The following is a 68,938-nucleotide window of genomic DNA, read 5'->3' as shown; positions in this document are numbered from 1 at the left end:
AGACGAACAAGTAGTTCTGTCAGTCCGAAGCAGCCGTTAAAGCCTGCAGCAATTTATCTACTTTTTGGGAGCAGCAGCCATTTGTGACACTGACACTATTTTCAGTCTGCATGCGAGCAGCAATTTTTCATATCATTTGACATCGCTGGATCCAAAAAGAGACTTTAACACTTAAACATGTTGGAAAAAGTTAAATTGATTTTTGGCTACAGTGTAGAGAAAACCGTTTGTCTGTGTGTTTTTCTGCTCCACAATTGTGAATCATTCTTTTGAGCTGAGGTGAATATAAATCTATAAACTCAAATTAATCCACGATAGGTTCAATAATCACTCTGATTAACTCTAATTGGTTGTCTTTGTTCATGTTTGAGACTTCTTCTTTTTTCCAAACCCCATAATCTTTCTTATCTTGAGGATTTTTTTTTTTTATTCTCAGGAATAAACGTCTAAAAAATTCCATAAATAATAGAAAAACCTCTATGCAAGAACCAACCCTTTAAATACTCAATGTTTAAATCTGAGCTCTGGTTGTTGGGTTGTGATCCAGCTAAGAAGGATCTTCTGAATATCGACAGAGAAAAGAAATGACATGTTTACACCTTAGATTCTGAAAGCTTTGGTAGGCTGATAAAAGTTTAATGAGTGTTAATAAATTGACCTGGGTTTGAGGGACGGGAGGCCCGACTAATCGGCCACCATCTAACTCTGTTTTAATTACAAAATCCATTAAATCATTTCATTTTAATTAAAGCTGTCCCATCTAATTAAGATATGATGATGAGGAGAGCCGAGGCATCTCCTGGGTTTCTGTTTTTAGTTTACAGTTAACCTCAAACGGCTCACAGCCTCCCAGCATGCATTTCAATGAGGTTTAATCCATCAGACCACAGGGTCAGTCCAACACACACACACACACGCACGCACACACACACACACACACACACACACACACACACACACACACACACACACACACACACACACACACACACACACACACACACACACACACATACTGTCATACTGCATTCGTTACCATAGTGAATCCACTCTACTGTATTATATTACAATTATACCATGCTGACAGGATGTATACGTAAAATACACACTTTATCATTTTGTGTAAATTATACAAGCAGTTATCCTCCTTGGATTAAAAATTAACAAGAGAGAAACTAAAAATATTTGTTTTCTTATTTTTTACTGTTATCTGGCTTTTTTGCACCGTTTTACGCAGGAATGTGAGACAAGCGGAGGAGGGGGTCTAACTAAATGGTGAGTAGATGACAAAAACAAAGCTCTAAAACACAAACCTGAGTCAAAATCTTTTGCCTTGGTTTGAAAAATTGGATCGTTCTCCCTCTCTGAATTTTAATTTAGATTATTCTATTTCCTGTCATGTCAAATTTGAAGCTACTGGACCACAAACAGGTGTTTTCTCCTGAAATGTAGTGAAGTATGAAGCAGTGTAGAGCGACATCACTCGAGTGCAGTACCAGAGGTTGTGTTTTAGTCCAGACATACTTTATAAAAGTGAAAAACACCAGGAAAATTGTACTTATTGTTCCAGGCCCCTCCTTACCACAGAAATCCATAAATTTTCAAAGACTTTGATGATATTTAGTAAAATTTTGATTTGAATTTTGTTGTTGAAGAATGACTTTTACTAATTTTGTGTTTCATTCAAAATCTGTCCAAGAAATTGAATATATTTCAGTATTATAGTCTTTTGTTTGTCAGTAGTCCTTAAATGATGCTGTTTCAAGGACTTTCAAGGCCTGTATAAACTTAGTATGGCAGACATAAACCAGGTGGACTGTAAGGACTGTAATAAAGAACTGTAATTCTTGAATTCAACGTATTAAATAAAGCTCAATTTAAAGATAGAACTATGGAACATTTCATGGGAAAAACGTTAGCACATTCTTTCTGTTTTCAGTTGCTATTCTCAATTCATGAAGACTTAGAAAAGATTTAGAACAATCCCTTTAGATCATAGTGTGTGTACAGGAGCTGCCATTACCAGGCCTTAGGTTTTGGGTTCATTTGGTTTGAACTTGTCATGATCTGACTTTTTTTTTTTTTTCTTCCCAGGATCCCTTCAGCTCTTTTTTTGGTAATACTCTGTCAGTGTTTATATGGCTGCCCTGTCATTTAGGAGCTCCACCACATCTTTGTGCAACAGAGGATTGGGGTTTCAAAACACGAGGACTTTAAAGTCGTTCTAATTGAGGCAGGAGTCACATTTCTGAGCCGGGGTCTGAATTTTGAAATAATCAGTCAAACGTAGCGGCTTTGTTGTGTGGATGATGATTAGAAGACGCCACAATCAGATGACTCCTCCTTATAATTTACCTTCTATTTCTAGGAACGCTGATGGGTCTGAATGTGAAAGTGCGCACCAGATGTGGAAGCCAATCTCTTTCTCCTCCCACCTATGAAATATCTGACGGGGCGGGAGGAGGGTGGATGTTGGAGGGGGCCGGCGGAGGAGATATTTGGCAAGTGCCCTCGAAAAGAAACAGAAGGAGAGGTGATGATTTAGTTTTGGAGAAGCTGCAGCAGAAGTCAAACAAAGCTGATCTCCTGTCTGCTGAGAGGAGCGGGTTGATCAGGATGAAGGTTGCTGGGGTCGTTCTGATGGTGATGAGTCTTCATCAGATGTCCTTTTCTTCTGCTCAGGTGAGTGAAGGTAGCAATTTACAGCAGAGGAACATGGGTTTTTTTGTGAAAATGTTGGGCTTTTTTCCCCAATTTATTGCTATATTACTGTGAAATGTGATATTTTATCAAATTGACAAAGAGAATTGAATCATCTTTGAGGCAAAAGTATAAAAATATATCCTGTCAAAAATTGTCAGAACTTCTCAAACATGTTTAAGAAATCAAAAGTTTTTTATTTACTATTCATTCATTGATTTTTACGGCTGGTTTTAAACCACTTGTTGTTAATGGGGCGGTACTGTGGGTCAGGTTGTTGCCCCCCCACCCATTGAGAAGATCCTGGGTAGAGATCCATCTGAGGATGTAATTGACGTAATTGGTGAATACAGAATGATCATAGGTTGTGATGGATTTTTTATCTTTCTGTGTGGTTGGGATGGACTGGCGACACATCCAGGGTGTACCCTGCCCAGTCACCTGAGATACGGCTCCCCGATTCTCAACGCAAATTTGATTTATTCTGCAGAAGAAAAGGAAAAGTTGGGTCGCTGTAGCACATAAATTAATCAGATAGTTTTTGGTGCTGCTTATACTTAATTAAAAACTGTGCAAAGAATTTTTTTAGCACATTTCAAACCAGCTGGGACGGAAGCAATAAAGTCCTGGGGGGAAAAAAAAAAAGGTAAAATAATACAGTTTTGATATTTCAGAGGTACAGTCGATGGGAGACAGTTTGGACAACTTTTTGGAATGCCACACAAAACAAAACAACGTCCATGCACCAAAAACGAATTAAATTAAACCTTATCGAGCTGCATTGAAACTAAATCAACTGAAACACTAAATGTAAGATTCATCAGAGATAAGTCTACAAAACCGTGATTACACAAACTCAGAGGTTCGTTGTGTCTTGCTGTTTTCAGTGCAGTGTTGTAGCTGGTCTGAGGTCAGCCGTGGGCTCAGGTCCAATTTTCACCTGGGTGCTACTGCAGCCAGTCACAGCTCCGAAAACCTCACCTCTATGTGTAGACATCTCACCTGGAAAACACTGCAGACCAGAGACGAGCTGATGCTCCCGGTCTGGTTCTTCTTCTGGTCCATAGACAGACGGTGAGGGTCACGACCTCCCTCCTCACTGAAACGCTTGTTTCTCGGTTGTTTGACGAGACACTCTGAATAAAGGAGGAAGATTTCACTGGTTTTCATTTCATACAATTTAGATCTGAGTTGGGCTTAATCAAAAGGGACTGTGGTGGTCTTGGCATCCTTCTGGTTCCAAAGGTTTCACCTTGTTTGTCGCCTACAATGACACAACTCGTTCTCCGCCAAACAAGGAATCCTGTCCTCTAGTTTCCTCGTCCCGTCCACAGGAATGTTCATCCACCCGCGACCTGGTGAACTCGCTGCGTCAGGTGGAGAAGATGCTGGCGGTCCACGAGGCGTCGTACCAGCAGGGCCTACGTTCTCTGAGGAAGAGGATGAGCGCTCTGCACAACACCACCATGGCAATGTTCAAGACTGGTGGTGAGAGCTGGCACTGTGCCCGTTGGAGAAATCCTCAATGGGTGGCTTGTGATTATTCATTTAAATTGTCATTAAAAAAATAGTTTTATTCAAATTTTAGTCAAACTCAGGACTAAATTAATGGTATGAATAGAGATACTTTGAGTTGCTCGCTCATCATTAATGTAAAATATACTTCAATGGTTTCTCCACCAAACACATTTTTTTCAATTCAATTCCAAAAATGTATGAAATTGAATTGAATTGAATTGAATTAAAAAAGAATTGTTTTATAGGGGTACAATCCCATTGGGTCACAAGGCAAATGACTGTCTGCTTCCAGCTTCCTGCGCCAAACCCGAACCTCCCCCTCATGGGCGCAGACTGGGCAGGGTGTTTGGCATCGGACACGAAGTTCACTTCCTGTGCAAGTCGGGATACGAGCTGATTGGCCCACGGACCCGAGTGTGTTTGGAGTCCCTGAAGTGGAGCGGCCAGCAACCCATGTGCCGACGTAAACACCGATACCGGACCACGACTTCAGTACCGGTGCTGGTTCTGCCCCAGTGGTCGATAAGAGTCTGTTTTTCTTCTCAGGTCTCAACAGCACCAGCAACTACCTGGCACCCGTCCCTCTCTCCTCTTCTTCCTCTGCATTCCCAGTCTCTGCTAGACTCTCAGCATCCTCCTCCTCCTCGGCGTCTTCACCTTCTCCCCTTTCCTCAAGCCTAGCTACATCTTCCTCGCCTTACACCTCCATCCGTCCATCTCACTGCACTCACTTCCTGGGCTCCACCCGCTGCACCTGCGATGTGGGCTTCACAATATCTGGACGCAACAACAACATCTGCACTGGTGAGAAATGTTATCACCTCTAACCGAACGTTCACAACTTCCATGTGAGATGAATGCTTTAAATTATTAGCCAACATGGACTGTCCTTCTTGGATATTGACTCGTCTTGCTTCTTGGCAGTTTTTGAAATCCTTCTTTTTGGACAGCGGGTACTCTTTGCAGCATTTTAGTCATTGAAAGGATTTTGTGTGTTTCAGATATCGATGAGTGTCATCTGTTTCCTCTGGCCCAGCCCGGGCGACTCTGTGTACATCAGTGTGTCAACACCCCCGGAAGCTTCCACTGCTTCTGTCCTGGAGGTTATAACCTCGCCAAAGACGGTCTCGGTTGCACAGGTCAGGGTTCAAATGTTGTTACGGAATCATCAGAGGCTTCCTGGACTTTGTGTTCATGCTTCTTCTATTTCTGTTTCTTTGCATTCAGACATTGATGAGTGTGAAAACCGGATGAACAACTGCACAGCAGAGCAGGTGTGTGTGAACACCTACGGAGGTTTCCAGTGTGTGACGGTGGAATGTCCTCACATGAAAAACGCCACGTACATCAAGACATCACCGATGTAAGATCTCCTTTCTCCACACCTCCTTTGGATATTTACCCAGCACGAGTTAATCATTTTATAGCAGTGGACACACAAGACAACAGCGTCTAGTGTGATATTGTCTGTTTTAGAACACGTGTCAAAATCAATGTCCAGGGGCCAAATGTGGCCCTATACATCACTTTATGTGGCCTGGAAAGAATAAACGGTCAAAATGTCTAGAAATTAAATAAGTCAATAGTGTGCTGTGACCAAAAACTTCATTTCCCACAATGCAGTAACTAAACCAATTTTAACATTCACAAAAAAGTGATTTCTAAAAGGATTAATGTTATAACAGAACAATAAGCAAACTGTAACGTTTGTAACTTGAGTACGTAATAAATTCAGAGTTAATTAACATTAAGGAGTAGTTACGTTTATTTTACACTGAGTTACATTTAGTTATAGTTTCCAAATTCAAATGGAAACTGAAAATTGAAAGTTTTTTTTAATTTTTATTATTTAGATTTTTTTTTTAAAAATTGTCTGTTTGAAACTAAAGATGGCTGCTGTAGCGCCACCACCTGGACTTGATTTTCAGCAGACTGAGCGTTTGATTTTTCATGATGGTTTGTTGAATTTTGTGATTGGAAGAATAAAAATTTCAGCCCTGCTAAAAATATCCACCCCCTGTTTGCCCAGGCGCTGTGAGAGGAACCCGTGCATGCTGGGAGATAAGGCCTGCACCCAGGCGCCAAGCTCCATCTCCTTCCACTTCCTGTCTGTGGTGTCCAACATGTCGGCGCCCCGGGTGCTCTTCCGGGTGTCGGCGGCGCGCGTGTTGGGCGACACTCTGCGATTTGGCCTTGCTGGCGGTCAGGGGCGTGGCCACTTCAGCGTGCAGCGCTCCGGCCGGCAAACCGGCACCCTCCTCCTGGTGACGCCCGTCGAAGGCCCCGCCTCTCTGGAGGCTGAGGTGGAAATGAGCGAGTTGGAGCGGCACACCCTGTTAGGGCGCTACCTCACCAAGGTCACCCTGTTCGTTTCTCCATACACGTTTTAAATATTACGAGAGGGCGGCTGTGGACTTCATTTGTATGTTTATACACAACGCTTTCAATGTTCAACCCTGACACTGTAAAATGTTAATAAAAACACAACAAAATGATTTTTAAATTCCTGTTTAATCAAAGTGCATTTCATTTTTACCCAGAAGTCAGAGGTCAAAACCTGCATGTGCCCTTCAGCCTTAATGAGGGGTAAAATTGACCCATTCTATTGGTGCTGTTACCAATGGAATTTCATAGTCCTGGAACTGAATGGAATCAGATGTTTTGGAGCATTCTGCAGCTTTCCCAGACTTTTTCGTGGCTTGTTGCTGCCACAAAATTTAGCATATATTCACAAAAAGCAATGAAGTTGATGACGTACAACTTCACACGTATTTTTTGTGAGTAGCTGTAAATCATCCAGGAAGGCATTTTTGGATGTTTTGCGACACAAAGCTTAAAACTGGAGTTGTGTTCTATGAATACCGTGGAGCTGACACGTCTTTCAAGACCGAAGAATTTAACACTGATCTGTCAGTCAGCCTAAAACCTCTGCAGACCAGACAGAACACACATATATAAGTAATACACACACAACCTGTCATGTCTGCACAGTGCATGTCTGCACACACATGTAACACATTAATGTGGGACTATATGAGGACCGGACAGGCCGAAACATGACCACGTTGATCAGTGTGAGCCAAAATGAAATTAAAAAAAAAAAAATCACGCATGTGTGAAAACAAGGTGTGCATACCTTTTTATTGTCTTTTTAATAACTTTCCAGGTTGAATTCAAGGACCATCTTTTACAGTCTAAGACAGTGGTCCCCAAACTCTCTACCAGCTAGCAACAGAATTGGTTTTAAAGTACAATTTACAAAATGTTATACATTTGATTGATCTGTGAGGATCAGTATATTTGCGTGTGATTTTTACTAAATAAACCTGACAAAAATAAACAAATACTACTGAATGGATTTCTCATGTACATTATGAGGTTACTGCATTTTATCTATAGAACTTTTAGTTTTCTTTAGTTTCTGATTGGAAAGCCTCAATCTGACATCTACAAATCACACCTGTGAGACCTGCAATATGAGGACTTACTGGAAAAATAGACTTGTATTGGGAACTATATTTGTTTTTATCTCACAGTAAAACTTTCATCTGTAATCTGACAAAAATAACAGGTATCCAATCCTGTTCTCACGCCACATTAAATTTTATCTTATTTTTGTGCGTTTGTGTGGAGTAAAAAATATAGAGGACCTTGTTCTAAATCTTCTAGTCGTGATCCAATCTTGACACAACTGGATGTGTGTCGCCCACTCATAACTTCTAGCCCCGGTCACAGCGCCTTCATCCCCGTGTCCTCCTCCTCTCCCTCCAACTTTACTTCTGGTAGTTTGTCAAAAGGCCTGCAGCAGGTTCTGATGACCAGCCTAAAACACCTCAAATCTTTTTAAAAATGAAATTGGTTTTAGTTTACACTATTTCCTTCTTCCCTGCTTTTCACCTACCTCCACCCTTTTCCACCTAAGAGCTTTAGTACAAGTAGGTGCGAGGACAGAATTCCCTTCAATATTCCTATTCCCCTGCTTGACTCCATTAACAGGACTTCTTTCCTGGAATCTGCTTTATCATTTTATAGTGATATACAGGTAGAACCAAAAACCACAAAATACTTCTATAATATTAAGGCATCTATTCTATTAGCTGCCAATGCACTACTATAAGGTGTCTATGGTGCAAAGTCCCCTCTCACCAGATACACCATGTTTAAAGATTTATTCCTCCTTCAATGGAAAGAATCCTGCACCAAGAAGAAGTGGCGTTGCTCTCACCGGGGAACAAAATTACACAAAATCCAAATTTTGCACAGGCAAGGATCGAATGAGAGGGTGCAAAAAAATAAAAAACAAACATAGAGCATCTCCTGGTGACAGCTCCCAGCGGCTGATTAAATCACATTTGGTGTTCCAGCTGTCGGGACAAAGGAATGTCTGATTGAAAAGGAAGAAAATGAATTACGATGTGAGCAGGAACAACACTTAAGGTTTAGGACGCCATGAAAAGGTATCTCATAAAACATATTGGATAAACATTTGTGAGTTGAATATTTGCGAGTTTTTTTAAAATAGATTTAGTGACAAATAGGAATTGTGTTTTCAATGCTTTAAAAGACAGGACAAAAGAATACAAACCTTGCAGACTTTATTATTATTAACAAACTGTCCAATTTTCATCTGTACATAGCAACAAATAGAAAGAAACCAAAAGAAAGGGTACAGGAACAAGTGAATCAGTTGATCATGGGTTCTGTGAATTCAGGTAAGGAAAAAAAAGTCTTGATCACAACGAAAAAAATGTAAATTCTTTTAGTAATAACTGCTAGAACCAAATGGAGATCACACAGAATCCGCCGACAGTCCGTCTGTGGGCATCACACAGTCGCATCCCCACATGCTTCTCTGTTGGGTGCTTCAGGGGGTTCTGGGATGTTTTGTACAGTGGCAACCATAGGTTGGACATGAGCAGGCACGCTTTAACATCAGATGGGGGAGAAAAAAAAAGGTGAAGGCAGTGCAACGAATCAGGATGAGTCATTTACAAGCAGGACAGCACTCACCAATGCAAGCTTCATAACGTAAAAAGACAGGTTAACTGCACAGATGGTAGTTTACAGCATGTTCCACTCTGTTTTGTACATGTGTACACAAAACTGGCTGGGAGAAGTTTTTTTTTGAAATCACAACTTTTTTTTTTTTTCCAGTCTTCACACTGAGACAAAAAAAATAAAAAACTCAACAGGAACCCTTCGGACTTCAGACCGTGTAGAATTTGGTTCATCCAGGCTTTTGAATAAAGAAGTAAAACGATCCTCTGCTACGTTCCAGAGATCACTGAAGAGTCATTTCCTGTATCCTAGGTCATGTGGCTTTTTTTTTTGAGCGGCCCCGCCTCTTAAAGAGACAGGCAGCAGGTCCTGAGTCTGTTCAGTCCAGTGAGAGAAGCGTTTCACTATTCACTCGTGTGTTGGACCCTTTTTCTTTTCTTTTTCTTTTTTTCACAAACCATACACCATCTGGAGATTTTGACAAACAATACAGCAGGACCAACCTGGTTCGATACACACCACCTGGAAATCTACCTCCGTCTTCGCAAACACATTCACAAACTACAACGAGCACAAGAGTTGACAGATGAAAATGAGCAGCAAAATAAGGCCCAAATATGACAATTTTGACTGCATCGAATGTTGCAGTGTTTTGATATGGACTAGTGAGCGAAAGCGGCCGTCGAAAACCGGCAAAGAGGGGTGATTTAAGAAGGAGGAAGTGAACAGCACGGCAAAAGCACTGGGAGAAAAACTAGAAAGTCCCCACACTGAATTATTTCTCACTGATTTGAAATGAACGTGACCAGTGGATTCTGATTTCTCAGAGATTTGAAATGATGCAGACCAAGAACTATACGACTAATGTCGTATGTGCTGGAAAGCAACTCACTGATTGGACAGATCAGATATCATCACGCCATGTCAGTGCCGCGCAGAGCACTTTACTGAAACTAAAGATTCAATTTAGAATAGCTTTTAATCACCGTCAGTCCAGAGCAGACAGTCAGATGATAAAGTGGATAAATGTTATTACAGTTAATGTTTTTTTCACTCAGTACTTTACCGGGAAGATGCTAAAAATTGATAAAATTCATAAATTGATATTCTTACCGCCTTCCCTTTACAAAAAACAAAACTGATTTTGCATCTTCCGTCAGCGTTTGTATTCTATTGCTAAACTTCAAAAATCCATTCATTATTTAACAAATTGCAGCAAATTCAAATTTAGCCAAAAGAATGACTGCTGGTAGGTCAAATCAGGAAAAAAAAAAGCTTGAGGAAATTTTAAAGATCTTTTTCGCTAATATTTTATAGGTTCAAATTGAAGGATATTGAAAGATATGCTCTGATCGAAATGCATTTAATTGCATTAGACTTGCACATATTAGTCCAGTAGGTATTCACGTCTGCATCGCTGGTCAGGGATGAAAAGCAGCAGATTCCAATTATTAAATGATAAATTTCAATTACTGTAATTTGTCACTGGATGCTTTAATCCGTTGGATCTGGACCACAGCAGGAATCTGAATCTGTCCGACCAGAGGGGCATTCACTAATTCAATCAGCGTCTGGCACAGCTCGATAGCGAGAGGAGGCCGTACCTTTGCTGCACTGTCTTCCTCCCCCATATCCTCCCACCCTTCCTCCATCATCTACCTCCTTCCCCGCTGTGGGAAGGAGTGAAGCTTGCTAGAAAAGGCAACAAGAGAACATTCAAATCAGAAAAAGATGAAACAAAAAACTTTGACCTTTAGTAAACAAATAAATAAGGCTATGACAAAACAATATATATATATTTATAGATATAAAAAAAAAAGGAAGGAAAAATGTGCAATGATTCCAGTATCATCTTTACACAAAATTGTTCACATCTCCATAATAATCTAGAAAAATTTCATTCCTTTTTTTCTAGGTTTTTCCTGCACTCTCAGTTCTTCTGTACCGACTGGCACAGCGCCAGCAGCTGCTCCACCAGTTCATGACTGGGAGGAGAACAAACACTCCTCCACCCGATCCCAGGTCAGACTGGGATCACTCCTGATTCTGTCTCACGGCGCGGCGGGAGCGAGCGGCAGCATCTTCGTGTCGTACGTACAACTCGCTGATAGAACCATGAAATGGCTAAACTGGGAGAAGCAGGGCGGACGTGGTGTGTTTGTGGTGCAGGATGGGTAAAAAAAAAATGAAAAAAAGGACTGCGTTGAAGAACAGCGGTTGTCGTCACATCCGCCATTCAAAAAAAAAAGAAAAACAAACAACAACACAAATGATGCGGTTGTACGTAGAGCTGTGAGCGAGATGGCTGAGTGTGTTGATCCTCTCTCTCTCTCTCTCTCTCTCGCTGGTTGGCACCACCCACCTTGGCAGTCCCATGGCGTTTAAAACTAAAATGCAACTATCGCACATCAGCTCGCACACATTCATCGCCAAACATACCCCCGAAAAAAAATAAAAAAGAAGTCTTTAGCAGGAGGACAAATTAGATCATGGCGGTAGAAAGACAACTTCAATCACGCATACCAACGGTCGCTTGATGTCAAACACACACACACACACGCACGCACTGTAGTCATTAAAATAATGGAGTCATTAATCCGCTCTTTACGTGAGCACCCCCCCCCCTTTCTACACATTTACATTTAAAATAACTCCTTTGACACCTCCTGACCTTGTGACCTGATTTCAGATCCTGACAAACCCCACCATAACCAACTCCCTTTCTTCACCCCCCCCCCCTCGTAGAAAAAGGAAGAAAACAAGGGGAGTAACACTGCTTCTACATCAGGCGAGTGAGGGGTTAAACTGCGAGGGGATTTGATGCTCTGGTTCGAAGCCTAGGAAAAAAAGGTGAGTAAAAAGGCGGGAGTAGGGGGCGTGGCCTCTTGGAGATGAGGCGGTGGGGGGAGGGGCTGCATAAGAGGAACACAGATGACTCATTGATCAAGCCCACTTTCACTGGTAAGATTGCGGGTTATATCACTGCAGCAACGTGAGGTACAAATAAGGGAGAGGGGTGTTTTTGGGGTGGGGCGAGGAGAACTGGAGCGGCAACTCGGGAGAGGCAGGTGGAGTTTTCGTGGGGGTATAGAGCGGTGGAGGATTTCTTTTTTTTTGTCTTGTTTTGTTTTTTTTTTCAGCCGTGGTCATTTCTCCTGTGGGTTTTGTCCTGACCTCCGAACAAGTGAGGTCTACCTGTCCTTCAGCTCCTGAGTGATGCGTTTGGTGAATCTGCCACAGAACAGCCCCATTAGGAAGAGCAGAGCCACGCCTACGCCGATCACCGTCAGGATGTAGTTCTTGGACGGCGACGCCATCACCTGCATGGCGAGGTCTGAGAAGCCGTCGGCGGGAGCCACCTGACGGGAAAGCAGAGAACGTGAAAGTAGAACTTCGGTTCCAAAATAAAAACAGAAACGAACGCTATGAATTATCTCTTCTTATTGTACGATCTTTGTAAAAATCACATTTTACTAACATATTTCATGTCTTTAGAAAGCATGTGCAATACCTTGGCGGCGTAGCTCCACATGTCGATGCGATCCTGAAGTCTCTTCTTGCACTCGGGCTGCAGACGAACACGTTTGTCCTGCAGCGCCTCCATCAGGCACGACATCTCTGAGGGAACAATCACATGACTTCTAGTTGCCCTACTTACAAATCTGTTTTAACAGATACTAAACAAACAAATCTTTCACTTAATCATCTGACATTGATTGATTGATTGATAGTAGAACTGAAGTTCTACTTTCACGTTCTCTGCATTTGAACTTAATCGATTAAATCTAGAATTTCCCTGAATGCGAGTTGTCTGTCACAGCTGAGGTGTGCGTTTGATTCTGGACTCACGGCGCCCTTTGCCAGGAGGGATTGCTGCACACTGGTGTTTAATGTCCAGAGCGCAGGCTGTGTGGAGGACGGGGTCAACAAAGATGTCCGCCTTACTTTCCTTCAACATGTTCAACACTTCCTGGGGGGGGGGGGAGAAAATAGGATAATAAGGGGTGGGGCCATAAAAAAGGATGAGAATGAAGAGGATGAGAGATTGGACAAGGTTTTTATATGTCAAAATTTAAAAAATACATATGGAGAGATTTCCCCCCCCCCAACCAGTTTCCTTACTTTCTTGCATCCTTCCTGTTTAATCTTCAGCAGGTTAACTTTCAGACACTCCTCCACTTGTCCTGTCTGCTCCTGAGCCGCTGCTTCTTCTGGACAAAGCCTGGAAATCTGAGAACACACACATTCATGACATCAAGATCTTCTGTTATCTGACTGAATGAACTCCAAACTACTCAATGTGCAGAACCCCAACAACACCTCTGGTACAGTGAGAATCCTCTGACAACTCTATCAGTTGAAGCAGGTCTCAGAAGGACTTGGTGTACTTTGTCACCCTCTACAGGCCACAAACCACATTGCTATAGATAAACCCTGTTTCTCACACACCCCATTAAATTTAAGGTTTTTTTACTCTCATGAAATTATGCAAGTCATACCGAGTCAACCAAAAAAGAATGTGTACTGATACTCTACAGAATGTTAAATGTCAAAAAAAGGTTTCTAGATGCTAAAAAATACAGTGAAATACAGTAAAAAAGCATTTTGGAAACAGGAAACAGCTGCTAGGGACAAAATCAAACAACAACAGGAGTTATTTTTCTTTAAATCACAGACGGTCAATGACTCGTTGGCGAGAGAAATGTGTGTTTGTACTGAAGTAGAAATGAGCGAACCTCTTGGGTGCAGTGGATCTGCAGCTGAGGGTCCAGTCTGTAGTCCAGAGCCGACTCCTGCAGGATGACCCGGATCTGATCCTCACAGTCAGGAGACAGACGCTGTGACAAACACACGATCATGAACCAGAAGAATCCAAGAGCTTCCCATATTCCGTTTTTAAGGCTTAGTGCACCAACACATGATTAATAACACAAAAAAAGTCATTTTCAGTTGTTCTGGACTTTTGTTGACCAGTAATCGAAAAGTGGGTTTCTTAAATCAAACTGAACAACAATCGAACTGTGCTCAAGGTGTCTAGGTGACCAATACTTCTGCTGACCTGGTCGGCGTATTTGAGTTTGAGGCAGGAGATGACCTGACCCTCCAGCTCGCTGTCAGGCGTCGCCTTGTTCAGGATGGGCTGGCAGAACTTGGGGATGTCGGCTTTACAGGCCTTCCTCAGCACCGGGTTCAGCCGGTAGTCTGCACACACACACGCTCAGATTCAGCACGTGGTGAATGGTCATGTTGTAAGGGTGTGTGTGTGTGTGTATGTTTATGTTTACCTGTGTTCTGGGTGATTTGCCTCTTGGTGATCATCTGCTTACATTTAGGGTCCATCAGCTCACTGTTTTTGTTCTGTTTCAGACACTGAAGGACGTTCTTCCCGTCAGACTCCGTGCAGAACCGCTGGAACACACATTCACATGGAACTGCTGTTATAAACGGGAGAAAACACGTTCGAAATGCCCCATGCTTCAGGCAGATCACTTCACATTCACTTTATTTAACATTAAAAACTACTCCGGCAATGCCAGTACCCTGACTGTGTTATACCGCTGTCCGTCTCCGGCCATGATCATGTGAAGCTGATTTAATTTGCTGTGAAAGGATTTTCCATCCTCTGATGGATTCTCTCAATGTCCATTAAACACTTAACCATAAGACGTCATTGTGCACCATTCCTCGACACACTAGAGATCCTTCACGCTGTCCTACCCTGATCATGTGCTTGCACACTCTCATCAGCTGGTAGTCCAGTTCAGGATCAACCATCTCCACCTCCTGCAGCTTGAAGATGCGCTGATGGCAGCGCTGAGTCAGCTGACGTTTGTTCTCCTTCAGACACTCGATGACCTGCACGGAGAGAGCGACACGGTTTGACCGTCAGGGAAAGCATGTCATGTCAAACTGCAGGGTAGAAGAAGAAGTTTGTGTGTTTTTAAAAGACAACACAAAGATCTGGAAAACAATTCATCTCATTTGTTAAAATGAAAGTGTTTAAATGTCAATCTTTTGTACTGAAGTGAATAATATTTCAATAACCTTCTTCCACCATATTTTATGAAGTTACGATTCATTTCTTGCCCATTTTCAATCAATAATATTAAACTTTCGTGTTGAAATTCTGCTTAAATAACCTTATGTTGTTTCAATTTTTATTCTTCATTGTTTTAATCACTTACTGCCGCTGCACAAATACATGTGCCAATAACACATTTTCCACAGCAGTGTAAAAATAATGATAAATTACACCAAGTGCGTGCTTGTGTGTGTGTCTGTGTAACTTGACCTGTGCATTGCCGAAGGCCACGTTCTGACACAGTCTGATGATGTCCTGCTTGCAGGAGTCGTATAACTCGGGCTCCAGGCGGATGTCCTCTGACTGTAGAGATGTCCAAAAAACAGAAAAATTAAAATTGTACAAAAGAAAAGGAAACAAACACAGAAGTTACACAAACAACCTGTCGTATAGAGAAATGTGCAGATTTGTTTGTGTTGACTTTTTTGTTTCAAAAAACCTTGTGTCCAAATAATCGTAAAACGCTTTCTGTGACAACTTATTTTTCAAGTAAAATGTGTAACATATAACAGTGCCTCAAGCAGTGTAACAGGAAACAATATTCAATAAAATTTATATATATATATATATATATATATATAATAGATATTCTTTTGTCATTCCTTTTTCATTGATTTTTTTCTAGCCAGGACCTTTGTTTTTATATTACCAGTCCTTTTCTATGCCAAACATGATACAAATCAATTTCAATTGGGGCAAAAAAACAAAACCGACTCAAATCAGACCTATACTCCATCCATGACACATCACTGTTAAGTTTTTTGCCTTAAACTACTTCTTTCTTTGGGCCAATCAGTTCCTGTTTGTGCAATAAAGTGTTTCACAATCAAGCCTCTGACCCGGAAAAACAAATCCGCTCTAAAAAGACATATTAGAATAAAATAAAGGAAACTACACATAAACAGACCGCAGCACTTGTTCTTAGAGTCCCATGTTGGACTGCTGTGGGTAGTGGGCCTGCCTCTGGCTCTTTGAACAATGAACTGACTGGATGTCACACTGAAAGGCTGACAGTGACTGCGCTGTGTTGTTACTGAACATACCATCTCCACCTCCTCCACCCGCAGCTGTTTACGGCATTTGACTGACACTCGCTGCTCCTTGGCGTCCTGCAGGGTGTCATTCCTCACTGTGGTGCTGAGGCAGATCACGACATCCACCCTGAATGAGACAGATAAGAGCTCACACATCCAGTCTTCTTCTTGTTCAGTTAGGGAAAAAAAAACAACGTATTGTGAGGTTAATTCAACTTTAGAACCTGCAATTCAAATGCTCAATGTTCACACAACCATAACTCCCATTACTATTGAAGCAAACTGCCAGAACTGGAGTTAAGCAAAAAGTCACTTGAGGGTGGATCCAAACCCTATGCTTTAATAGAATGGGAGACACTGCAGTAAATCACACTTTAATCATTGTCTACTAGAATATATTTTATATTTTAATTAAAATATGCTTAAATTGTTCCAAAATAAATAAGTGAGAATGTTTAAAAAATGCTGGCATCACAACTGCAGTGGTTTTTAAAAATACAACAAACCAGATTATTTCTTCAGTGTGTGAAAGAAAAAAAAACCCTCTGCATAAGTTGAAAAAAATTAAATATCAAATTAGGAAAGATATTTTAATATAAAAAAGGTCAAACCTCACTCGTGGTACGGACTACAAAATATCAGATTTCCAAAGGTCTAATTATTAATTTCAACAAGTAAAAACAAGATGTTTGAGGTGAGATGAAGCTGGAAGCTGTCAGACAGGAACATGTCAGGATGCAGCATTGTTTCTGAACCGCTCGGTTGTTTTTGTGTTAGTTCTCACTTCTTCTTGATGTTGGGACAGAGTTTGAGGACATCCTCCTTGCAAGCGGTCTTGAATTTGTAGGAGAAACGGAAATCTTTGATCTGAATCTGTAGGTAGAGGGACAGAGTAAATTATTAGTAATAAATCTGAGAACGGCTTCACATGCACTGCTGCAAGCTACAGAATATTTTTAAATGTTAAACATAAATGTCTGATATGTGAAGAACAAAAATGTACAATGCACCTGTTTAAGTCTAATATACAGTATGTAAAAAAAAAAAGAATACAGACATCTTTGTATCTGAATCCTACTTCAGATTGCATAATTACAGTAAATGCCCAAAAGGAGGTATGATGAGATTATTCACTTTTACAAGCCTTCATTTTTTTTCTACTTAGTTAAAACGTCACTGAAACATATTTGCATGGTTCTGCTCACCAGCTGGAAGTGCGTCACTCCCACTGCGCACTTCTCATTCATCTCCTTCTGGTGTTTGTTTTGAACCAAACACTCCATCAGATCCCCCGTGTCGATCTGGTTATCAGCTACCTCCTAACAGAGAGAGGGACGTCCGGATTTTAAAGGTCAACATTAAAAAATGCATTTTCAACAGCTCATTATAAAATGAAAAGGCAAGAACGTAAATATTTGGTTAGATCAGTGAAACCTATTGGCCTGACTCATTTAAATTAGGATTCAAAAGAAACGAGAGCCAGCTCAGACTTACGTGGCAGTGGGTCTGGATGACGGGTTCACAGGCTCTCATCAGCAGCGCCTCAATCTGAATATCCTGACAACGTAAAAGGAAGAACAAAAGTATTTATTTGTGATTAATAGGAGGAAACAGCAGGAACACAGCGACCTCTGGCTGATTAGAACAAAGCTTTGCATCACTGTGTTGCAGCTGTGATGGATGTGGATGTGGTTACCTCCGACTCCAGCTCCGTCAGGTTTCCCACCACGTCTCTGCAGTCAGACACCAGATCCTCCAGGTGATCCTGCAGACACTCCAGCTCCTGTCCGGCCTCAGTCTTCTCGCTGCACCATTTACCCAAGTCGGTCATACAGCGTCTCTGGAGTTCAGGGTCCAGCTTCACATCCAGAGCCCTCTGATGGAGAATCCTCTGCACCTCCACTTTACAGTCCCTCGAGAGCTGCAGGATGACGACCCAGTTGGGTTAGAGGACACAGAAGAAACGCTTCCTTCTTCTTAACCTGATCCTACACTCTAGATTGTAAAGTGTACAAATAAGGTCAGCAGATTTGTAATTACGTTTATTTACAGCATTAGAAAGTGATTCAGGATAAAAGCCAAGCAATGAAGACAGTAAAAGAGAAAGAGAGAGAATATCTGGCTCATTTGAGCTTCAGATCCCCAGAGGAGGAGACCAGAGGCATACACAGAATTCCGTTCTCGAAAACAACCAAATTATGTCACTATCATCGAGTACAGAGCCACGTAAAATTAACTCGTGTGAAAAGTTTTTACCTAAGGGCACATTTGGATCGAGTAAACTCAAAGTCATGCTTCTCTTAGCCTCTGCTGTCTGGTACAGGGACGCGAGTTGAAAAGGCCATGAAAGTTATTTGAAACAGGATGTTTCAAATAGTTAGGTGACATATCGCAGCGGAATCTAAATCTATAAACCAAACAAATCATAAATGTTTATCACCAAAGTCAATATTTTAAACAAGCAGCGCTGAAAGCAGATCTGTGAAAAATTTCCAGTTAAATACGGTAATATTCCCAGACATGCTCAAGTCTGTATGTTGCCATAGAAAGTAGAACGGTAAGGTTTTCAATATATTTAGATGGATTGACACCTTAAGGACAGCCAACACATGTAACCCCCTCTGATGTAATCAAGCAAAATTATCGATCCAGTTGATTCATCAATGCAACCATGATTTGCGTGATTCATAATTTGCATGGATTCTCGCCATCCGTTCAAGCAGCAGGACATACTCACAGTCACACGGCGGTTTTCTGCTGCAGACGCCCCACTGGGGAGCTACGAGGACATTCTCCGGTTAATGAGGAAAAAAATAATTTAAAAAATCACAAATGTCCTACCGATTAATCTACTAAAATACATTTTTATCTCCTGTGAGTCCAGACGAAACAGATCGAAACAGGAAGTTTCAGAGCCGGCCTGAATGCTTTTAATGTCAACTCCATATTCAAATCACAGGACACTGAAGCAGTAAAACTTAAAGCCACGGTTCTAAACTACACAGCGCAGCAGAAAGAGTTCAATTTTAATGTCTGATTTATTTTTTTTTCTCCCCCAAACAAAACCCTGATGGAGCTCAGGGTTTATCAAGACGACAGCAGCCTCACCCAGACTATTTCACTGCGCCTGACCTTTCAGCTGTGCAGACAGGCACAAGTCATTAAATACCATCAGATCTGGACCGATCCCACAAGTGCTTTGGGATATTTCAGTAATCAATGACGTCAAGCTGATGTGTGTTATGTGTAAATGTGCACAGCATATCTCTCTGAGATGAACCGACTGCTATTACTCAGGATGTAGAGCTACAGCTGCGATTCCTCAGCCTTCTCTGAAGTTGTGAACATTCAGACGTCTGTGAGTAATTCATACAGATGAAGTGGAATTTAAAGCAGCCACGATCTCCACGGAGACGCACGCTCCTTGTAACCGGTATATATATTATATGTGGATGCGATTTGAGTGAACTGATGTAATAAAGTTCACAGATTTAATAAAATATCTTCCAGGCACTGCATTGTAGAGAGATGAAGTGCACACACTGACCCTCCGTCCCTGCTCCACAGAGCGGTAGGCGTGGCGGTACAGGCAGGAGAAAATGGCGCCGGGCGGCATCATCTCGGTGGTCTCGTTCCAGCCGTGGGTGTGGCACAGCCGGGCGGCGTCGCCTTGGCATTTCTTGTACAAGATGGGATCCAATCTGAGCGACACAAGTAACGACACACTGCTCAGTAACTTTACCTTTCATCATCTGGTGGAAGTCGGTCATCAATCAGTACAAAGCGTTTAAAGCAGATCTTGTTTACAACCCAGGAGCAGGACTTACTTCCAGTCTCTGGCAATAAAGTACTGCAGCTCCAGCAGTCTGTGTTCACAGTCATCGACCATCTTCTCAGTGTACAGGTGTTCCATCAGACAAGACAAGATCCTGTATAACCACAAACACCAACACGATCAAGTATTTAAAAAAGGTTCGTCTTTATCTAGATCTTTCATGACCAAATTTATTAAAAGCGTCTTTAAATCACGTCTTTTTTTTAATCCCCCACTGATTTCGCTGTAGGCGTGACGCGGGAGCACTCACATGGGGTCTCCGGTGCGGATGTGCTTGCAGGCAGTCTGGATGACTGACTCGCAGGCTTCGTTGAGCGCCCGGTCGATCCGGTAATCGGCTCCGGGGTCGGCTTCCTGGATCAGCGTCTGGAGCTGAGGATGGAAGGCACAACATTTATATAAAATCACAAAAAGGGGCATCGTGGTGGCGTAGTGGGTAGTCGCTGTCGCCTCGCAGCGAGACGTTCTGGGCTCCAGTCCTGTGCAAAGTTTTTGTTCGCTTCACGTACGGAATATGAATGAATGAACAAAAATATAAAAAGTAATGAAGGAAGATGTCTTTCATCCCTTCTGGAAATGACTTCAAATGGTATCAGTGATAAGACGGAGACAATCATCAATCGCTGTTGACTCACCGCCCTCTGACAGTTGGGGTCGATGGCTCCCATGTCACCCCGGCCGACCCTCATCAGACAGTGCAGAGTTCTTCCTTTGCGGTGCAGACCGGAGCAGTGACCCTCGATCTCGCTCCGACAATGCAGCACAATCTCCGGACTCAGAGAGAAGTCCTCCATCAGCATCCGTCTGTAGTCCATCATCTCGCCCTGACACTCGCCACTGACGACACGTCCTGAAGTTCACACGCACGCAAACATACTGTGGTGAAACACTCGACACGTGAAGTTGTAAAACACAGCTTACCGCGGATTGGGGAACGGACGGGAGCTGGTAGTCGATTAAACGGTCAGACAGTTCACAAATATCTGGCTCTGCCTGGGGACATATAGATTAGTGGCTAACTACCTCTATGCACCGCAGACTCCAGACAGAGCAGCAGGTAGGACAGTCGAGCTTCCCGGGCTCGGGGCATGTTGGAGTCGGCGCTGCAGCGGTATTTCCTCAGATCAGACTTGCAGGCTCGGGCCAGTGAGTAGCTAACCTTGTAGTCCTGAGCAATGAGCTTCTGTCTGGTGGTCAAAGCCTCGCGGCACTGTGGACACAGACAGTCACATGACGTGGAAGTCCACAGAGCTTTTGTGTGTGACGGGATCAATTTTCATTGAGGATGCTCAAAGTCACAAAAATAAATCCTTATTAGATGTGATCACTCACCCTCTCAGACATCGCCTCCTCAAACTTGTGATTGAAGAGACATTTGTAAACTCGCCCCTCCCCAGCCAGAGTCTGAAAATACACAAATACAAAAGAAACTTTTTTTTTTCCCATGTGAAATCATGAGTGGAAGTGATCTGGAAAAGCCGGTGGTAAAAACAGAATTCTGCCCTTGAAAAAAACATCCAAAAGCTTCAATTCCAGCAATATAGACGGCGGTCAAGAAGAAACTGAAGGTCCTGAAGGCCCAACACACAAGGTTAAATGTTCTGGGTCATTAACATGTTAATAATCAGGAGTTACTCCTGTGTTTTGCAACCCTGTTAAATTACTGAATTTAAAACTGAACTGCAGAGACGATATAAACATCAACAAAGGGTTAACTGATAAAACTTCAGACATCTTTTTAAGTCTTTAAGCACGAGTTTAACTAAATCCTCACGCTTTCGCAGAAGCGCTCCCGGTCATCACGACAGGAAAAGTAGAGGTAGCGGTCCAGGTGGAAGTCGTCTGAAGAGAGCTCGGCGACTCTCATGATGGACTTCTTACAGTCCTCCTTAATGGAATGCGCCCCCGGCTGCTCCTCGGCCTCTCGCACCAAACCCTTCTCCAGACAGGCGATCACCTCCCCCTGAGAGTGGATGTCCTGCACAGACAACACAGAGCAACAGTCAGTGTCATTTTTAATCGGGTCAGTAAGAATAAAGGCTCATTAACCATGGACCAATAATAAAGAAAAAAGCTCCTGATCTAAAAGGTATGATTGTGCAGATTATGCGATTCAAGATGGTCGGTTATCTCTGGAGAGCTCTGAAAACTGAAATGTGTCGCCGTGACAAATTCCTGATAATGAATGAAACCGACTCCGTTCCTACTGACAATAGTTTTCTCCAAGTTATAATTGTTTGGACGTGCCGTCCCTTTATAGCTGTGTGTCTAACCGGCTCTTGAGAATCCACTCGGCAGCAGAAAACGCGTCCAGAGAAGATCGATTCGCTCTGCGCGCTGACGAGCGTCTGTAAAACATCTTCCCCTCTTTCCGGCTGAGTCACAGTCTGAGCACTGTTGGTGGGTTTTTACACTAGCAGTGATGAAAATCAAACCTGAATAGCAGCTAGATATGATGAAAGCAAAAAGGAGTCACCGGGGTTGAAAGATCTACCCTTTAAATGTCAAGTATTGGTTTCCGTGGCTCACCTTCTCTCCGGTGCTGATGCTGCCGCAGCGCAGAGCGTTGATGTCGTCTAGACACTTGTCCATGAAGCCACAGATGAGGCGGTAGTCGCTAAAGATGATGCTGGTCATCTTGGTGATGTATTGTTTGCACTGATAATCGGAGATGTTGCCACGATGGTCCACCAGGCAAGACAGCAGGTAGCCTTTTCCCAGCTCCTCTGCTGCGCATTCTTTAGTCTAGAAGAGGACGTTGTGAGGACACACGTGAATTAAACTGCTTGGAATTCCTTAGTTGTTGAAATGTGTGATAAAAACCTGACACCGGAGTTATTATTGGATTGCCGAGGACGATTCAGAGACACTAAAGGATTCGTCACCCTCTTGGATATGAAGGGACTCCAAAAAGTTTATATCAAAAATGAAATCAACCAAAATGAGGAGCAGGCGGCTAAACTAGCAGGAACACATTAACGCAAAGGGTGGCGGAACCTTGTGTTGTGTTGAACCCGTGCTACTCTGACCCACAACAGAGAACAGAACACTCATCTGTAACAAGCTGGTTCATCTCATGATGTGTAGTTTGTTACAAGCTACAATACTTTAACACAAAGCCTCTTTTCATGTCAGAGTTAATGCCTCACCATTAAAAATCTTCCTTTCTCTACCAAACAAAAAGCCCATTTCAAATTGGAAGCAGCCAGTGGTAAAAAAAATAAAAATAAAAATTCATAACAAAGTTTTATTGTGAAACACCGATCGACTCCCTCGCAGACTTCATGTGCAGCTTCTGCCATCTTTCCTGCATTAAGCTCTTCAAGCAAAAGGCCGTAACAGATGAAATCCAGCAGAACTGCAATGTTTATGTACTTTATGATGTCACAAATTTATAACAGTGTTTATTTTACACGTTTTACAGGGCTGGCAGGAGGCCTAACGTTTAACAGACTGTAACGGTCACAGCTCAGCTTTGGGGAAGTGAAAGTGAAAGATGAAGATGATGAGAGAGGAAGAGCTGGTACTGGTCACCATAGCATCAACAGTATATCATGGTGTTTGCCCTTTGCTGCAGCTTCTTCCAGTAAAGGTGACATATGGTAGCGTGCAATAAATTCATCATCCTCTCTGTGTGATAACTTGAAGTGCTTTAGAGGGAAATAAATCACCAGATATTTGTTGAGCGCTCAGCCCCTCCCACCAGGTCCCATGAGATTAAAATAAAACAAAGGGTGAACTAAAACAGTCTGGCGGTAGGGCTCTCTGTGTTTGGGTTTACTGACTGACCTCGGCGATGGTACTTTTGCAGACTTCAACAGCTATGGATTCAAACTTTGGGTCCGTCGTCAGGTTCAGCTTGTATGTCCACAGCAGCTACGGAAAAGAAGATGGGAGAAAACATCTAGATAAACAACTAATAAAAAGGAAATAAAACAACAAACTGACAGATGTTGCAATTCAGCAAAAAAAAAAAAAGTTGATTTGTAATATTTGAGCCTCTACAGTAAAAAAAAAAAAAGTTCACACTTACATGGTTACACTCAGTGGCAATTTCTGTGTCCTGAAAGTGAAGGAGAGGAGAGGTTTGATTGTAAACAAGAATTTTTTTTGTCAGGTTTCAGAGCATCTCTGCTGGGACTTGTGTATCCATAGCAATGTGAGAAATCACAGTTAAAACACAAGAGATACCGTTTTGGTCCACTAGGTTTCAGCTCCACAGGTTGCATCAACTACCCCCCCACCCCCCACCCCATCTCTGGACAGCTTCTGTGGTCACCCAGTTATTTTCCTTCTGTGCTGCAATGACTTGAGGTAACCTTTCCTGATTTAACCAGCAGCCTCCCTCCACTTTAACCAGAGGAAAGCAAAGACCAGCCGCCATGGAGCGATTGTGTGTTTGTTAAAGCACTACAGCTAGCTGACAAGTCTCTAACTGTTTACCACATCGCAAACACACTGCAAGCCAGATATAGGCTGTTTGTGCACGCACACACACACACACACACACACACACACACACTTTCTATTTACAGTCCAGCATCACAAAGCTTTTCACACTACCCTCTTTAAAAAAGAAAAACAAGCATTGCATAACAGCACCGAAACAAACTCCTTTTCCTGTGACCAGTTTGTTCAGCTTTGTTCCTCCAAAATGAAAAAGGATCCAGGTGACCTCGAGCACCACTAAAATCTAATATATTGCACCTTGGATGTTTTAAATATCACAACTATTTAAAACTTTTACAAACTCTTGTCTCATACGGTTAAACAGAATTATATGCTTTGACAGGCACAAATCATTTTCATTTATATGTATGTTTTTTTTGTCTTCTCAATTTTTCTTCCTCTAGCTTGAATAGTTTTCCTAATTACACCTGAAAACAGCATCAGAGTGTGGCAAAACATACCACCTTAACACTGATGAGGGTGGGGGGTGGGTAGGGGTAAAAGTGGATGGAGTTGGACGGGCTGATCAAACAGAAAAGACATACCTTTTATTCTGGACCTCCCTATTAAAAATCGCACATCTGCATATTCTATGTCGGTCTCAGGGAGACCGAACAGCCACTAATTTAAAAACTATTATGCTGCGAAGCACAAACTGAGTCGTGCAGGTCACTACCCAGTCTAATACAACAGCAGGGAATAAGAAATCCAGTTTGACACACCCGTTCAAATATTTGAGGCACATGGAAAACATTCAACTCCTCACTGAAGGTTAAGAAAAAATTTTAAAAAATGACAAAGCCTTGATCCAATTTAACAGTTGCTTTAAACTTAATCGACTCTCCTTATTTTGTCTTAATAAAACCAGCAGGAGGTTACAACTTGAAGCTGGAGACAAAAGGAGAGAAAATGACTCGTGAACTGACGAGAAAAAAAAACAAAAAACAGAAACCGGGGGGAAACCAGTCATTTCAAATAGCTTGGATAAAGAAAAAAAAACTGAGCCTGAAGATCAGTGTTTGGATTCATTCCTCACTGATGAGCTTTACTTCCTAAAGCTGACGACAGTCATCAGCCAAGTGAAATCAAATCTACTGCGAATAAACTGATAAAAATCATTTGGACAATCTAATTTCCATCAGCTTCCGACATGTGGTCTTGTAGTGGACTCAAAAAATAAGCCAGCATTTTTTTCTCAACAATATGAGTATGCATCAAATTTGCAGGATTCGAAACAGTATGTAGTCATGAAAACAAAAAGAAAACTTAATGACCTATAGCAAACAATAGTTCCTACCGTTCCTGACACGGGTTAGGCGTGTTAAAAACCTCAAACTAAGAATAAACACATACCAGCACACCCACACACAGTCAGTAGGCCAGAACGTTACAGGTGAGAGGAGAGGTGATTAGATTTTAAGACACGCCTAAATAAAACTGAGTCCAGGAAACATTTTGAAGCCATGGAGGAGCTAACAATGTTGTGTGCATGATCGGTTGTGCTTTTCGAAATAGACAAATGTATGTGGAGAAAATACATGTACAGTAATCTTTTGACACACTTTCAGACGGTGACAAGCTAGCATGGAGTCCTGGACGGTGAATTGGAGTTGATCAACCAACATCAGTGCCAAGAACCTGTATCCAATGCATCAGAGATTAAACTGCATGCTGTACATTTAGCTGTGATATTTACACACACAAAAAATAATAATCACAGAACACATTGCCAATTATTTGGATTATACTAGGCAAATAAAATTTGTTTGCAATATGTAAATCTCAGAAGCCAATAAGCACTTTTGTCCGTCAGGCAAAACACAAGGATTATCAAGTGCTTGGCCAAAGCGGTCAAACTGCTTGATTTGGAGCTTCCATTGCTTTGTGTTGCTTAACTGAAACAGTTTAAATGTCACCAAGTCTATTTTGCATAATTGTCAGTCATCAAACTGCACACAAATTAGGTAAAACTGGGAGGATTACAGAGAGAGAGACAGAAAGAGACAAATACAAAGGCTTCGGAAAAGGAGCGCACACTTAAATCCTCGGAGACTCCTTCCTCTGGACTTTGCACCACGTACACAAAACCACAGCCACCGGCAGGACTGACAGTGGGTAGGCTGGAGACACACAAAAATGCTACAAGTCTAAATGCAGCTTCTAATCTCACCCTCAAACCATACAACAGCAGCAGCAGCAGCGTGCCAGCTGAGCAGCTCGGGGCTTCACACAGAAGGTGGACGAGCTGCACATTAGCTTCCCAGATGCAGCCCTCATGCTGAGCAATGAGAGGCAAGACTTCAGATGAATGTGTGTGTGTGTGTGTTCACTCGGCCTCAAGCTTCAGCCATGTCATTCTGCGACAGCTGAAACCTATTACAAAGAATACATCAAGATAGAACTGGACCATCTACTGGGATGACTAACATACACCGCATTACAATATCAGTACGTACAGTATGAAAGATCACTGCGACACTGCAAGTTATGAACTTTTTCTGAGATGTAATGGTATGAAATTTCATGGTCATCATACCGTGAATATCTGCTGTTAAAAAAAAGAAGCTGAAGGGAGAATCTGTATCACCCCCCGACCAAAATTTGGTGTGATTCATGCGTGTTCTGCATCCAAATAAGGCTTGATTTAACTGCTGCTGTGTTTAACTGGATGATACAGCATTTTGAGAGTTTTCAGATTCCACACTGTGGTGCACTTTTGAAAACAAGACTGGACAAGGAGGTGGGACACAACAACGGAGGATTTCGGCTTCACAGTTGAAATGTTGGCAGTGGTATACCTCATGTGACGACTATATTCATCACAGACAGCTAGAAATTAATCTTGCTCATATCAATTAGAGTCCCAAAATTGTCCCGACTCTAACTATTGACTCTAGTCCATACTGCTTTAAAGAAAGAAAATGAATTCACTGACGGACGCACAGGATGAAAAGAAAAATGTTCAGCTTTAAACAATAAGTGACTTTACAAAAAAATCTGTGAAACTAAACAATTTTTTTTAAAATCTTGCATGCAGAGCAAAAAAAAGAGATCATCATCCATTGCTCGTGATCCAGATAAGAGTTTGGAATCATCACAATTTATGAAGTTAAATAATGCCACAAACACACATTTTGTTCTCTAGGAAGAGAGTTTTGTCCTTATTTTCTAGTGATGTGTTGCCCCCACACGTCAGGACAACAATCCCTATCACACACACACATACACACACACACCTGATCGAGCTGCTGCCCCCGGCCGAAGGGGGAGGCCGCTCTCAACGGTCCCCGAGGGGGAGAAAAAAAGAAAAAAAAAAGAGTCTCCACACAAAACATATTTGAACTGTTTCGGTTTTCACATATTAGTAAAAGAAATAAAACTGACAAAAAAAACCAGTTTAATATGGTTGTGACATAAATCGGATGTCAGGAGGGTAGATTCCACAGTATCGTGAAACGCTGCACCGACGGAGGACAAACTAGCGGAAGACTTGGTGGTGATTATTTGGCTAACACCTAGTCGAGGCTATAGTTGACAACAGCATTTTAAAAATAATGAGATGTCTTAAGGCGAGCCAACCAGTTGGTACGGTTAATAAGAAAGACAAACATTTTGCTGATTATTCATACAAAAGTTCATTTTGCCGCAGGCTTTAATCAGAACCCGCAACTGCGATTTGTGCTAATCTGCTAGTTTAACGTCGGATTTACATTTGAATACAAGCAGCTAGCTTCTAACAACCATACAGCGTTAAAAGTTTGGAAATTAAGGCCACGGATACCAACACTTTCATTAATGTGGTCCGATTGCTTTAACTAACAAAAACATTATTCTTTTTTGGTATATTTACAATAGACGCTAGAACAGATCAACTGGAGGCGACATGGTTTCCAAAACTTGCTAGCACTGAAACGGTACGCATCTTTTATGGCATTGGGGGCTTGACCCAATAAATAAAAACATTTGTATTTCTGTATACATGTTAAAATCTTCTAATACAACGAATGTCATACAGATCACTCCATCAGAGGTGATAAATCGGTCGGGTTTTTGACCGGCTTTCACCGTGACGTTTTCTCGATAAGAGGGTCGCAGCTAGCTTAATCACGGCAGCTAGCGCTACCGTTAGCTCGGTCGTTCAGCAGGCACACCCTCCTCCTTCCAATACGACCACAACACTGTCACGCTAATTTACCTCTTTCTTATCCTGAAGACACCCCAGCACCTCCAGGTTGCTGTTCCAGTAATGTTTGGGACAAAGCCGGGTCAAGTCGTCTCTGCACGCCGCCTCCTCAGACAACTTCCACTCGGGAGTGCGCTTACGAGACAGCGAGGCCGCTGCGCCTTGGTTCTTCTCTGCGGCTCCTTGGTTCACCAGATCTGGCCGCAGACCTCCAGCTAGTTTCTGTGGGTTATCAGCTTGAGGTGCTATTTTTGCAATAATGTTGTTTTCACCTTGAATTGGATGTAAAGACGACAAGATGCACATCAAAAGCAGGAGCAGAGGAACACGTATACAGTCCGCCATCTTCACAGAGCCAGTCAGCCTGCTGCTGCATTCAGGCGCTGTCGGAAACATGGGATCAAGGAATAAAGTTGCAGGCGGGTTTTTTTTCTTTCACAGTTCATGAATATTTAATGAGCATGTGGGAAATGAGTCACCCAATAACGCCTACCGTGAACGCGTCTTCTACAGATATATTATTATTTCAACTGGAGACGATTGCATTTAAATTGTTGGTTATTTCCCTCTCTAGTGACGTAAATTTAAAAAAAAAAACAGTCTGAGAGAGCGCACATCGCTGCATCGGCACTTTAGGTTGGGTATTTTGGGGTGGATGCCAGGTGAAGTGCACCTGCTGGAATACAGTATGTCAATGTTGATTTAGGATGTATGGAATGAATGAATGAATGAATGAATGAATGAAAGCGTAGGTGACATCATGGGAATATGACTGAAAGGATTTGTTTGAGACATTTTATTCAAAACGACACGTGATCCCGATGGTCTAAACAGAAGAGAATAGTAAGATTACCCTCTGGTGTTAATGAATGTTTGTAGAGGAGTTTATGGTTAATTCTTTCTGAGGTTGTTGAGATATTTCAGTCCAGATGTCAAGCGGTAGACCAACAGACGCCAGCTTCAAGGACCTCACCTCCAAATCACACTAACTCTCATGGAACCCGTTTCTCTCCATCCAGATCCTTTGTGAATCATTCTTGAATTAAATGTAACTGAATCTCTGAAGTTTCTCTTCAGTAAGATTATTTTTTGAAGGTGGATGGCATTCCCTTTAAACGTGCTAAATATAAAGCTGAGCTCTTATTTGAATGTCTAAGCCTCCCACCTACATCCTCTAATTGTTTTAGCAGGAATATTTGATCTTGTAAACCTTAAGCTGTTTTATTGATTCAGAGTCACTGTTTTCTGGCAAGGCGTCGACTTGTGTGAAGTGTGATGATAGAAAACGTCTAAAATAGACATGCAAATCTTGAAAGACAATAAATTTAATTAAAAATGATATTTTTATTAACTTTAAAGTTGTACACAAACAGATGGTAACAAATATACACATATAAACAACTAACCTTGGAAATAAAACAATACTAGAGTCTTTTGGCACTTCGATTTCTGGGTTAAGAGTGGAGCAAAGTTGGAATATAAAATCCTCTACCAACCCATCACTTTTGTCAAACTACACACAACAGCTGACGGCGGATGGCCGCAGGATTCCAGTGTGTTCACGTGAACGATTTGGCCTTTGACTCGTGTAAACCCAGACTCGTCACTGGGAGCATGATGTAAAAAATCTCAGCTACGTTTATCAGTCCACATAGCAACTCCGTTCTCCATTCAGCTTCCTGTACAACTCGAAGGTCACCAAAAGTAGCAACCTTGATGTTTGGTATGGAGAAGATGTAAATAAAACTGATGGCCCCTGGTCTGAAATGCATCCCTCAGGTTGATCCCAAGTAATCAAATAAAAGTTCAGCAGCATTTGACTTTCCACTGGTCCACACAGACGATGCTGTCACTCTACGGATACGGGAGACGATGTTCTTCCCATTTACTCCCACTTGTAGAGCTTCAGCATCTTCTCGGTGAGCGAGGCAAGGAAGTGCTCGCCGTTCACTGCGAACGGACTGATATCCAACACCGGGAGGTCGGCTGGAAGCTTCTGGAGCAGCGAGCCGCTGCTTGCATCCCACACCTGAAGACGAGGAGATACGCAGCAGACAAGAGATACACCAGAAATAGCAGGACCAAAAGGTTCAGAGGAAGACAAAGACGAGAAAGAGGGAGAGGAGCAAAAGTTATAATCAAAAAGTATTTTTAAAATCCAAGAGGTAGCCTTGAGCTCTTCTTAATGACAATTATTCAATCCCCCAAAATAATTACAGTAACTGATCAAATTGAAATGAAGAAATTTCTTATCTAAATTTTTGCTCTCTAAAAAAAAAAAAAGACACAAACCATTAAGTTAAAAACTAAATTAAATCAAAGCTGGGGACCATCGAGTCTACCCTGACGACACACACCAACAGGACTGACCATGGTGGAGTTGGAGGCCTCATCTCCAGCGCACACCAGCGTCGTGCCTCCATCTGGACTCCTGAAGACGGCGTTCTTGGTGAGCAGTTTGCAGGATGAGCCGGCGTTAAACGTCTGCACCGGAGAACAGGAGCAGCTGGGCAGCTGGCTAGAATCCTGCTGGGGCGTCCGGTTCAGAGCCATGAGGACGCAGCGCAGAGAGGGGTTGAAGCGCCCTGGAAGACAGACGGGATGCTTTTTACACGCTTGTTCACTTTTACGCTTCAAATCAGTGAATACAAAACAGACAAACTAAGGAATGAATGGGTTCATAGAAGATGCCGTCTGGCGTGTAACGCTCATGTGTGAGCAGGAGGCTGCATGTTATACAGAGTGGTAGATAGGAGATGTTAGTAACACCTTTTCTTTTCTTTTTTTGCCGTTTCCTGTGTTTACAACAATCTGCCCATGAGTCAGCTGCTCTCAGTCTGAAGGTTGGTGCAATTGTTTTCATTGCAGAGACCTTTGTGGAAACCTTGTCTATATTCTGCTCCACCCAACCTCCTGTAAGTTTCCACTCTTGTGTCATCTTTTATTCTGTGTTTTACTGCGTGTACTGAACATACCGACTAATGTGCATTTTTTAAATGATATACAGTAAAGTTATTTTTAGAAATACAAAAGACTTTTAAATTCTTTCCTCATTTCGAAATCTGCATTTACTTGCAGGGATTGCAACAGAGGATAATACTTTCAGTTAAAAACTATCCAGCAGGCAGCTGTTATTTATTCCTCATGAAAAAAAAAGAAGTTAGGTATAAGGAAAGGCAAGATTACAAAATAAATCAAAGATAAAACAAGCATGTTGGGGGTCTGACCTGGTCTGTAGGTGACCAGACAGTGTCGGCTCTCCGTCTCCACCTGGATGTCAGTGCAGCCGGATGTCTCCAGCGGTAGAACATGTGGTCTGTACGTGGTCTCGTTGACCTGCTCCCAGAAACACCCTCCCTCCAGAGAGCCAGCGATCAACCCGCCGCAGGGGAACGAGCTGGACGCTGCCCGCGGGATGTAGCACAAGGATGCTACCGGACACCTGGACACATCACGCGTTCCGTAAGTTCGAGAATTAATGGACTAAAATTGGAACATTTGGGTACTTTTCTACCTGTGGATGAATGTCAGGACAAAACTTGACTCTCTGCCATCCTTTACGATGTAACACTTTCCTTCCTGCTTTCAAAGTGAACACGTGTGTGTGTGTGTTTTGTGTACCTGGAACGTAGCGGCTGCAGTTCCTGGACGTGTGTGCTTGTGTCTCGGGTGTCGTAGACGAGCACGGAGCCGTTGCTCAGACCGGCATAGACGTAGTTACTGTTGTCCAAACACCAGCAGCAGCTCCACACTGGTTTACCCGTATTATAGGTCTGGACCACCGTGTTGGTCAGGAGGCTGTAACACACACAGAGATGTAGTTTCATGACCACACAACTTCATACATTCAATCATGTTTTACAGAGGATGATAGCTGTGACACAAACATGTCTCATATGAAACTGCTTCCACCACAATCCCTTTGGAGGCTGGTCCCCATGGTGCGGCCATCCCAAAAGAGGAAGGCACGAACTATTTCATTGTGTGTGTGTGTGTGTGTGTGTGCCTACCTAGTCAGTTTGATGGTGTTGTCCAGAGCTGCGGACAACAGGAGGCTGTCATTCTGCCTGTTGAAGGACAGACCTCGGATCTGTTTACTGTGGATGGGAACATACTGACTGGCCTTCATGTTGACGACGCTCACCTTCTTCACCCCACAACCTGAAGGAGGAGACAGAAAGGTAACAAGTGAGACTCACGACGCTGCGCTTTACTTCCAGGTCTGTCCAGACTCTTAATATTCACAAGTCATTCATCAAGGAGAGAGGTAGACGTAGAAAGTCAAGGTTGTGAATAAAATGTTTGAAATATAGATACTCAGAATTTTAAAATTCTTTCCACATGTTTTCAGCTGGCAACGCAGGAGGCTTATAGAATCAGCACATTTTGAAATTGAGGACCCAAGATCATATCTGAGAAAGGACTCTAGAGGAACACTACAGTCTGCACTCTGTGATAACGTGCTGCAAATGGTACAGAAATATGTTGTGTAATACTGTGTAATAAATGTGAACACACACTGCACTGAATCAATACACACATGAATAACTTTAAATGGTCTGATTAGATATGCAGTACATGCTGTTCAGGATCACTGGATTCAGCAATGCTGCCACCTTTAAGCCGGTGGACCAGGAGGAAGAAAGGAAGACGGCTCACCAGGCACCAGGTTGGAGTGGGGGGAAGGCTGAGAGGCCAGCAGGCAGCTCAGAGGCTCACAGTAGGACAGAACCCTGGAGCCCCCGCTCTGAGACACCAGCACCGCCTTAGAAAAACTGTACTGGCAAATTCTTGTCCCGTCCGCCCTCTGAGACAGGCCGACAAGGACAGATGACGGTGCCGATGAGGAGGAAGATGAGGGGCATGAGGAAGGAAATGAACTTCTACCAGCCTGGGCCATTAAAACCCGCAGCTCCTACAGAAACAGGAGGAACGCAGGAGGAGGAGAGGAGGTCCATTTTAACCAGGAACACCAGGAACCAGGAACAGGAAGATTTGCCTCCTTACATGTATGTGACAATGCAATACAATAACGTGAGGGATGACGAAGATATTATTAAAGCTTTACCATCCGGTAAACAGTTGCTAATAATAACCGATTTATGATTAAAACAGGTTAATATAAGACCCAGTTTAGAAAAATATTTGAATTCCCAAGTTAAATATATGTCTAGTTTTTTTGAATTGTAAAACAAATATTTTACAAGTCTTTCAAATTCAAGTTTCAGAATCAGTTCACCGATCTACTTACAGAGTTCTAACACTTATGATTAAAAGCAGTTAATTGTACCAATGACACACTTTAAGAACAAGATTATTAAAATAGTGATGGAAACCCTGTTCAAAATTAAGCTCCAATGCTGGAGAGATATTTACTCAACCTCTGTTTAATGACAACCACAAAGACAAATGAACCAAATCTAAATCAATGTCAGAAACAGGTTTAACAGCAGCTAACAAACAGTTCTCTCTGATACCTGCAGCTCTTGTTGTGCTTGTCCATATTTGCTGGTGATGACCTGCAGTTTCAGTTTGTACTCAGCTGATTCCAGTTCAGCCTTCCTCCTCAGAGACTGCTCCTGCTCCAGAGACCTAAATCCACAAAAACACACTCGTGTTTTACAGGAGTCTGACAGTCATATTTAAAAACAAAAGCAGATACTTTGCTTTCAGAGTAAACCAAGGTCAAGTAATGCAGGTATGATGTAATGTGTTCAGACATGACATCATTCAAAACTCATGTGAACCACCTTCCATGCCACAAGAGACGGCGTTTGACTTTAAAAAAAAAGGCAAATCAGAGATGGAATAGCCTTTAACTTCAAATAAAGTTTCACCAAATTGTCACACGAGCTTGTATTGATCTTGTGTGACCGTTGTTTTCAAAGGGCATGCACAAAAAAATAAAACCCACTTCTTCAAGCTCTCTTGCTCTGAGTTGTCCAGCGCTCTCAGCTTCGGAGCATACAGCAGGATGATGTCTGAACGCTTTGCTTTCTTGTTGCACTAAAAAGAACAACAGAAACAATTGTCATCATCCAAATCTGCGTGTGACAGGATGTGAGAGAAAAGAGGAACAGACTGATGTAGCTATCTGTTAAAAGAATTTGCTGACCTGAGGACATTTACCATCCGAACCCTTCGTTCTAAGCCAGTGCTGGATGCAGGTGTAGCCGAAAAGGTGTCCGCAACGCAGAGCGGACAGCCGGTGTTCGCCAGCGGTCGTCCAAGGTTCAAAGCAGATGGTGCAGTTGTCGCCTTCACCCTCCTTACCGACTGACGACTGGACAGAGATCAGTGCCTCTGGGACTGGCTGGAGGTTCAAATGACAAGAACACTTAAACCTCACCCAGTACGGATCAAATGCTGATGTATTTTAGAAAGCTAATATCAGGAATCTATCTTCATATTCTAGTATTTAATGCATTAACTGAGTCATTACTGACATTATTTACTTATTTTCCCTTTAGCAAAATCTGTTGCCTGCCTAAAACCTACGCAAGTCTGATAAATGGTGTTAGGTAGGAGCATGACGGAAAACATCTAAATGCTAAATGGATCACCTCATTCTGAGCTTCTGTTCTGACACCATCTGCAGGGGAACTGGAGTCTGAACACATGGGAAAAAAAATTAAATCTCAATGGACACTCAGTAGTCGACATAGATTCTGCCCTGGTCTGTAAAAACCAGCCAACAATGTCAAATATAAAAAAACATGCTGGTCAGACTCACCACTTGGACCAACTTCCTGTGGTTGTGTGTATTGGATGGAGGGGTTGGGTCGAGGACTAGCTGGCCCCACAGCGTCGACAGAGTCTGCGGCGGGTGGTGGGACGTCTTCGTTCCTCTCCTCCACCTCCTCATCAGACTCACTGACCTCGGTGGTGCTGCCAGAATCCGGATCAGCCACGCTGGCAGCCGGTGCTCGAAGCAAGAAATCTGGAAAACCTCTGGAGGGCGTTGCAGTCTGGCTGGGGTAGTGCACTCTGAGACCCTGCCTGGAAATTCACAAAGAGGTTGAATGACCGAAGCACGGTGCAGGAAATTTCAAGGAGGAAATAAAGTCGTTGTAAATGAATTCTGCGTACCGCAGTCTCCTCCGCATGGGCGCTCCCTGAGCAGTGGAAGGTGAAGTTACAGAGCTGCCAACCGCTCTCTGACTGAAAGCCCAAGTGGAAGGAAGCCTGGGTAGTACGCGAGCTGGTGGCTGTCCTCTTTCATTGTGATCTTCATCATCCTCGTCCACCTCAGTGCTGCTGCCAGAGTCAGAGATGACAAGCGGTGCGTTCGTATCCACAGCTGCAGCAGCAACAAGTGACTGTCTGCTACTTCTTACATGCAGGTCCATCGGGGATTCCACTTCCATGGCCTCCATCTACGTAGAGGCAGACTGGGAAAAGAAGGTTAGACTATTGTGTTTACATTTAGACTCTTTTTATAACCAAAATAATTGTAATTAAGTGATTATGCTATAATTTCAAATTACATCCTTGCTCTTTCTGCACTTCTCTACTGTCTGAACCTTTCAAAACAAACACCTCGTTGAATAAACTCCAATCCAAACCTGTGAATCCTACTTTTAAGTTAGTTTACACGTTGTAACCTTGGTAACAAAGGTTGTACAGCAAATTCAGTACGACCATTCAAGCACTATAGTCCTGGTAAATTTCCTGTTTTCCTCTGCAGTAGTTTTGGTAGCATTTCAAGTCACGTTTTAAAGACAAAAAGACTTTCATGACGTCGCTTTTGAATATTAATGCCGGTCGTCTCCCGGTGGCGCCACACTAGGCTGCATGTCAACTGCTACGCGAGTTCGTTGTCGCGATTTGCGTCTGACTGAGGAGAGACGCGTGATCTCCGGCTAAGCACCCAAAGAGAGACCGAGGATGCAGAGGCCTCCAAAACAAAACAAAGCTTTTATTAACTTATTATAATCGGGTTGAACTTACACGGACCTGATTGTGACGTAACGGTATGGCACACAATCAATTCTATGAATCAAGAAAGAGAAAAAAAGGATCACTGGCCGTTCAGGAGCTGTTAATCGCAAACGCTTATTCTACAATTAGCTAGCATGTGAGAGTTTGTGATGCTGCTCTACCTGCATCTATATGTTATTGGGCGCTCGTTAAAGCCATGCAGTAACTAGCCATTGCTGCTGTCAGTTCTTGTGTTGTTGATGTGGAAACGCTAAGAAGATGTGTTGTTAGTTGGTTAGCTTTTAGCGGCGCTAGCTTGTTCGGTAACAGACGTGGCGCTGGTGGTGTTGCACCGGCAGCGGCGCAGACAGGAGCAGACACTTACCTGTGTGGAAGTGGAAGTTTAACGGCAGCTGCCGCCCCCGCTCTGTAGTGACACCATGGCCCCCGATAGAGCAATCAAACGGGCTTTATTATTAAGGGTTAACGGGTAACTTTCAGTTCCTTACGGAGGGTTGGAACCGCGGTCAAAGATCGAATCTCCCGGCTCCTCCTCGCTCTGCACGCCCAATTCTGCCGTGACGTCACCGCCAAAGATCGTTTGCTGAAAAGAGGACTCAAACCGATAACATCCTGTCCTGCTGGGTGAACGTCTGTTACGCAAAGAGCTCCATTCATAGGGAGAAAAACACACCTTTTTTTTTCATATGAATTGACACGTTTTGGTGACTTTTAAATTTTGAATAATTTTCCCAATTTAATCAGGAACTGAAACAAACACCCAAATATGACCTACGCAATTTTTCAGGTGACACGACTGAGGTAAACATTTTAGATCACTATCTGTTGTGTCCTAGTCAGCGTTTGTCAGAAGAGAGGTCACGTGACATGTCTCTGCCAGAGTGACAGCTTCCTCGCTTTCTGCACGATGTGAAGGAAGATGACCCCCCGAAGGATGAGGAATAACTTTATTTGCCGTCCGTAGTTACCATTTCATCACTTGTAAAGAACAAACAGGGCATTGTTTTATTTGTTTTCATGCAGCATATTTTAGTACGTAAGCATCACTCATGTTACATCAAGCATCACTTTTACTCAGTAAGAGGATTATGTGGTTCAGGTAAACAGTATCTGCATGGGCTGGTTAACATACTTGAAATGGTGACCATGTTGACCGCATCTGTGAACAAGGCAGCCAGAGACTGCGAACTGGCCTAGTTCTTCAAGATCAAGGTTGTGATCTAATTTTCATCCCCTTGCCTCCCTGAATATAACACCTTTTGTTTAGTCTTACTATCCTATCTGGTTCCTGAGATTTATGTGCAAAACAATGTACAAAAGTTTAAATTTGACCTTGACCTAGTTTTCTCAAGGTTAAGGTCATCATCCCCATTTTCGTCCCCATTTTTATCCCCCCGAGTAATGTGATTTTTCTTTCATCTTTCTATCTGCAGTGGTTGTGAAGATATTTGGTGGATGGACAGACAAACACACAAACACTGACAATTACAATACATCCCCGCTTCGCAGGGATGTAATTATGAGTGTGAGCTGGTTGTTTGATTTACATTCTAAACACAAGCAAACACAAGATAAGGCTGACTTTTTGACAAAAGTTTTTTTTTAAAAGTGTTGATTCAACTTCCTTAGTTTTCTAAAACTGTAAAAAAAAAAAAGGCACAGAATCTGAACTCCAAATACAAAACGTAGCCCTTTGAATGGCAATTATGTGGGTTATTTATGCAAATCTGTTAGAACTTCATGTAATATTGGTTTTTGATTAAACATTGAACTTAAATGTAAGTAGTTAGGAACACAATGTGTAAAGCAATTGCATGGAACACAAGCAAAGAAAAATATGTAGCATAAAAAACTTTGGCAATACAAATTTTTGCTCCTTCACACCCTTGGAATCAAGTCTTTGGTTTGAACACTGATCCAAAGTTACAGTAAACTATTGTAATGTAAATGTATTAGAAATGTCTTTTATTGGCAGTTGAACTTTATTTGTAGATTAGACTTGTTTTTTTTACTACTATTTTCCAATAAACTTTAAATAAAAATAGAATTGATTTCACAGTTGTTTCACAGTGTTTCCTGTCCTGACGATGAGGATGAGAACCGACCCTGTTGATGGAGATGTTGAGTGATGAAGAGTTTTATTCCCCTTCTAGCTGTGCCACCACACTGCCCAATTTATCCATCAGCACTGTAGAAAAAAAAGACAAAATAGGAATTGACAATTGTTTATATCACATATGTTATTCTGTATGATTGTTATTGATCTCTGTTACACTTGGATGGGATTGAAGGAAGAAAATTGGTCTCAATAAATGGAATCTCAAGTCATTCAGATGGAGCTACAACCTACTTTATTTAACCGGTTTGTGCTCTCTTTATGTCAATTAATCACCGTGACTGATTCAAGGTATGCATGAAGATGAAAATCAGCCAATTATTACACTGCAATCCAACACCAGAGTGCCGGTTATTTTATTGCCCCATTTGCCATTTATAAATCTATAAGATATAGTAAGTAACTGAGTATTGATGACCGTGATTGGAATTTACCTCCAGCAGATGGTCTCTGGAAGCTATCATAGGCCCGGCAGGCGTTGATCAGACGTGCCAGTGGTTGAGGACAGTCGTCAGGGAGCGGCTCCTGAAATTTCTCCTTGCAGACTTTCTGATAGATGTCATGATTCGACCACCCTGGAACCGATAGGAGAGCGCTTACATTTGACAACTTAAAATAATTAATTTGAGCAGCTGTAGCGTTTTTAGCCTCTTTCTCATTTGTGTTGTTATTTTTAAACTTGAGTTTTGGATGAGTTATTGTTGTTTAAATGTTGGATTTTTGCCTACATGGCACCCATGCCAAAATAGTGTACAAAGCTTCATTGTCTGTGTAAAAATCTGTCACTTGGGACTTGTCACTTAAAATTACAGGATGTCATGCTAAGCACAGACTTAGAGCTGCATGTTAACTATTGTGTTCTGCACATACACACCTTCAAAAGGTTTCTTACGGGTTACAATTTCCCACAGGACGATCCCAAAGCTGAAAAACAATATTTATAAGTTATAAATATTTTTATTTACTTCATGAATTACTTCTTCTCATCAAAGATGTGTTTCACTGTACATGTTGATGAATGGAGAGATTTTGTTTCACATCCTCCACATGTACGACGTGGAAGTTAGACTCTCCAGGGTACCAACACTTTATAAAAATGATAAAAAGGATAGAAATGATGTAATATCAATAATTAAGAATGATTTATTGAAACTGATAATTATCATTGTGTTTTGGTTGCTTAGTTGGTTCTATTCTATTCTCCTCTGACAACACATTTATTTTGACTTTGACTCAAATGATAATGATGAATCCTTACATGCTAAATTAGCTACAAACGATGAAACACAATATTAATAAAACTATTAAAGGTAGTTTTTGAAAGCTTTAAGAATATCAGCTTCATAGAAAATGGTCTCCAAAATACATACAATATAGGATTTGAGGAACTACACTGAAAAAAGTCCTGGATACTCTCTGACCTGTACATCTCACACTCTTTGCTGTAGACATGGTTGATATTGTCGAGCATCTGAGGAGGGGTGTAGCACAGCGACCGGATCCCTGTGTTTTTTCCTGCTTTTTTCAGTGATGTTTCAGTTTTTGCCAACTCAAAACCTCCCAGCTGAAAAAAAATATCACAATTTCAAGAGTTTATTCATTTTTTTTACACCCATCCTTTACTATCCCAATCAGCAAACCCAGCTTGCGCTAAGTAATGGGCACCTTGACTGTGTAACCTTTAGCCACAAGGAACTTGTCGCTGTTGATGCATCCATGAACCTTGGATTTTGCTTCTGTGTTGTGTAGTCTAAAGGACAAAAGTGATTATAATGATCATACTGCCTTCTGCTGGAAAAAACCAAAATCGTTTATTTCTGCCATTTGCTTAACATTTTATCTCAATAACACAGTAGGGTTTTTATCTATACTGCATCCTCTGAGACATTAGCTGTCACAGTGAGTAATCCAGCAAAATATTATGAGATAAATTCTAGCATTTAACGTTTTTAATCTCATAACGCCTTTCTTGTTTGTTTCATCATTTCTCACTCACACATTATATTTTGTCAAATATATAAATAATCCTTGCAGACTGACCGGTAGAGTCCTTTTGCTGCATCCAGACACATACAAGCTTTCCTGGTCCAGGACAGCGAGCAGGACGAGTCCAGGACCTGGCGGAGACTGCCCTTCTCGCAGTACTCCATGATGATGAGGAACTGAGGGCTGAATCCTATCAAGGTCACATCACGTTATAAAGTTTACAATACCACAGGCACGATATTCTGTGATTCATACGGAATACGCTCACCGTCCTCGTCCTGAACACAGACACCAAACATTCGCAGGATGTTGGGTGACTCAAAGCGCTTCATGGTATGAACTTCTTTATCGAAAACAGACTTCACCTCCCTACATAAAAAAGACAATATTTAAAGTAGGACTTTTCATTTTGAGAAAAAAAAAAAAGTTAATTTCAGAAAATATTGTTGGATTATAATTATCAATGACGGCAAAGGAGGGCTTTGCGATCTATTTTCATCCTGTATATGTCCAGGAAATGTGACACAGACCTTGCGGTGGTGTTCATGGGGTCGATGTATCTCTTGATGGCCACCTGAAATCCATGGTACTGGCCTCTGTACACCTCTGAGGTCGATGTCGTCATGAAGGGATCTTTGGGATATTCATACTTGAGCTCATCCGGTTTGATCATCCGGATGACTTCATCAGAGATGCTGGGCTTATCCACTAAAAGAAACAAAAGGTAACAAGTTGTGGATTAATTTGGTTCAGGAAGAAGAATGTTGACAGCTGAAAAACAACAACAAGGGGAGCTAAAATCCAAAGTGTCTCATTTTAATATACTGGCATGAAAATACAAATTATGTTTACTTTACTAAGAGACAGATGCTTATTATTTAAGACATCTCGTTCATTCATTGGCGGTTTTTACAGGGGACTTTGCAAGTCAAGTAAACGTTATTGCGTGTGGTGTTGCAGCCTCACTGCCTCTAATTTCTTCTTCCTATGTTGCAGAACGACCCTCCGCAGCAGTTTTGAGGCGGGGGAGCTCAGAATAATTGTCGGTCCCATGACAAACGGATGTTTAAGGGACAGATATAGCCATACTTAATGATCTGTCAAAATCTCACTTCCCTCTCAAGGATATTAAATCAGTGATCCTTCCAGGAAGTCTTCCTGAATGCTTGGAAGACCTGCTAATATTTAAAGTTTTTAAATTGAGCTTCTTCCTTACCATCTGCATCCTGCAAACTACATTTAATGAGAGACAGATAACAAGAAAAATGAGGGGGAAAAAATTGAAATCCTACTTGTATAAGTAATTGTCAGTGACTACTGGTCCACTGTTAGCATCTCCTTCCCTGGCATCCACGCAGGGATCCGTATTGGAGCCAATTCTATTAAGCTTATATGCTAAATCTGACACACTGAGGTAAAATGTATGCAGTCACCCTGTGTCATTTGGTTCCTCCAAAGATTTTTAATTCTCAGCATCTGTTTAATTCATTCTGCCTTTGGAACTGCGGAAGATTCATTCAGGACAACTACAAGGAATAAACTGTTGAAATGACTTTAGTTATTATGGGGCAGATTGCTTTTAAACTAAAGGAGTAACACACTGATCAACAAATATGATCAATATGAGTCTGAGGATAAATATTAATTCGATAGATAAATCAACATGCATTCATGCCCACCACTATAAAGATAATAGATTTAAAGTTAGTCATGACAACTGCCCCAGGCAAATGCAAAGTCTGTATCAATCTGCCTATGTTTCATTTATTTACTATTTCTGTTTTATAGCTCTATTAGTTTAAAAATAATACTGACAGAATCACTTTCACATGAATAAAGAAAAGTACTAACTGTTCTCTACGATTTTTCCCACATTGATTTTGAGGGTCTCTAGTTCGGTCAGCATGGCCTGTGCTTTCTCCTCCTGGTTCTTCAGGTGTTCCAGCAGCACTGAGGAGAAAGCCACAAACATTGATGACATGAAGTCAAGCAGTCCTTGAGTCTGAAAAGGGAAATGAAAATGCTGCTTGGAAAAATGACGCATTACATTTATTTCCTCACTGCAGAAACGCTCATGTGTTGTTAGATTTAGGCAATAGAAATGCTTAAAAGCAAAAGCATCTTCATATGAATGTACTTTCCAAGAGACGGGACTAGGAGAGGTCTATCCTCTATCCTTATTAGCTGAGGTTGCAAAAAAATAGTCATTTATTGTCTACTTTATTTATCATTTTATTAAATATCTGAACTACAGGTGCCATAAAATATAGCTAACTCACTCTACATGAAAAAAATGTTTACTGATAAATAAATGAAAGGAGTACAGTCCTGTAAGCTTACATTAAATCACCCAGTGTCCCCTGCTGGCCATTTGAGAGAATGCAGGTTGAAACTACTTATTGCATTGATTTAAAAAGTCCCCTATTATGCTTTTTTAATTCATGTCATTCAGCTGCCTGATGTCCAACTACACTGTATTTGAAATGTCTTGTCCCAAAGTTATCTGTTGTCCTCAATATCTTTGAGGACCACGGTCTGGAGGACCACAATTGTTCTGATTGGAGGCTATGCACACTTCTAATTCTCAGCAAAGTCTGACTGAACAAGTTTCCACCTATCTTTCCTACTAAAATGTCACAAAGTGAGAATCGGTTCCCTCACAGTTTTTCAGCTCTATGTCATCATCCTTCCCGTCCACTTCATCTTCTCTCTCTCTGGAATGCAGTTCAAACACTTGGTGGAGTGTGTTCCCATGCTGCACCTGCAAGGCCCCAGACAGGACCTGGAAGGCATCGTTCAGCCGTTCATTTATGCTGTGGAACTCATCTCCGTGGCTGTTGCATTTCAAGACTCTTTCCAACCAGTTGGCCAGAGTGAATTTAATGATGAACTCTTGGGCTGATTTCAGAGTGATGCACAGTTCCTTGAGGGCTCTTTCTACATCTGCAGACGTTCGTTTGTGCTCCGTCTGTTTGATGGACCTCACCAGGTCTTCCAGGGCTCTGACACGCTGAGAAACACGCTGACAGCGTTTCTTATTGGCCTTCACGTTCTCCACCAGAGTGTAGATCTCTGAGGCGATGGAGATGATGGGGTCTATGACATCCATGACAGGCTGGAGAGACAAAGGAGTTATCTGAGAGCGCTGGGGTTATGTTAAGTTGTATGCATTGCTGTTACTTAACATCACCAGATGGTACAAATGATGTGAACTTTAACCCAACCTGTCTGTCTGTCAGTCTGTCTGTCACACTGTCTCGTCTCTTCTTCCTCTTACCCCCAACATAAATGGCTCTGTATTGAACTGAGCTGTGAATGAATCACACTGACGGCTCTCAGGTGAACTGAATTGACGTTATGCTAATTTATCTGCAGAGAAAATTTCCCGTGGGAGCATCTTTCCAAATCCAATCAAGGAGGCCTGTATAGCGCTGAGTGAGGCTTTCAGCTGAACGAAGACTTAATTCATCCATCCATAATTAAAGCTGACATATTGCTGAGTCACAGTTCATCACTTACATGTGAACAGACCTGTCGACCTTTTCCTGTTTTTCACCAGCTCGCCCAAAAGTTTGGAAATTCAGTAGCGTAACGCCAACGCAAGCATCCTTACACACGTCTATGAAAAAACCCAGATAAAATACCATGTTGGTGATCCTCCACCAGACAAACCTGTCTACAAGTGCTTCCAAATGCCAGAACTTCAAAGGTTTGTATTATGATTCTGATGTTTCCCTGTGATTAGAAAGCCTCATTGAGTAAAGCAGGATCCATATTCGGACTTGGAAAATCTTTTACTCCAAATGCTGAAGGTCAAAACTTTTGAAGATTTTAAAATGTTGAAACAAGAGAAAGCTTTCTGACCGTCAGTCACATTTTATCAATGACATTTAATCCCACGGTGCAGCTGGGGTAATTTCAATAAAAATTATGCAGGCAAGATATACGGATATACAGCAAGAGTCTGATGATGTGAAGAAGCACAGTATCATGGGAAATCTTGTGTATTTTTCCCTTTAATGGACAGGAGTCGAAGATATGTGAGAGGAAATGGGAAATACACCGTTCAGTAAACTTAAATTAAAATAATTATTTTCAAATGACGATAAAGAAAAAGAAATTAAGGAAGTGGACCACTTTATTTCCCTGATGATGATGAAAAATACCAGGGGGATTCCTGAAGTTATTAAAATCAATCTTGCAGACATTCACCAAAATGTCATAATCCTTAAAGTCCATCCAGGGGCTGTTCACACATTTCAATCAAAGTCACAAATATGAACCTCTTGCTGGTGCAAAGTGATCCTTAATGATAGATCATCACCAGTAAAGTCTGAGGCTCACTTCCTGGAAGTAGTTCCCAGTCATTACAGAGCATTCCAAATTGGTCAAACACAAAATAAACCACGAGACTACGTCCATGTAAGGATTAATTCTACCAAACAGATATGAGTGAATGCAAAAAGAGGGATGTGAATTAGCACCAAATAACAACTAATTCATCTGCATGTAAAGCATACTGCTCCATTAGAATGAAACTGTATGCTCTGTAAAACCTCCATGAATGAAATCCTTTTAAAATCACAGCATGTTGATGTGCATTGATTTCCTACTGAGCTCCTCAGGCTTATATACATTTATATTCCTTATTAGATTTGTGGGTAAATACTTCTGCCTTCCCTCCACATATCCATTCATTTACAACCAGCAGGTGAATTCCACCTTTAGAACCTCAGGTATATGATTTGCCTGTGGCGACTGTGAGTTATCACCCTCTGCTGTGCTGGAGGACATCCTATACCCATGTCTACCTCTTCGTGTCAGTTTTCATCAGGTCCAACCGGTAACCGATCATACCCTTGGGTGGGTTGGCATGTGAAACGATTGTCCTTGGCAAAAAAGGAAAAACTGCCTCACAATTTAACTATAACTGTACAGAAATGAGTCACAACTGGTTTACAAAATCAGCTTGCAGCAATGAAACCTGTAGGGAACGTTAAAAACTGTGTACGGAGCAATTGTCTGTCATGATGTTCAAAGACCAAAATATTATTTACCTGTAAGTGGCTGCCAGCGAACGCCTCCTGCTTCCTATGGGTTGGAAAATGAAACCGCTCAGTGGCTGGCAGCTCCTCCCTTCAACGCTCACTTCCTTTTTCTCCTCGAACATTGCAGTCCTTCCCCCTCTGCTTGGTATTCATGCTCTGCCCTGACACGTCCAGGATTTATCTATCTTGTCCTTGAAGCAGAGGCATAAGTCACCGCAGGGGGGTGAAGGTGCAGAGTTCTGAAAGCACCTTGCCTTGATATTGATGACCTATCAAGATATCACGTGAAACACCCACGGTAGACCCACTGAAATAATAAATAAACTGAATGGTTGAACTTTTTTATTTGTATATTATACTGGGCTTGCACTAGGAGCTAGTATGACTAAGCCACTGTGGCTCAGTGCAAAAGAATTGAGTAAGCCACAAAAAGCCACATGCCTGGTCCAAGACAGTGGCGCAGCGCGCGGACGACCAACGCTCGTCGCGGGGGGACGTGAGGTGGTCCCGGGGGAGGGAAATTTTTTAGAAAATGGGGTTGTTTTCCTGCATTCTGAGGGCAAAATCTTCTGTTCAGTTTACCTACAAAAATACACTAAAGTCAACAGTTGAAGCTGAACTATCTTTATTTCTGTCCTACTTTATGCAGGTACGAATTTGATATTCAACAATTGAAAACTTCCATTCACTATGTGAAGATACAGTCATACAAAATATTACTCAATGTCTACTTGTAAGTTTTACTTGGACTAGAAGACAATTTAACTTTGACCACCACCAACACTATTGGTATGCCATAGCACAGTTTATTTTATTTTATTTTTTTTAATTCAATAACATGATTTTTCATTTCAATTTAAAAAGGCATGAAAAATATCAAGCGAGGTGAATACACATTTACACACATCGCTGGTTATTCCTGCCGGTCATAGGTAACAAAAGTCTAAGACTTCAAAAATGTATTGATAATATCTTTCATTTACCTTCTGATCGGTCTGTCACCCCCCCCCCCCCTCAGCATTCACCATTTGTTTATTAATGAGGACTTTAACACGAACTCTACTATAAAACACTGGATTCTTTTGATCGATCGCCCTCACCTTGTGTTACCTTGTCAGCTTGTAAAAAATAATATTTTTGTTTTTCATTAGACGAGAGGAAGTCATGACCCGAGTGCATATTTAATGATCGGGAGCGTTCGGGTCACTTCGGCTAAATTCTGTCGGCATGCGGAAATAGCAGCACTATTTTAACTGGCGCCGCTCGCTAGTGGAAATAGCCTAGAGGAAATAGCGGCGCGGAAATACCTAGCACTGCTAGCGAGCAAAAAAGTAATACGTTTTAGCCTTTTTTCCGTAAAAATAAGAACGCCATTGTGGCTACACAGTCTAAAAACCTTGAAGCCAATCTGGAATTTACTTCGCCTATGGCCAAGTGGCGAATAGCTAGCGCAAGCCCAGATTATACAAAATCAATTTGACATTCATCCTCTGGTAAGCTCTGGAACATTTTTTGTGTTTTTTGCTTCAGGCCTGCATACAGTCATAGAGTCTCTTGATGCCTGTAACCCTTCATAAGCAGTCTTGTGTATAAGCCACAGAATTAGACGCCTCCTCCCAGAGGCTAAGCTTTTTAATGAAAAATAGTATATATCTCATATGAATATAAAAATATATTTCATATCAAAGTGTAGAAGGTTCTTCAATATTCACTCACTATCATGCGTGATATTATGCCTGAAGTTCTTTGGAAAAAAGTCAGATGAGAGAATGATGTTATTTCTTTCAAACAGTGCTCAGGCTACAACTAATGCAAAAATGTGAAGCTAACATGAAAAGCCCAAAGGTTAGATCTGCATAGGTTAAGTAATGTCCGTTTTTTTAAACGTGTGTCTTATGATGGTGTTTAAAACGCCATTAGTCAAATCCTTGGTGTAACAAATCATAAAGCTGTGTTGTCCAGGTTTTAATCCACAAGATGGTGCTAGGAGTCTGAATTAGTATGATCTCATGATGCAAAGTCTTTAGAGTTAAACAATTATCGCCACGTCAAAATATTTCAGCTTCTGGCATTTAATTTATTATATTCATTATTGCCTTATTTGAATTTGAAGTCTGATGAATATCAAGAATGTAAGAATGGTTTTCAGAAGAATGTCTATAATTTTCAGAATTATATTTTGATGAATAAATATGTATTCCACAAAGAACTGGATTTCCATGGAAGCAACAGGATTAATGACACTCAGCATCACTAACTCCTGTGATGAACTTGAATGACATCACATAATCATTATTTCATGAAGCAATTCCTGCCTGGGGTGTGAATTCAGGTATGGGTGCGTCAGGACGCCTACAACAGGTCATTGTGTCTCTAATGGATGTAAATGTAAACGTCCCACATTTGTGTCTCATAAATTATTCATTTACCTGTAAATGTGGAGATCTCAATTAGCTCGCCTAACACACACACACACACACACACACACACACACACACACACACGCACAAAATCAGAAAATTGATGCAATTACGTGTTTAGAGGAATTATCATTAAAAGCTGAAAATGTCAGCGAGACAGTCATCATCACGTCATAAGATAACACCGCAGGGTGAAGACGGGGACGGTTTTTCTGATTGTCAATGTAGCACATTGTGCCACTTAAACAGCCCTGACCTAAGCGTGACCTGAGTGATTTTGTGAGAAGGCTTTCAGCGTCTTCCTCACATCGCTTGTCTGGAGCTGAAACGTTTGATCCTACATGATATTCTTTACGTTACACCACACAAACACAATTTGAGGTTTTTTCACAAGATGTCACATGACAAGCGATAAATTGATGCCCCTTAAATGCATTTCTTTCTTTTCTTTTTTTTCTCCTTTATATGAAAAAAGAAGATTCTTATTGGTTGGATCTCACCCCACCCTCCGCCTCTTTTCCTCTGGTTTCCCGGGCAACCGTGTCAGGGTGGAGGAAAAGAGCAAATCATGTGAGGGCAGAGCATCTCTCTCCCCTCTCCCTCCAAGTGAATATATGTGTGTATAAAAGCCTCTCTCTCCACGCTTCCACTTCGTTCTCGTCTCTCCATCGCGCTGCAGAGAGGAGAGAATCCCACTGGAAGCGCACGACTGGAAGGAGATCCCCGTGTCACAGCGGGGGAGTCTTCTTTTGACCTTCACTCTTTTCAATCCTCCCCTCACTTTAACCCCTTGTCCCAATGTCTTTTGGGTCTCCCCCTCCTCCTTTCCCTCCTTCTTCTCCTTGAGAAGTCTTCACGCCGTTTGGACGGTGGCTGCATCGATGCAAAATGGGTTGTGGCAATTCCTCGGCCACCAGCACCTCTGGAGGGGGTGAGGGCTCTATTTTTCTCATTTTTAATGCTTGTGTGTGTGTGTGTTTGTGTGTGTGTGTGTGTGTGTATTTGACAGCAATCTATGTCTTGATTTTGCTCAGAAATCAATTTGTTTACTTGTTTATTTGGCTATAGAAGTAAACACATTTACAACGCAGCAGGCAGAGCGGTGTCCTCGGGGACATGCTGCTTTTGGTAATGATATCGACACAGATGGTGTAATTACAACGTCTGCATTCACACAAGGGGGGAGTCCCCCATAGGTCACTCTTTGTTTTGTTATGTGTTTTCCTGCTCATGGATTTTCTGCATGAGGAAATCACCTCCGCTGACATTTCCCTATTCTCTGTCTCATCTGACTGAGATGAGAGCTGGTTGTGCCTGGAGGGTGTATTCTCCGCTGGTATCAATAGCCTGCGTTCATTCATTCATCAAGTCGAGAGGAATGCATTTGATTGCGATTTTAATTTTTACTTCATTCAGAAATCCTGATTTGTGGTGGATGATCCTCAAAAATAAAACAAAACAAAGAAAAACAACTCTTTCAGCTAATTCAGGCTGATCAATACGTTTTGGGTTTTTTTCCACTCCACAGTCAAACTGAGGTAATAATTAGATTGAAGTGTCTGCAGGATTACCTCACCGCTGGTGGACATTAGAGCGGTATCATTTGTGCTTCTGTAAATGTGTGTGGATCTAATCAGCGTTTTCCAGGCATGTTAACACAACCACAGACAGACGCTGGGACTCTCAGCCTGGTGTTATCTTCTGCTTTAAATGTGATCGACTCGGAGGTTAAACCATCTGTAAACAGCTTTTCAGTACAGTCGATGTGTGAGTTTGTTGTGAGTATGACAGGAAGGACAGTGAATGTGTTTCTGTGCAGCTTCCTTCTCCTTCTTTAGAGGTCAAAGTCAAACACATGTGACATCCTGTCATTTTGACAGACGTACACCAGCGGCTGCGCTTTTGTCCACGTCAGCCGACACCAACAGTTGTTTTTCTAAAAATGCTTATGAATGAGGAAAAAAGGGCTCTTTCCATCATTTCAGGAATGTTTCGGTTCCAAACTCATGTGACCACCTCTGGGTCACGTTGCTCATCCATAGTTTTATGCATCCAGATGTGCACCCGTGGACATGAAAGAGCTTTTGTCAGGCGGCTGAATAGGCCTCTGTGTCATGTCAGCAGACTGAAACATTTACTGTGAGGAAAGCCCCCGACTCCTTTCATAAAGATAAAATCAACTGTACATGTCCAGGATGTAGCCTCTCCAATGCTTTTACATTCACATCTTATTTCAAGGCACATTTCTGTTGTGATGAAGTAAAACACGGAATGGAAAAATAAAATGAGACCTTTTCTCCCCGCTATTAGCGCTGCGTGATATTCTAGGTCTAAGCAGGAAGTCAGCTTATCCTTCAGATAAGTGATCTCATTTTAATTCAAATGAAACTGTGTGGTCTGATTTTGGTTCAGTAAAGCCTACTATGTCATTAAGTCAATCAGAATTAATGTTTTATTTGTTTCATTTTTCTTAGCGTTGTTATCCTTCTGATGAAAACCAGATTGAAAATCTAAGAACGATACAACAAATTGCGTTCAAAAAAAATGTTTTCTTTTTAAATTTTGCACATTTTAATTGAGTTAGGAGTTAGAGCATGTAGTTGCAGCTATTAAATGCTGCATAAATACATTTGAAATTATTATTTCCATTCAAATTCATAAAAAATCACTGAACAGATGTGCATCCATTTATTATCTTTTGCAGGTGGTGTGTCTATAAACTGCACATATATATGAATTATAAACATGCACTACTATTTCATTAGATTCCAATGTGTTTTGTGAATTCCGTGACTTTAGGTACATAAAAATGGACAAAATACAAAAGGTTATGCTTTGGTTTATTTAAATTCAGCCTTAATGCTTCTTCATCTTGTGAAAGAGGCTCACGGAAATTCCAGAGCCGGTCTCACGGATGGCTGATCAAGGTTACCAGAAGAAGGTCCGCTCCTTCACTCTGGTCTCGCTGAGCAATTACAGGAGAGTTACCTGTATCGCCTCAAGGGTTAGCCATTAAAGTAATTGACAAAGAAAAAGTGGGTGCAAACCAGCAGGATACAGCTGTAAAATAATAAAATAAATAGGTGTGTTAAACTGCATTTTAGTGGTTGTTGTTAAATGTCTGCATCTATAAAGGTGTGTCTTAACATCCTATGAGAGCTGAATGATGTCACTTAAAGTGTCTCGACCATTGATTGTCAGCACGCATGAATCAGCCTGTCACTATCAATAAAGATAAATTCAATTTTGTCTTTTTCTGTGTTTTTTTTAAATTTATTTCCAGGGCCGACCGAAATCTCCAAAGATGTGTAAGTACATCACTCATTTTCTAAGTGTCAAACATAACCCTTTAAACCACACAGCGTTCATGTGGAACAACACATCTGTATAGCACATGATAAACTTTATTCTAAAATCAATTTTGCAGTAAAGCACATTTTAATTACAGTACTTGCAAAAAAGAGTAACATAATAATATTTAATAAACACAGGACAGTCCATTGTATGACCAAAAGTTGCGACCAAAACGTTATCTGATATCCATTAACAACTAAAGTCGTAATATATTCTAATGTCAGATGTTTGCCAGCAGGCTGTATCGTGAAACTCCTCCTGATGTTTTGTATTTATTATTTCCAACCTGACCTTGTGGCCTGAACGCTCAGATACGACTCATAGTTGAGAACATATTGGAAAAACACCGACAAAAGAGAGTGACAGAAAAACAAGCATCTGAACACGAAGCCCGTACCCCACTGAGTCCTCTCAAGTCTTTCTCTTTTTTTTTTTTTTTGCTCAGAAATGGTTTCTCACGGCTTTAGAAGAAAAAAAAACCTGTCGATTCAGATTCATCGTGTTTCCTGTGAAGTGTCACACAGAGGACAGGTTGTCCTTTACCGCCATTTATCAAAGATTAGGGAGGGGACAGTTTTCCAAAGCACTTCCTGGAATCACTATGCATGTGTATGTTCTGTGTGTGTGTGTGTGTGTGTGTGTGTGTGTGTGTGTGTGTGTGTGTGTGTGTGTGTGTGTGTGTGTGTCTTCTTGATACCCATCTAAGCCGCCAGCACCATACCCGTGAGAGCTGACAGCAGCACGCCACTGACTCATCAAAGCTAATCATGGCTTCCTAGGACTGCACTACACAGCAAAATATCATTATGTACACACACACACACACACACACACACACATACACGCATGCACACACACAGACACACACACACACACACACACACGCACACGCACATACATGCACACACCTGCACACACACAACCCCAACACAACCTTTAAAACCTCTTCTTCACCTCACTTTCCATGACTTCCTCACTTATATGCTAAAGTCCTGTTATGTTAGTTGTTAAACAGACTTGCATCATTGCATTCATGGGTTTCTACACTACCCCCCCTAGGTTTCTATCTCAGCCATTCACTGACACACTCAACCACAAATTGATACAGGAAGCAGTTAAGAGTTCAGGATCTTGCCCAACATGCAGCCGTTGCCTGGGATTGAAAATGTCACTTTCCTGTCCAGCTCTCCTGGATCATCGGCTCGGCGCGTTCGCTCAGCTGCTGTCGGAGAGAAAGACCAACGATCACTAATCGCTACCCATTCTGTTGTCTTATTTTTCATACCCAACAGTGACGTAGAATTATAGCAGCGTTGAACAGGCTTTGTATATAATGGGTTGCACATACACACAAGTAGAAGTTGTCAGTGTGTTAAAAACAAGATGAATGGAATGAGACGTGGTTGACAGAGCTGGAGAGGAATCACACGGTGAACCAGGGAGTGCAGCTTGTTCTTAACCATCAGGAACAATCCAGCAACGACAAAAGAAATGAGTGCGATGGATGTTGTTTTATCATTCGCATTGTTCAATTTCATGACACAAAACGGGGCAATCTGAACCCCCTCCAAAGGGAATTATTCCTCCAGCGCAGTAAAATGTTCTACCTACCAGGGTTTCAAATGACTTTGTTTAAACGTCTGTCCTCCTAAGAGCTGATCTGAACTCTGTTTCTCTCAATCAGGACAGAAGATCCTTCGGTAGAAGATGAGAAAAGAAGGTATTGTGCAACTTATCTCTAACCAACTAGTTTTCTGCGTCTCTTGGATTCTGGATTATCTTGGTCCTGTGAATTTAAGGAAAAAAACAAACATTATTATTCCCAGCTGCTGTAAAATAGTGGGGTTAATTTTGACGGATAGCCCACCCTTTTATCCAGTTAAGTACTTTCAGGAAGGGATGGAAATTTATGAATCTTGCATAGCTAGTGGTCCATAGCGCAAAAACAAACAAACAAACAAACAAACAAACAAACAATCCAGTCATTTGGATTGCCACACACTGTCCTCCTCTCCTCTCAGGAACTATGGTGGCGTCTACGTGGGTCTACCAGCAGACCTCACTACCGTGGCTGCCAGTCAGGCCAAGTCCACAAGAAAAGGTAAAAGCATCCCCGTATCCATGGAAACGAGCATCTCTTTCTAAATTAAGGAAGACACCGGCGTGTTAAACGGCAGGCTAAGCAAACATTGTTCCTCCGATTAGCATCTGGATGTCAAACAGCTCAGGGCGCAGAGAGAAGTAATCCCCAGTGGCTAAACCACCATCTCCTAAAACCACATGCTCGCCTGCAGCATTTTCTGGTTTCATTTAACTTTTTCTTTTTGAATCTTAATGAGAAAATTCCCCATTGATTATAGCTGTGAAGATAAATGAAACGTGTTTTAACCAAAGTAAAGTACAGGAAAACATTTATTCTCTCATTCTTAACCGGGATCAGAAATCTCTGGAAGATGAGATCCTGTATGTCATGGGGTATTTCCTGGATAATGAAAGGATGTATAAGAACAAACAAACAGTACACAGCCGTATGAACTTGAATGACTTGTGTGGCTGTGTCTCTGACTGAACCGGGATGCTGCGACCAGCATGAGGTCGTCACAGTAAACCAACTGCGTCTCGCCGTCATGGTCGTGTTTGAGCTCTCCCATGTTTCATGTAACAACAGATTGATCTGTTTCTGTATCCGCTATCAAAACATTTTATTATTATTCCCTTTTTTTTTTTTTTTTTCCACAGGGTTTCTCATTTTGATTATTTTGTAGTGTATGGAGGAGCTTTTCAAATACTTGCTTGACATTGAAAAATTAAAAAAAATGAATATCTTTTCAATATCTGGGCACTGATCGTGTCTTTTCTATACTTTTGCAGACTAGCAGCTTCAGGAGGCAACACGACACAGGTATTCAAAACAAACGCCATTGAATATCAAGTCAAAACGTACTTTTAAAATTTTTTTTAAGTAAATGTCAGCTGCTATATAGACATGCATGACAGCAAATGACTCTTTTTTTTGTTTCAACAGGATCCTGCATTCATTTATTCATACAACTAGAGGGATTCAAATGAGATGTATGTACATCTAATACATAACAGGATGTGGACAGCTTGAAGGGCCTCAGAGGGAGTCGCCTCATGGAGTCGTGGCTGGCACACCGACACGAGGATTCACAACGGAGATTCTATCATCAACCTAGGCACTCTGCAATAATCATCGCCTCATGACATGTACGATTCACAACATGGCAGAGTTAGGGACAAAGAAAGAAACAGGAATTTCCTAGACAGCAGCAAAAAACATTCCAGTTTATTTTTTCACAGAAAATCTCACATTCCCCGGACAACAAATATTTGCAATCAGGGAGCAAAGGATTTAAACGTCCAACACAAGAATGAGTTACGTCACCAGTGTCTTACCATCGCCAGAGCATCGACCAGGTTGTACCTGGTGTTGTCACTTTACTGGTGCCCCAGATTGATTATGTAAAATCAACATATGACTCATGATACTCAGGATCTCTCTGTTTTGCTCTCTGTCTGCCTCTCTCTCTCTCTCTCTCTCTCACGCTCTCTCTGCAGCATGTTGTTCCGACTCAGAGCTCTAGTTCTGGTGCTTTCTGGGTAATTTACGCAACCCTTCTAATTCTTCGTGGAAGCTGAATGAATGCACCGTTTGTTTTTCTCTAACAACACAACGATGATCAGATGAATAGTGGATCCAAAAAAAATTATTACTGCTATTTCATTGTTTCATTTTTTTTTGGCGTTCATTTATTGATTTAAAAAAAATTTTTTTTTGCAATATTTCAATCTATTTTATAAATCACGTGTTGCAGTCCGATGTGAATGTCGTTGTTGTTGCATTGGAAGGACAAGACGTTCCTGATGAGGTGTTATTGTGGATTATTTTTACCGACTGAAGAGACAAATCCCTGTAACACATTTTCACTAATTTCCTGAAACAGATGGACAGTTATTCTTAGCAAATGTTCATAATACAGGTGGGAGAAGTACATTTGTTTTGGACTATTTTCAGCTGCGGATTCATTCGGTGCTCTCGGGGGTATTTACGTACTGTAGCTGGAGGATAAAAGTAATATCCAGTGCCAGACTCAATTTTTGACAACAATGGAGGTTTAAACAGAAAAAAATTTATCTATTAGCCTTTAGGTATTATGTCTATATATTCTTTGGAAGCGTCGATTATCGCTGTTTGATTCATGTGATTTGTCAGTAAGAAAAATACTGAATGTCATCAGGCCTTTAATAACAATCACCACAGATGAAAAAAACCCAACATATTAGGGCTAGGTAGCCATTAGGGGCCGACATTATTTGTCTGAGGGGCTCTTGACAGTTCTGTCTTCTAATGGATGTGCGGCATCCTCCTCTCACCAGGGCCCTAGAGAAAGGAGGAAATAGGCCAATGCTTGAGATTCAGGAGATCCACACTACACAAACTACACATACGCCAGCCTCACCTCGGTTGTTGTTGTTGTTGTTGATTTTATCAGCACAACCGTATTGTGTACTGTTTCTGTCTTTTTTTTTCTCCCCCCCCCCCGACACCCACCAGCCACCAAGCTGTGTAACTAATCACGCAGATGCTAAGGGATTTCATGCAAGCATCTGTTATTACGAGTAATCCATCGGTTTATATTGCTCACCTCTGGAGGAGACGGGATGCACGGCGGATTGGAGGCGCTGATCCACCCTGTAGTTCACAGCGTATTATAAATAGTCCTCATTGAGCCTGCAGCATCATTACACAGATGCCATCAGGATTACACCTGAGACGTTGTATTTTTGGTGTCCCTTTTTTTTTTTTCATACGTTCCCTCACTGCATGAGTCGCCACCGCAGGCCTTTGACTTTTACATCGTGCGGTGCCACCCGTCTCTCCGTCTTAGATCAGACCCTCGGCGCCCTTTATGGTCATTCTTCCCGTACATGATGAATGTCATTGCATTTACCGTATTCAATTAATCTAAGAGGGCAGACTGTGGATGGATAACAGGGAATGACGATGAAATGAGGCTCTTTATATTAGATGCTGTTGTGAGAAAGCTGCAAACAGTTGTTTAACACCGTGTTGTTTGACCTTCGTACGGACGAGGTGTGTGCTTAGAGAAGTGACGTACAGTGTCTTCTAAATGTTTTGTGAAATACATTCATTTGCCTCCGTACAGAGACTTAGTTAAGGAGGGCGATACCTCTTTCGTGTGTCTCAAGTTTCGTTTGCTTGATTTTTAGATAGACCAAAGTGTGAAAATGTGATGCTAATCTAAGACAATGAGCTGGAGGCAGCGACACACTTACAGACATGGGAATGGCATCAATGTAATTGTGAGTGCAATGCAACTTTGTATAATTCTTTAAAATGTACGTTTCACATTTGGAAATTTATGATCAGGAAATGTAAGGTCCTGCATCTTTACAAGCTATATTCTTACACCGGAAAAGACCTGAAGCGGTCTTCACAAACCCAACAGTGTCTCTTCAGCTGCTGACCGCTGTGTATAATTAAATAAGTGACACTGGTTCTGTTTTGTTTTACACTGAACGTTTTTACAAGCTGTTATCTGAAGTGTTTTCTGAGTCTTTAACTCACGTCTGTCGAACACAACTTACTCTCCAATCGTAAGCGTCCATGCAGCAATTCACAAAAACACAGAGTAAACACCTTCGTCATTGATGCTGATGAAACGACTGCCTCTCTGACACTCGACCATCCGATTCAATTATTTATGAGTAAAGACTTTTATATTGTCTGTGCACAGCTGTGGTTATTTATTATGGTCCCGGTTTAAATGTATCTGCCTCCTGTAATCAATAATCAATTTGAAGGATGACTTGTGTTCTGGGCTTTAACAGAGAGACTGCCAGACAAAACCAGGTGAGGATGGATGAGGGGAACATTCATCATATTCTGAACCAATGAGCGTTGTGCCTTCTGCCTGGAACATCATCAGTCATACAGCTGGTCTATCTGGGTTTCTGACCACATTGGGAATGAGGGAAAGATGGGGGGGAGTGTTAAGTTATCTCTATTTTGTCCCCATCTGACACACAATGGCAGTGTGCTTAGAGAAAGTGTCACACACTCCAGATGATTGTGTGTTACCGTGTCCTTAAATTCCGACGGCGTATCGGCGCTTATGAGCTATAATGTCACCTTTTGTTTCAGACGCACATTCACTTAAATTCATTTCATTCAAATCACAGGAAAGGTGACATTTAACACAAACATCCGCGCTAAAGTAGGAATGCGCTGCATAATTAAGATAAAACCCGGCATTCTAAATTCAGATGATGAAACAGTCTCTCTATTGAGGTGCTGCTGAGTCACAAGAACTTTGTTTCTGCTGCTGATTTCATCATTCATTGCTCCAAAACAAGCCTCTGCTTCTGCTCAGCTGCTCTGACATCTCCATTTTGTGTCACAGTGGTTGCCAAGGACGACAAACTCAACGTTCTCAAGTGTTGCTAAAACGCAAGCATGCATTAAAAATCTCAAATCCTGGACAAACAAAGCTAACATTTGCATTGCAATACAGTTCTTGAAATTTTGCTGATCCAGCAGTTTAAATCTGATTTGTGTGGAGTGGATGTAAAACATTCCTCACGGTGAGACACAAAACAGACACACAACACCCGCCGACGCAGTTTGGCGTAGGGCTGGGTGTGGTCTCCTACTCAACAGCATGTCAGGCCCATGCAGTGTAAACTCACAATCTGAAAACAAAAGTTTCCACAACATGCCTTTCCATTCTCTGGAGAGATGATAAAAATCTGCCTGTGTGTGAACTGTTGGCTCTGTGTGATTAAGAGCATGTCCTTAATCTGATCGTCTTTGCAGCTGGCCCTCTGCAACATCACAGCTGCTCTTTCTCCTGCGGACGTCGGCGTTTCCACCGATCTGCTCCTCTGTCACCTTCGAGTTCACCCGCACAAACGTTTGTTCAAATGACAACAGCCCAAAGCCCACATTAAAACACTCAAAGCTAAAACATAATAGATGCCACAGTTTGTCAGACAGGGGAAAAGCATCCATGGGATGCCAGTGAGCTGCAGCGGGGTTCCCCTGGTTACTGTTCTGCATCCCTTCATGTTCATGTTGTACACATAAACTTTAATTACGACTCTGTGGGAGCTCGTGTGTGCAATGAAATGTTATAAGTTTTATCAGTCGGTTAAATGTCCTCTCCAAAAGACAGCAGCATAAAAGACAAGGACACTAATAACAGTCCCTGTAGATTTATTATGTTTGATTATGTTTATTGTTCTCATCCCTGCTGTGTTACATGGGATGGATAATGTTTCTTTTAATATTATTTAAACCCCTAACTTTCAAAATATTCTGCTTTACAGAGCAGAGCATTAGAACAGGACCCCAAAGTTCCCCACTGTTTTGTTTCCAAAGAAAATAATTCAAAATTTCAATACTGCTTTTATCTTTTACCACCAATTTCATGATTATCTGAGCTACTCTAGGCGATATTTAACCACCAAGCATTAGCTTCAAATGCAGAATTTATTTAGTACTAATGGCCACTGAAACAGCTCTTCAGAACCTTCATGCGGTGTTTTATCTCATTCAAATGCATTCAAACATTTGGCTTATCTCGCATGGGAGTTTGTAACATTAACACATGAACAAATTCATAATATATCAAAAATATGAAATATATGTCCTCATAGTTTTATAATTATAGCTCACGTCCAGTTATTTTTAAATATATATATATATATATATATATATATATATATATATATACTGTATATTCTGCAGGAATAGCATCAGAGAGCTTTAAATGGCTAAAGCAACATTCATTAGTTTTCTTCATTCTGTCATTAATTTGCTCACTCATTTCTTAATTTGATTGAATATGTTTCGTCCTCCAATCACTGAACAATAAGAACAACAACATTCATTTTATGTGATATCCTTCTAGAGAGACCTTGTGTGGGACAGCACAGCTTTTTCATGTTGTTGTAATGTAATTCCACTCACCACCAGCAGATGTCACTAAAGCGCCGCTAAATAGTCGACCGTGGCGCCTGGTAGGAGGAGTCCGGACAGTCAGACGTTCGCGTTCTGTTGTCCACAGAGATAAATGTGTTCACGTCTGCCTGCAGCCCTTACAGTGCACGAATCTGTTGCCACAGTTGCTAATCTAGCTCAATAAGTGTAACAGGGTGCTGCTAATTACTGTTTTGCTGGGAAAATAAATAAATAAGTACAAACACGCCAGTTTTCCATGGCAATCAGACCACTTAGAGGCCCCATGAGCTTCCTCTGATGAGTTTACAGCTGATGTCAGGCTCAATCAAGAACACTACATTAAGGCTTTCACAATAATGAGGCTGAAATTTGAAAAGTGGTTACCTGACCTTTCAAACAGTAATACTGATGGAGGGAAAAAGGAAAAAAAAAAAAAAAAAGCCTTGTTGACGGAAAACAATGAAAAAAAATGCAGAAATGTCCACCCTGACTTTCATTAAATGATATTTCTAAATATCTTTGCTTTCCACACAGACGCAAAGAAGAGGACAGATGCAGGTGCTTACTGTATTTTTGTAAAACCCATCAGTCCAAGCATTCAACACTCCTTTCTCTAAAACTTGAAATGAAACAATTGGTACTTTTTTTTTTGACAGCATGATCTTCACATCAGCCAACATGTAGTCAGCTAGATTTAAGTATGAGTACAAGCAATTGTATTTCTTCACGGCAATGCAGAAAGAAAGTGGTTTACCAACAAGAAAAGCTCACCTAATGAGGATGGTCACTCAGCAGACTTAAATAATGCCACAAGAATCAGCTTCAGCCAGCAGTTTTGTAGATTTGGTTGGTGAGACAGGAATAAGCGTACACTAAGACCAGAGTAGCCCTGGAACCATTACGAAGAAATGCGAGACAAAGTGGAAAGGCAGTTCACGGAGGATATTCCATTCATCTGGGAAAATCTAGCATTATTAGATAAAGCCTCAGCCACCATAGAGAAGTAGGCCACCATCATATTATTTATCCCATTTATGGCTAAGTTGTTTTCCTGAATTGTCTTCCAGCTTTTCGGTTGTTATAATATAATAATAATATAATAATAATAATACAGTTTATTTTCCAGGAGTTGTTTGCCAGTTTGGTGTAATGGATACGTGAAAGGGTAGAAGAAAAATCCTCCTGAGCTTCATGCAGCCGTATAGTTTTCCCTGTTTGATGTGTATTGTAGGAATGTTTCAGCGACTGAGTTTGGACATGAATTGTAAAATTTTTAAAGGACAGCAAGAGGATGAGACTTTAATAGATTATGCCAATTGTATGAAAAAAAATTGCTTCCAATTTTGTGCCTAGACATAACATCATTCCAGAGGAACAGAAACGAAGGCAAGCATGACAAAACGGTAGACAAATCAGTAATACATACACAATTACAATAATATAAAGGATAATAATAATGTAATAAGTGATCTAGTATCTGCATCTGTACCCAGATATGTCTCAAAGTTTAGTCAAAGCCTCTTAGTCATTCTTCCATTCAAATTTGATCAGAATCCATGAACATTTCAAGATGCATTTCCAACAAACAAACAAGCGCAGTTGATAAATATAACCTCGTAAAAAGATATGAGGCTCCAAATCCGGTTGGCCGAGGTGATAACTTGAATTTACCTCTCTCCTGAAATGAGTGCATTGGCGAGTATGTGCAGTAACGCTGGTTTAAAGTGGTTTTATATTTAGGGGGGTGCATTAAACTGCAGCTACACCTTACGTCTACACTCCCTTAGTTGTGTACCGGATGACTGTTGTCTTCTCTTCTCCCAGCCAAATATGTACACATCTTGTTTGGCGTTTTTAGAGGAGCCGCAAAAAAGCTTTTAGCCTTCATCCGATAAATGTTTAAACATCCTTCTGGCATATCTGCCCAAAATAGATTTTACTGAAAGATTCCCTGGGTTTATCACTGACAGACCTGCTAAATGAACATGACTGGTGAGGTCAATAAATATCAGACATTCTTCACTTATGCAATATTGCATTGGTAGAAAGAAAGCAGTGATGTAAGAGCTGGTGATGATTCTGTCCTGCAATCCCAGGTCTTTCTGGTCCAGACATCACAGACCATGGCGAATGAACAGTACAGCGCTGCTTGTGTTTCCAAATCATGTCAGACTGAATGTCAAGGCCTCCTTCCCCAGCAGACTGAGGACCGCCACTCAGATTTCAGTCTGCGAGGCTTGAAAGGCTCTCAGGACACACGATACAGTTGTCCCATTGAACTGAATTTGACGTGTAACGCAAGGTCAGCCAGTTCAATAAATGCTCTCAGGCTCCGCGACGTTGACCCGCCGCTTGGCCCACGCCGAAATGTGGCGACGCGGACCCGAGAAGAAAGGGAATGGAATTGGTGTGTGTGTGTGTGTGTTCAGTTTGTGGCAGCCCTGCTTTTTTTTTTTTCTTCCTTTTTGTCCTCGCTGTGCATGTGCTTCCAATTACATACAAAGGCGAGGCGGTTTCTGTGCCGCATGTGGTTCCGTTTAGAGCAGGTGAAACAATGTAGGAAAATAGATCCGTCATCCATCGCATTCCAGAGGCCAGTGAGAAACGGCGGTAAATCATAGCAAAGCTGATCCTGAGAGGAACGGGTGGGGTTAAAAAGGTAGTTGGGACCCGAGTCTGTGTTCCGCATTGGGACGGGTTCCTGCAGATGATGGTTGATGTCCTGCACTTAAAAGGACCTCAGAAACATCTCCCTTCATCTTCTCCTGTTAGCATCACTACGGATTTGCCGTGCTAATAACGTCGGCCTGCGACTGTCTGGCCGATCTCTGATCGAGCGTCAGTCATTATCCACCGATAGTTGTTGTAAATACTTTGGTCTGTGGTCTCTGTCAAGGACGATGGGAAGAGCCGATCAGATAAACCCATCACGGCCGTCTGTGATTACTTTAATGCAACGTCATGGAACCCATTGGCACAATTAATTTAAGTCAATGCTTCATTCTTTAAGCGCCCGGGGGCAACCACGCTGATGTCTTGAGACACGCATGAGAGAAAATCCAGAATACTTTGTGGATAGAAGCGAGCTCTTCCACGCCCGCAACGCTCCTGCCCGCAAGGACACCGCGGCCACGGTGGCCGTCCAAGGAATGGGGATTGAAACTAGTCCAGCACCCACCCTATTTAACAGATTTGACAATAAATGTTCATTGTGTCCATATTGCTGAGGACATACCTGAGAAATATCTCGCGAGATTTGAGGCCAGATGAGCTTGCGTAGCTGTAAAGGAATGCTATTCACCGCTCTGTTCTCCGCATACGAGGATAGGTAGGTATCTGATGTCATCACGCTGCTAACCCACCCGCCTACCCTTCACGTGAGCCCAGACCCAGAAGATTTTACTCGTTTCCTCATGCGGTTGGAGTCAATCTTTGCATCCAACCTTTTTTTTTTTAAAGGATTTAGGTTAATACAGCAAACAGGATCAGGACATCACACCGACATTTGACTTTTATAGCCCATAGGAGCAAAGGCATAGCGTGTGCTGCTAGCTGTAAATCAGAGGACGATTGGCATCCCACTACTTTACAGGAGGGGGGACTTCAGGCCTTGGTGGGGCCGTGGACCAGCAGCACCCAGTAAAGCTCTCTCATGCAGAATGAAAGTGAGGGGAGATGAAAGAAAAAGAGGCGTATTTTTAGCTCGCCTGAACGCCCAGTGAGTGTCAACCGGACTCACAGTTAACAAGGACGGATTTGGGTGATTACTTCACAGCTCAAACTGTTTCACAAGGGTACCTTTTTTGTTTTATGACTTTATGCCAGTATCCAAATTATGGGAAATAGTAAAAAGATGTAAAGTTTCAGGGTGGGGTAAAAAGAAAAGAAAGGTCCCAAAAAAAGGTGCAATCACACTCTTAAAAATGTGTCAGGTGATTTTCCACCATATGAATATCACCTCCATTGCCCCGTCACACTCTTAAATTCCATGGTCTGCTTTGGATTTTTATGTGTTAAAAACCAGAAATTAAAGTTGACATTAATTTCTTTAGTTCTTTTCCAGCTAATGAGCAGACGGGAATGCAGATTCTGGTTTTTCTCTAACCAAAATACTGTTAAATGACTTAAAATCTTTTTAAAAGATGTTTAAATGTTGTAAAATAGGAGTGTTATAGTTTATTTCCTGAAATGTGTTTAACAGCGTTGCAAACTGCTTTTCAGGCTGATTATTGACTAGTTCATATCATGAAGATTGCCGTGGATTAGGATGACACAAATTCTAAATCAACACCCTTTGGTCTGTCTGGATCGGCGTTTCGCTCGTCTCTCTGTCAACATTTGGGTTCCACAAATTCTCCCAAATTCTTCCCTATTTAAGAGTCACTACAGACAAATGACAAAGCATGTGTATAGGTCTGGTTGCACTAGAACAACAGATGGGTAGCAATCAAAAAACACAATCAAGTTAATTTGACTTAATGGGACACGAATGAAAAGCATGGCATCTGTTAAAAATTAATGCGTCTCAAATATGTTTGAAATGAGTTTTTGCATTTAAACCCAGATACACTCACATTATGGATGATTTAACTCTTTTGGTGAAGAATTACGACTATTCCACGATGATTCTGTCGTCTGAGCGCAGTTTGTCACCCACTGAGCGCACAACTGTGATCACAAAGCCTCTGCTTTTAACTCAAATCATCATACGGTTATAAATCGCCATCCTTGCTTTTAAGGTATGATTTATGAATTTCATTTCAGTCAAATAAATTCCAGTCATCTCATTCGGTCGGTTTGAGTCCGCAGCCGTTTAAGACACGCTCATGAAACCAAAACTGCCCGACTGCTGAAAAGCAACATGGGTAAATAAATTTTAAAAAGCTTTTTTTTTTCTTTTTTTTCGTAACTGTGGTTGAACTGAAGTTTCAAACCACAAGAGACAGAATGACAGAGTTAAAGGTCGCCGCCATCAGAAGGCTGTTCGAGCCCTGTTGATCCTTGCAGCTTTATGGCGGACAGACACCATACAGCTGGTAAGCACATGAAGTCCAAAACAAATGACCCTTAATTACGGCAATAGTACCGCACACCCTTTACGCCCTGGACTCCACACCCCCTCCGTTATCCAGAGTCCCATCAGGAAACTAATGAACATATACAGCAAGCAGGTTGAGGTGAACCTGTAATCAAACCACCGCCAGCAGGCAATGTACACAATTCCTGTTCAGCCAACAATTCCCCCAGCAATCAATCATTCCATAGCTACGCCATCAATGGCCTCCATCAACCTCTGCAACCTCTCGCTCCGAGAGCGCTGATAGCACCCAGAGGCTGGGGTTACAGATGGAGCGTTTGAAGTCAGAGATGTCGTGTTTGGGGTAGGAGGTGAGGTCGCCCCCTAGAGAGGCTGTTTAAGGGTTTTGGGATGAGAGGCTTGAACAGTGTTTTAGATTAGGCTCCTAATCCCTCTAATGAAGGCCAACTCCAGCGGCTCAGTGTTGGGTAAACTGCTGTGCTTGAAATGCCAGTAAAGCAACGACAGACCCAGCTCCTTGTCTTTCATCGGCGAAGCAGTTGCACAAACTACAACAGCTAATCAAGGCAAGGTGATGGCGGAGAAGGGCGGTGTGTGCGAGCACAGACATATGCACGAGTGCAATTAGTTCACAGTGTGTGTTAAAATGTTTTTTGCATGCTTGCAAGTATGCATGTGAGCTGTTTTAAGCGTTTAATCTGCTGTTGGTTAACAGATGGTGGAGCACTAACTTTGGAAACAGCACGACTTTGTTCCGAAAGAGAAAATCAATTTGCCATTCAGTGCAATAAGTGTTCACTTCCTATTTCCTGAATGCTGCCTTGATGTGAGTTTAGCTGCTATCAGATCCAGATTTTCTAATGCGATGTGATGATTAGGCTACTTCATCCGTCGTGTTTACTTTATGAACTAATTCCTATCAAGGCCTGCTGAATATTTGAGAAAGAAAGGTTCCTGCACTTACAGACAGAAACACTTAAAAATCAAAGATTGTTAAACTGGAAGTGGCTGCTGCTCTGAATAGAAGTAGATGGGACAAAATGGAAAAGGCTCATTAATTATTAATAATTTATCTTTTATTCATGAAATATATTTACAGGACAGCCTCCATATTTGAGTTCAGAACAAGGTTTTCATTATATTGAAAGAATAACTTGCATGCTATTAAATAGAGATGTTTGGGTTTATTTGAAATATTTCCACTATAATTTAGACCAGCTGCAGTAGTTAGCTGTTGTTGTTTTTTTTTTAACAGAAAAAAAGAAAGGATAAAATAACTTGCCTTAATTTGAATGTTTTGGCTCACTTCGGCTGCTCTAATAATGCTGTTTTTGGCTACAGAAGCTTTTCCAAGCAACAAAAAGGTTCTAAAAACCCCAAAGCACACTACTTGCCCAAAAAAAAAGTATACAACTGATAAACATAATGGAGCATGGGGCAAAAAAGAAAGAGGAAAAAAAGAGCTTCTGTTGTTCGAGGATGAATCATCAGATGTTCTCCAGGTGCCAGAAACCAAATACGACACCACAATGACTCCAAATGAACGAAAATGCTCATTAATTGACTTTGAAAAAAAAAAAAAAAGATTCCCAGAACAACTTGGTGCATGTCCATTGGATGTTTTTTGCTGCCCCCACATGGCAGAAATGGGATACTGCAGCTTTTAGATTCAGTTTTTTTTTTTGTTCCTTGTCTGTCTTGTAATGACCGGCTCGATGGCGGCTGCGGACGTGAAACGACCAGATTTAATCCACATGGAACAACTTTTGACGCGTCACGTGTCCCAGCGTCCAGTAATCACTCCCAGGTTTCCCCGCATCCACTTTAATGATGTGTGCACGTGTGTGGTGGGGGGCGTGGCTACCTAAATCCTGCTCCTGTTTTACAACCAGGTGCACCTGTGTCTCATTACCTCATAAAGCTGCTGTAATATACCTAACGCTGTTTTCCACTCGCTCTCCGTCAGATGCTTTTATCCCCTTCAGCGACATTTTATGCTTTTGTGCTGCTGTATGACTGAAACCCCATTTTTTGCTAAACAATGTGAAGCATAATTCTATCCCGTAACGATTCACTTTCACTACATTGAACTCCTCCAATGCAGTGCAACACAATGGCTGAGCCTTAACTGTCTCCCCCCACATCCTCTCACCCCCAGTACAAACCAGCATACCTGGCAAACTGACCTCCTCCTCTCTGTAGGTCATTAAACACGCTCTGGTCATGCTTGACATCACTGGGAGAGGTGAAAAGAGGAATTCAAAACAAATGATAGCTGCTGAATGAATGAACGCACGGAGAATATTTCGGTGGCTGGATAACTGAAGGAGCTTATGCAGGATCAGAAGTGACTATCTGGCATGAGGGTTGACCGTGCTGCTCGCCGCTGGACCGAGATGACCTGTTTCACTTGTAAATGGTCAGAGAAAAATCCTATAATCTAGGACAAAGGCTAAATGATCTCTAGATTAAAAGTTTCCCCCAAGAACCAAAACCTGAAACTATAGTAGGAACAAAAAGCATCAAATTAAACTAGTAAAAATAGGATTATATTATTTAAGAATCCTGAAGATGATGTGAAATGAAGACAGAGCAAAAAAAACCCAAAAAAACATTTTCATTTTTTTTCTAAATGGGTGAAAACAGACGACAGAAGCTCCTTCTTTTGCTTCCCATGCCAACCAAACTTCTTATTTCCTCAGCCAGCTCCTGTCAGGAGGTCCAGCTTCTAGAAGCCTGGACCCGGGGGGTGTTTACGGTCGGGGTGGGGGGGTGGGGTTCACAGAGGAGGGTCTCTGTTGTTGTACATCCTCATTCAGAGATCAATACGCTTTCCAGTGCGGCACTATTAAATAAGCTCCGACAGGGCTTGTAATCAACTCTCTAAATTACGATGCATATATTTTTCCTATGTTATGTAACCAACCAGACTCCAGGATCACACAGGCATACAGCAACACAAACACACCCACACACACAAAGCCCCGGTTGATATCTGTGACTAATTTGGAAAAGGACAGGACTAAAAATAGCGTGTGGTGACGTTGGTAGCCCATAATGACATGTCCTGGCTGGACCAGAGGCCGTATCCACTCACTGTTTGCTTCGTTACGTTTCTGACATGACCATAAGGGAAACTCTGAGTGGGAAAGAGAGTGCAGCGGTAGTCAAGAGGTATTTGGTGCGGTTTGTTGTTAATGCTTCATTTGATTTGGTCCTTTCGGATCTGAGGCCAGCACCATTACCTCGCCCTGAACAACAGCTGCACGTCCTCTCTTACCTGAGAGACTGGGTGCTTTGACCCTTTTTAGATGAATAACAGCAAAAGCTAAGAGCGTACATGCGGTAAATGTTTCATGATTATTTTTTTCTGTCAACAGACGTGGAACTGGCGTTCTTATGTAATAGGATACACCTCTAAAATTTAAAAAAAAAAAAAAGAACCTTACAGTCCCCCCATGACGATCAATCCCCGTTGGGAGCAGGGCACCTTTCTCCTTTTTAGTCACAGGATTGTATGCACTACTAGATTTACGGGGTATTGTGACTTCTGGCGGCTGATGATCGCTGCCCTCCCTCCAATGGGGGACAAGAGTGAGCGTTCAGAAGCTTGCTGAGACTTAGCAGATGCAGAAATAACACGAGTGAAAAGTAACACTGGGAATCAGGGCTAACTTTAGTAAATAATGCTACACCTTCTGTGCAGAAACTCGCTAGCAAAGCCAGAGAGTTGTGCAGAACCATTTCTGCTCCTGTAATGTAATTATCTTATTTCAGGCAGGCCCCGTTGGCTGTGGCTCGTCACCAGAGCACCTCTGCTTTGTGCCTCCTAGAATTGTGTGTTCGCTGTGGAGCGTCGGTTGACCTTTGCACTGTGGTTGGCGCCAGAGGTCAACAGGTTTTACTTAGAGAAGCAGCTTATGTAACGGCGCAGCTGCTGCCCGAGTCCACCGATGAAACGGCGACTTAGAGGTGTGAAAACTTATGAATGACAGATAGACGGAGAATGTGCGAGACGGCAGAATGCCTGTTGTGTTGAAACAAGCCGGGGGAGGGGGGGTTGGATGTTCGTGCAAACTGTTTGTGCTTCTGTGTGACTGTGCGTGTGAGCGCGCTCATCTCCGTGGCAACAACAGCCTGTCATTACCGCCCTCATCTGCTGATTACTGGCACACCGTGGCCTGTGGATGTGCACCTGGGAAGCTGCTCACACCTGGCCCCGCCCTCCCCG

At 41.9% G+C, this 68,938-nt stretch overlaps 5 protein-coding genes and 1 long non-coding RNA gene across 10 annotated transcripts; 3 read left to right on the top strand and 3 right to left on the bottom strand.

The window, feature by feature from the left end:
• Positions 1-2,616: 2,616 nt before the first annotated feature.
• Positions 2,617-6,695, top strand: LOC137593701 (fibulin-7-like). The gene is made up of 8 exons (XM_068312638.1): positions 2,617-2,682; positions 3,588-3,627; positions 4,015-4,203; positions 4,511-4,681; positions 4,765-5,022; positions 5,220-5,357; positions 5,446-5,581; positions 6,248-6,695. Exons 1-8 carry the CDS (start codon positions 2,617-2,619, stop codon positions 6,606-6,608), a joined length of 1,359 nt encoding a protein of 452 aa, XP_068168739.1. The 3' UTR covers positions 6,609-6,695.
• Positions 6,696-8,796: 2,101 nt separating this feature from the next.
• Positions 8,797-29,300, bottom strand: glg1a (golgi glycoprotein 1a). Of its 3 annotated transcripts, XR_011035139.1 has the most exons (28): positions 28,812-29,292; positions 24,201-24,230; positions 23,957-24,043; positions 22,697-22,912; positions 21,942-22,145; positions 21,500-21,571; positions 21,191-21,377; positions 20,803-21,017; positions 20,418-20,539; positions 20,160-20,261; positions 19,880-20,033; positions 19,070-19,111; positions 18,029-18,253; positions 17,827-17,889; positions 17,538-17,651; positions 17,117-17,205; positions 16,342-16,459; positions 15,509-15,601; positions 14,935-15,072; positions 14,502-14,625; positions 14,276-14,418; positions 13,953-14,054; positions 13,339-13,446; positions 13,066-13,186; positions 12,728-12,834; positions 12,412-12,575; positions 10,821-10,908; positions 8,797-9,142 (listed from the first exon to the last, which is right to left on the bottom strand). XR_011035139.1 is itself a non-coding variant. In XM_068312443.1 (27 exons), the coding sequence occupies exons 1-27, from the start codon at positions 29,193-29,195 to the stop codon at positions 10,872-10,874; spliced, it is 3,561 nt and encodes a 1,186-aa protein (XP_068168544.1). In that variant the 5' UTR covers positions 29,196-29,300; the 3' UTR covers positions 8,797-10,871. The 3 variants fall into 3 exon arrangements, 2 of the variants coding, with proteins under 2 accessions (XP_068168544.1, XP_068168545.1); XM_068312443.1 differs by having other exon boundaries at positions 8,797-10,908; positions 28,812-29,300; XM_068312444.1 differs by lacking the exon at positions 19,070-19,111 and having other exon boundaries at positions 8,797-10,908; positions 28,812-29,287.
• An 834-nt stretch (positions 29,301-30,134) lies between these two features.
• rfwd3 (ring finger and WD repeat domain 3) lies at positions 30,135-37,244 on the bottom strand. 3 transcript variants are annotated; one of them, XM_068313549.1, is made up of 13 exons: positions 37,105-37,244; positions 35,889-36,190; positions 35,533-35,798; positions 35,363-35,409; positions 34,915-35,112; positions 34,714-34,805; positions 34,277-34,391; positions 33,459-33,714; positions 32,810-32,960; positions 32,421-32,597; positions 32,027-32,241; positions 31,170-31,384; positions 30,135-30,828 (listed from the first exon to the last, which is right to left on the bottom strand). In XM_068313549.1, exons 2-13 carry the CDS (start codon positions 36,173-36,175, stop codon positions 30,685-30,687), a joined length of 2,163 nt encoding a protein of 720 aa, XP_068169650.1. In that variant the 5' UTR covers positions 36,176-36,190; positions 37,105-37,244; the 3' UTR covers positions 30,135-30,684. The 3 variants fall into 3 exon arrangements, with proteins under 3 accessions (XP_068169650.1, XP_068169652.1, XP_068169651.1); XM_068313551.1 differs by lacking the exon at positions 37,105-37,244 and adding an exon at positions 36,756-36,793; XM_068313550.1 differs by lacking the exon at positions 37,105-37,244 and adding an exon at positions 36,750-36,791.
• On the top strand, positions 36,066-38,340 carry LOC137594214 (uncharacterized). The gene is made up of 2 exons (XR_011035220.1): positions 36,066-36,203; positions 38,174-38,340. It is a non-coding gene; the product is annotated as an uncharacterized lncRNA (long non-coding RNA).
• A 451-nt stretch (positions 38,341-38,791) lies between these two features.
• Positions 38,792-45,952, bottom strand: LOC137594213 (mixed lineage kinase domain-like protein). The gene is made up of 11 exons (XM_068313552.1): positions 45,900-45,952; positions 43,504-43,957; positions 42,694-42,792; positions 41,373-41,550; positions 41,111-41,211; positions 40,897-41,032; positions 40,522-40,606; positions 40,278-40,420; positions 39,731-39,780; positions 39,291-39,431; positions 38,792-38,928 (listed from the first exon to the last, which is right to left on the bottom strand). Exons 2-11 carry the CDS (start codon positions 43,949-43,951, stop codon positions 38,879-38,881), a joined length of 1,431 nt encoding a protein of 476 aa, XP_068169653.1. The 5' UTR covers positions 43,952-43,957; positions 45,900-45,952; the 3' UTR covers positions 38,792-38,878.
• Positions 45,953-48,982: 3,030 nt separating this feature from the next.
• On the top strand, positions 48,983-57,503 carry LOC137594159 (overexpressed in colon carcinoma 1 protein). Its single transcript, XM_068313453.1, has 6 exons — positions 48,983-49,241; positions 51,594-51,618; positions 53,349-53,384; positions 53,686-53,765; positions 54,536-54,566; positions 54,690-57,503. The coding sequence occupies exons 1-5, from the start codon at positions 49,199-49,201 to the stop codon at positions 54,538-54,540; spliced, it is 189 nt and encodes a 62-aa protein (XP_068169554.1). The 5' UTR covers positions 48,983-49,198; the 3' UTR covers positions 54,541-54,566; positions 54,690-57,503.
• Positions 57,504-68,938: the final 11,435 nt, after the last annotated feature.

Source organism: Antennarius striatus, chromosome 4 (genome assembly GCF_040054535.1).
Source record: "Antennarius striatus isolate MH-2024 chromosome 4, ASM4005453v1, whole genome shotgun sequence".
Classification (NCBI taxonomy): domain Eukaryota; kingdom Metazoa; phylum Chordata; class Actinopteri; order Lophiiformes; family Antennariidae; genus Antennarius; species Antennarius striatus.
This window is presented reverse-complemented; position numbering and strand designations above follow the sequence as displayed.

What these genes read in the sequence shown, in the direction of transcription:
- LOC137593701 (XM_068312638.1), top strand. Translation starts at nt 2,617, where the DNA reads ATGAAGGTTGCTGGGGTCGTTCTGATGGTGATGAGTCTTCATCAGATG. An exon ending in CAACAACAACATCTGCACTG is followed by an intron (nt 5,023 to 5,219) that starts GTGAGAAATGTT and finishes TGTGTGTTTCAG; the next exon opens with ATATCGATGAGTGTCATCTG. An exon ending in AGACGGTCTCGGTTGCACAG is followed by an intron (nt 5,358 to 5,445) that starts GTCAGGGTTCAA and finishes CTTTGCATTCAG; the next exon opens with ACATTGATGAGTGTGAAAAC.
- glg1a (XM_068312443.1), bottom strand. Translation starts at nt 29,195, where the DNA reads ATGTTTCCGACAGCGCCTGAATGCAGCAGCAGGCTGACTGGCTCTGTG. An exon ending in CCCTCCTGGCAAAGGGCGCC is followed by an intron (nt 12,835 to 13,065) that starts GTGAGTCCAGAA and finishes TTGTTCCCTCAG; the next exon opens with AGATGTCGTGCCTGATGGAG. An exon ending in TGTGGAGCTACGCCGCCAAG is followed by an intron (nt 12,576 to 12,727) that starts GTATTGCACATG and finishes CTTTCCCGTCAG; the next exon opens with GTGGCTCCCGCCGACGGCTT.
- rfwd3 (XM_068313549.1), bottom strand. Translation starts at nt 36,175, where the DNA reads ATGGAGGCCATGGAAGTGGAATCCCCGATGGACCTGCATGTAAGAAGT. An exon ending in ACAGGAAGTTGGTCCAAGTG is followed by an intron (nt 35,410 to 35,532) that starts GTGAGTCTGACC and finishes CCATGTGTTCAG; the next exon opens with ACTCCAGTTCCCCTGCAGAT. An exon ending in GAGCAAGAGAGCTTGAAGAA is followed by an intron (nt 34,392 to 34,713) that starts GTGGGTTTTATT and finishes TTGTGGATTTAG; the next exon opens with GTCTCTGGAGCAGGAGCAGT.
- LOC137594213 (XM_068313552.1), bottom strand. Translation starts at nt 43,951, where the DNA reads ATGGATGTCATAGACCCCATCATCTCCATCGCCTCAGAGATCTACACT. An exon ending in TGACATAGAGCTGAAAAACT is followed by an intron (nt 42,793 to 43,503) that starts GTGAGGGAACCG and finishes CTTTCTCCTCAG; the next exon opens with TGCTGCTGGAACACCTGAAG. An exon ending in GGGAAAAATCGTAGAGAACA is followed by an intron (nt 41,551 to 42,693) that starts GTTAGTACTTTT and finishes TGTTTCTTTTAG; the next exon opens with TGGATAAGCCCAGCATCTCT.
- LOC137594159 (XM_068313453.1), top strand. Translation starts at nt 49,199, where the DNA reads ATGGGTTGTGGCAATTCCTCGGCCACCAGCACCTCTGGAGGGG. An exon ending in ACCGAAATCTCCAAAGATGT is followed by an intron (nt 51,619 to 53,348) that starts GTAAGTACATCA and finishes TCTCTCAATCAG; the next exon opens with GACAGAAGATCCTTCGGTAG. An exon ending in GTAGAAGATGAGAAAAGAAG is followed by an intron (nt 53,385 to 53,685) that starts GTATTGTGCAAC and finishes CTCTCCTCTCAG; the next exon opens with GAACTATGGTGGCGTCTACG.